The following is a 57,035-nucleotide window of genomic DNA, read 5'->3' as shown; positions in this document are numbered from 1 at the left end:
TAAATATATTTACAAGTTTGGAACAGGCTTTAAAGTTAGTCAAGCATGAATTGATGAATTGGTGTTTGAAGTTGTGGGGAGCTAGAAATATTGCAATATTTCTTTAAAAAAAGAAAAAGGGGAAGAACGTAATGACTTATCCCCTTCGGGAGGTACCAATAGGGGACAAAGAGATTGGGTTTGTAAGTGTCCCCCTCAGCAGTGGGGAGGTCAGAACATTTAAAAAAGAAATGAAGGTCCTGGTTGAGGATCTGGTAGGGTTGTCTGAACAAATTGATCAATTTTTGGGGCCCAGTCTGTATACCTGGGCTGAGTTAATGTCTATTTTGAATATACTATTTACTGGGGAAGAAAGGGGACTTATGCGAGGAGCAGCCATTAAAATATGGGACAGGGAATATCCCATTGGAGATGGGGCTGCTGGACAGGGAGAGACGAAGTTTCCCCTCAGAGACCCCCAGTGGGAAGATCAAAATCCGGAGCATAGAGAAGAAATGAGGGAATTGAAAGACCTGATTCTAAAAGGAATAAGAGAGGCATTTCCGAAGTCACAGAATTTGACTAAAGCCTTTGAAGTTAGACAGGAGAAAGATGAGACTCTTTCAGCTTTTTTGCAGAGATTAAGAGACTCAATGTGGAAATACTCCGGAATGAACCCTGAGGACCCAGTGGCACAGGGTCTTTTGAAAGTCCATTTTGTGACAAAGGCATGGCCAGACATACAGAGAAAGATACAGAAGATAGAAGGGTGGAGTGAAAAGCCATTAGATGAATTGTTAAGAGAGGCACAGAAAGTGTTTGTAAAGAGAGAGGATGAGAGACAGAAACAGAAGGTGAAAATGATGGGAGCTACGGTTGGTGAGGTAGTTCAGAAAAGAATGGAACCAATAGTGAGCAACTGGAGCGGTGGGTGGCAGCATGTAGGACAGAGAGGGAGAGGGAGAGGGAGAGGGAGAGGGAGAGGACAAGGGGGAGAGGGAGAGGGAGAGGGAGAGGGAGAGGGAGAGGGAGAGGGAGAGGGAGAGGACAAGGGGGAGAGGGAGAGGGAGAGGGAGAGGGAGAGGGAGAGGGAGAGGACAAGGGGGAGAGGGAGAGGGAGAGAGAGAGGGAGAGGGAGAGGGAGAGGGAGAGGACAAGGGGGAGAGGGAGAGGGAGAGGGAGAGGGAGAGGGAGAGGACAAGGGGGAGTATTTGACAGAGGGTTCGAGCGACAGGGGCAGAGCTGGAGGTCTCCACGGGCAGGATGCTATTATTGCGGAAAGATAGGGCATTTTAAGCGGGAATGTCCGGCTCTGAAAAGGGAAGAGAGGGCAATTCCGCTTATGAATTTTGATGAAGAATAGGGGTGTCAGGGGTTCCTGCCCTCGGGGGCCCACCAGGAACCCTTGATAAACCTGAAGGTGGGACCCTATAGGGAAGAGGTAGTCTTCCTCGTAGATACGGGGGCAGCACGGTCATCACTGAATTTTAAACCAAAGAAAGTAGAAATGTCAACACGGTCAATTACTGTTTCAGGGGTTAAAGGGGAGGGATTTACTGTTCCAGTATTTGAACCTATGATGATAGAAGGTCCTAAGGATAAAGGCACAGGGGAACTGCTGTATATCCCTGATATAGGAAGTAACTTACTAGGGAGAGATTTAATTATCCTCTTAGGACTGGAGATTGGAATTCAGGAAAAAGAATTAGTTGTCCAAATGGCAATGTTGACAGAGGATATGGAGAGAGAGATAGACCCGATTGTATGGGCTAGAGAAGGGAATAGTGGAAAACTACAGATCCCCCTCTTGAAATAAATTTAAAAAGGAAAGGGGACGTTGTCTGTGAGCGACAATATCCCATTTCCATAGAAGGTAAACGAGGACTGCAGCCAGTAATTGAAGGATTGATTCGAGATGGACTGTTGGAGCCATGTATGTCTCCTTATAATACCCCAATACTACCAGTGTGAAAATCCGATGGAAATTATCGATTGGTGCAGGATTTGAGAACATTAAATCGAACAGTACAGATCAGGCACCCAGGGTGCCAAACCCCTCTACGTTATTAAGTGAGATCCCTCATGACCACAAATGGTTTAGTGTGATAGATTTAAAGGATGCCTTTTGGGCTTGTCCCTTGGCAGAGGAAGATAGGCATTTGTTTGCCTTTGAGTGGGAAGACCCTAAGACAGGACAGCAACAGCAATACCAGTGTACTGTGCTTCCCCAGGGGTTTACGGAATCCCCGAATTTATTTGGACAGATGTTAGAACAAGTATCGGAGAAATTTAGCAGCCCCAAGGGGACTACCCTGTTGCAGTATGTAGACGACCTCTTAGTAACAGGAAAAAGAAGAGAAAGAGTAGTAGAAGCCACTAACAAATTATTGAATTTCCTGGGTCAGCAGGGACTGCGAGTATCTAAAAACAAACTACAATATGTGGAGCAAGAAGTGAAGTACTTGGGACATTTAGTTAGTGAGGGAAAGCGAAAGATAAGCCCGGAACGGATAGAGGGAATAGTGGGAATGCCACTGCCCAGCACTAAAAGGGAGTTACGCAAATTTTTAGGTCTAACGGGTTATTGCAGATTGTGGATTGATTCCTATGCACTGGAGACTAAGAAATTATATCTCAAACTATTAGAGGGGGGAACCCAAATGTCTAAGTTGGGATGAGGAGGAAAAAGAACTAGTTGAGAAACTCAAAAGAGATTTGATCCATGCCCCTGTGTTAGCCCTACCTTCCCTAGATAAACCTTTCCACCTCTTTGCTACCGTGGATAAGGGAGTGGTTTTGGGAGTATTAACCCAGAGGTGGGGGAAGGGATTAGTACATGAAGAATTGATTAAACGGGTCTTGGAGTCCCTATTACTTCCCCGAGAAATAGCAGTAGTGCATGTAAATGGTCATCAGAAAGGAAATGAACTAGAGGTTAGGGGAAATAGATTAGCCGATGAGGTGGCTAAGGAAGCAGCCCTGAATCCACAAGAAGTGGCGATTCATTCCCTAATACCTACTGTCCCAGGTCCTCGGGAAGCTCCTATATTTACTGAAAGTGGAGAAAAAGAATTGAGAGATTTAGGGGCTGTAAAAACAGCAGACGGGCCTTGGAGGTTACCTGATGGAAGGGAAATGTTAAACAAAATGATGATGCGAGAGATTATGGCCGTCCTACACCAAGGCATTGGGGAGTACAAGCAATGTGTGATTTAGTTCTTAGGGAATATGGATGTAAAGGAATGTAAACAATTGCTAAACAAATATGTGAGGGATGTATCATATGCAGAAAGGTAAATAAGAAAGTCTTGAGAAAACAGACCCCGGGAGGAAGAGACCCAGGACTGAGACCTTTCCAGAGTATACAAGTAGATTATACTGAACTCCCCAGGGTAGGCAGACTAAAATATATGTTGGTCATAGTAGATCATCTATCTGGTTGGGTTGAGGCATACCCCCTAGCTACTGCCACTGTGAGTGGAGTGTCTAAAACAATATTGGACCACATAATTCCCCGATATGGGCTAGTGAACCGTATAGACTCCGACCAAGGAACTGACTTTACCTCTAAAGTGTTACGGGGGGGGGGGGGTAATGAAAGGGTTGGGAATTTCCTGGGAGTTCCATACTCAATGGCACCCGCCATCATCGAGAAGGGTTGAGAGAATGAACCAAACACTCAAACGACAGCTCTCTAAACTGATAATAGGAACCAGACTCCCTTGGACCAAATGTTTACCGATAGCTCTCTTGCGAGTACGAACAGCCCCAAGGAAAGATTTGGGACTATCCCCCTATGAAATCTTATTTGGATTACCTTACTTGGGAACGAATGGAGAATTGCCAATTCCCGAAACTAAAGGTTTGTTTTTAAAGAAGTATATACTGGGTTTGTCCTCCTCTTTGTCTTTCCTAAGGAAACAGGGTTTATTGGCACAGACTCCACCCCTTGAATTCACCGTTCATCCCATCCGGCCGGGCGATTGGATCTTAGTAAAATCATGGACAGAGATTAAATTGCAGCCGGACTGGGAAGGGCCGTACCAGGCTCTTTTGACGACCGAAACGTTAATAAGGACAGCAGAGAAAGGCTGGACTCACTACACTCGGATCAAAGGGCCAGTGGACCCTCCAGTTGAGGAAGAAGTCTGGACAGCCGAATCAACGCAAGATCCGCTGAAACTCAGACTAAAGAGACTTTGAGTAACTGATTATACAGTGGCGACGCGAGCGCGGGATTATTTCTGTAAGATTGTATATTAAGTCTTTTTGTGCTTCAGCATGATGTTTAGAATACTGGGAATGCTGCTAGAGATATGATGCTAGCTCTCTTAGTATTGGCATTTCATCAAATATCATTTTCATATGTATTATTAACGGTTCCTGAATCTGATAACCCACAAGTAATAGACGCTGATGTATGTAGCTTAGTAAATTGTGGGGATGTAGATAATCAGAGACAGTATCGCAGCTCTGAGATACATCTTAAGTCCTATGGGGATAGCCTTGGGGATGGTACTTAGTATAATGGTCTCGTCACAGTACACCAGACCCCCTTCCGACCAGCTCGCGATTGCCCTGATAAAAAGTGTAACCCAATATACCTAATGATAAGGAAAACCACATGGCACGAAACAATCCTGGGTGGGGGGGGGGGGGGGGGCACCTATGAGATACAATGAAATGAAATGCTTAGGATAGAAATGAAAGCAAATGGGAAGGATTTCTTGGGCTATTGTTTTTGAATTAGTGTAGGACAGGGAAAACGGGTAGAACTACTGAGTAATAAGATACAATCTTTCACCCCTCCCGATGATCCTAAAGTAGTAAAATTTATAGAGGTAAAGGACTTGAAACAGACCATTGAAATAGAAACTGGGTACGGGGATGCAAATGCCTGGGTTGAATGGGTAAAGTATACTGTAAAAAGTCTGAATAAGAGCAATTGCTATGCATGTGCCTCCGGTCGGCCAGTGGCCCAGGTGGTTCCCTTTCCGCTCGGGTGGAAGCGAGACAGGAAGGGCATGAAATGTATGATAGCCCTGTATCAGGATGAGACTGCATGGAATGATAGGAATTGTACCTCCCTATCTCTGATGTTCCCTCCCTTGGAGAAGAAAGATGTAAAAGTTCCCCCCCTGTTTTCTGCCGCAGTTGGAAATCACACATCGTGTGTGTAGACGAGGTACAAGTCAGTCGAAAGATTTGGGGGAGCTGAAACTATGTACAGAGATTAAGAATGTCACCGAAACGGAGAAGGGAGGGAACTACTCAGCATTAAAGGTTCCCCGAGCGGATCTGTGGTGGTACTGTGGAGGCAAAATATTGAGACCCACGCTATCTCCAGATTGGAGAGGGATATGTGCAATTGTACAATTGGCAATTCCATTTACCCTGGCATTTGAGAAGGAAAACAAAGGAGGGAAAAAGGGAAGGGGTAAGAGATTACTGTTAGACACTTCTTTCGATGACAGGATTTATCTTGATTCGGTAGGACTCCCTAGGGGGCTACCTGATGAATTCAAGGCTCGTAACCAGATTGCAGCAGGCTTTGTGCCAGCTCTCTTTTGGTGGGTAACAATTAATAAAAATGATCATACCCTGTATACGAGGGCTCACCCAAAGGTTGATTGAAACAGCCTTGATGAAATAGATGCCCCTAAAAGGGAATCAGGTTGAAGGACTTTATCGACTAAATAATGAGCAGATGAGTGAGACCAAGATGGATGAAATCTCTGGGATGATGCTTGCGAATTTCGGGAGCGATGCTTAGAAATAAAATATTTGCAGAAGATAACAAATGGTAATTAAAGAAAGAGGGGGAATTGTGGGATATGGTGGATTAATGTTACTTCTGCAATTATGCAATTCCATCTTACAAAGGAGGTGAACTCACACCAGTGTGTAATTGTTTTAGCCAAGAGCTGAGTCAACAAGAATGGAAACAATGTGGAGGAAATATATAATTGTTTTTGTATTAGCTAAAACTCTATGTCAGAAGGTAGACATTATGGGCAAGTAGATAAGATGTTGTGAGGGGATGAAGTTAAGCTAGATACGCCTGTACAAACAGTAGGTAGAAACATGTGCTTCCCACTTTTACAAAAACACAGGAACAAACCCCAATTAAAAGGGTCATAGGGATCAGAACGGCCTCGGGAAAGACACAGATGAAGGGGGTAGATAATGATGAAGAAGGGATATGCCTAACAATGACCTATAACAGGGTAAGGTCAAACAGCCTTGTGAGACCAGAAATAAGCATTTTATCACAGACAAGGCCGGATAAGGCAAGAGGCAAACAGGGGTAATGGGGGCCGGTCTTAGGGAAGTGGACGATGTAAGCAGGGGAGGGAGCAGTGTAAAACAATAGACATCAAATCATATAAATGTTATGTATGAATTGAATTTAGTGTGTGTATGTCCCTTGCCTTGAGAAAGGGACATCACACCCACTTGCAAGTGTAAAATAAATGGCACTACTGATTCAGATCTTGTCTCGGACTGAAATTATTGAAGTGAGTGGGCTTTCTTTCTCACAATAGGATGATGAAGAAGGTGTTCAGTGTATTTTCCTTTATTGGCTAGAGCATTGAATATAGGATGTGGGAGGTCATGTTGCTGTACAGGACATTCATTAGGCCACTTTTGGAATATTGTGTGCAATTCTGGCCTGCCTCCTATCAGAAGGGTGCTGTGAAACTTGAAAGGTTTCAAAAAAGACTTACAAGGATGTTGTTAGGGTTGGAGGATTTGAGCTACAGGATGAGGCATAAAAGGCTGGGGCTGTTTTCCCTGGAGTGCCATAGGCTGAGCGGTGATGTTATGGAGATTTATACAATCATGAGGAGCATGAACAGGGTAAATGAACAAGGTGTTTTCCCTGGAGTAGTGGTGTCCAGATGTAGAGGACATTGCTTTAGGGTTAACGGGGCAAAAATTCAAAGGGGGCTAAAGAACAACTCTTTCATTCCCTGTAATCTGTTTTGCACTGCCTGAAACATCAACTGTGTTTCTCCTTCCACAGATACCAGTGATTAATGCCAAAGCCCTGTTGCTTGTGGAGAGGGTGATGTTTGACTTTCTTGTACAGCTGCAGTTTGTGTGGTGAAGGTACTCCCACAATGTGGTTAGGTAAGAGATATTACAGAGTATTCATTACAGCAACAGTGATTATTTGAAGGTAATGTCCAAATCAAGAACAGTTTGTAGTTTTATCATCATGCTTATAATTTCACAAAAATATTATTGGGAACTTTAGACATAAGGTCAGAGACTGATGATATTAGGTCAGGTGACCAAAAGCATTGCCAAATAAGCAGGCTTTGAGGAATGTCTTAAAGGAGGAAAGCAGACCTGTGAGGTTTTGGCTGCGAATTTCAGAAAATGATGCTTTGGCAACTGTAAAAGCAGCCACACAGGTGAAGTAATGAATTAATAGATCATTGGGAGTCTCGAACAGAATGGGTTGTCGAGGTCTTCACGGAGGTCTGATGCGGCAAGCTAGGGATGATCACAATCAGGAATTAAATCAAGGGTCAGAATTTTAAATTGAGGGATGTGGGCCGGATGCTGGCAGGTGGGACGGAATTGGGTTGGAATATCTGGTTGGCATGGACGGGTTGGATTGAAGGGTCTGATTCCATTCTGTACATCTCTGTGGCTCTATGTTGTTGATTATGAATAGGAGCCTTGTGATGGATCAACAAGTTTTGGTACGAGGGAGTACTTGGGCAGCAGAGATTTAGTTTTTCTTAAGATTACAGGGAGATTGAATGTGGGAAGCTGGCCAGGAGTGTGTTTGGATACTGACGTCTGGAGATAACACAAGGTGGATGACAGTATATGAGCTGAGACAAGGGTAGAATCAGCTAGAAATAGTGATCTTGGAGTGGGACTGGGCTGTCACCCTCACCTCACCTCTGGGATTCAGCTGGTTGTCAGGTTGTGAATCAGGGCGGTTACACAATCGGGAGCTGAGTGACCCTGGTGGAGCCTAAAATGAGTGTCACTCAGCTGGCTATTGCTGTGCAGATGCTGCTTGATACCCCTGTTGATGACATCTTCCATCACTTTACTGCTGATCGAGTGTGGACTGATAGATGGAAATTGCTTGGGTTGCATTGCCCTGTGTTTTTGTGCTGAACATCCCTGGGCAAGGTTCCACATTGTCGCTAGATGCCAGGGCTGGAGCAGTCCTTAGCTTGGTGGGTGGCAAGTTCTGGAGCTCAAACCATCAGTATTATTGCCAGAATATTGGTAGGGCCCGTAGCCTTTGCACGACTTAACCATTTCTTGATGTTATTCACACTGAATCAAACTGGCTTAAAACTCACATCTGTGATGTTGGAAATCACTGGAGAAGGCTGAGATGGATCATCCCACTTTGCACTTCTGGCTGAAGATTGCTGCAAATGCTGTCATCTTATCTGGTGCGTGGGCGTGTGAGACCCCTTCACCGGTAAGGGTGGGGATATCTGTGATGTTTCCTCCAGTGAGTTATTTAATTGTCCATCACCGTTCACAACTGGGTGTGGCAGAACTGCAGAGCTCCGATCTGATCTATTGGTTGTGGGATCGTTTAGCTCTGTTGCTTGCTGCTGATGCTGTTTGACATGAAATAGCTTCAGGAAATGGTTTAAGTAGAATCCAAAGAGATCAAACAAATATATCACAGACAAAAGATTAACTGGACCAGAGAATAGGACCCCTTAAAGATTAACGAGGCTGTCTATGGAACCACCAGGGGTGGGAAAGATATGGAAATATTTCACGTCATTTTTACTGGAGAAAGATATGGAAGCTCGAGAGTTTGGAGAAATAAACAGAGAGAACTTGAAAAGTATCCATGTTACAGTGGAGGTGTTACTGGATGTCTTGAATTGCATCAAGTTGAATAAAGCCCTGGGACCTGATCAGATGTATCCCGGAACTTTCTGGAAATCTAGGGAAGTGATTGTTGGGCCTCTCCTGAGGTATTTGTATCATTGATAGCGACAGATGAGGTGCCATTATTTTAAAAAGGTGGTAAGGAGAGGCCATGGAACAAGAAAATAGTGAGCCTGAAGTCAGTGGCAGGCAAGTTGTTGGAAAGGATTCTGAGGGACAGGATATCCATCTATTTGGAAAAGTAAGGAATAATTATTGACTGTTCTCAATGTGGCTTTGTACGTGCACAATAGTGTCTCACTAACTTGACTGAATGTTTTGAAGTGACAAAGAAAATTGATTAAACCAGGCTGTGAACGTTGTTTATATGGACATTCGACAAGATTCCACAAAGCAGACTGGTTAGCAGGGTTACATAACATGGAATGAAGGGGAACAAGCCATTTGGGTACGAAACTGGCTTGATGGTAGGAGACAGAGGGTGATGATGGAGATTTGCTTTGTGGACTGGAGGACTGTGAGCAGCAGTGTGCTACAAGGATCAATTATTGGGTCCTTATATAAATGACTTGGATGTGAATATATGAGATATGGTTAGTAGCTTTACACAAGACACCAAAATTGGAGGTGTAGTGGACAGCGAAGAAGGTTAGTTCAGAATACAACAGGATCTTGATCAGATGGGCCAGTGGAGCAAGGAATGGCAGATAGAGTTCAATTGAGATAAATGTTAGCTGTTGGATTTTGGAAAGACAAATCAGGGCAGGACTTATACACTTACTGGTAAGGTCCTGGGAAGTGTTGCTGAACAAAGAGACCTTGGAGTGCAGGTTCGTAGTTCCTTGAAAGTAGATTCACAGGTAGGTAAGGGAGTGAATGCAGCGTTTGTTATGCTCTCCGTCATGTTGTTGCTGTACAGGACATTGATTAAGGCTCTTCTGGAATTCTGTTTTCAGTTCCAATCTCCCTGTTCCAGGAATGATGTTGTGAAACTTGAAACATTTCAGAAAATGTTTGCAAGGACTTTGCCAGAGTTGGACAGTTTGAGGGCAGTGCATGTTTGGAGTGAGCTGCCAAGGGAAGGGGTGAAGGAGAGTACAATTACAACATTTAAAATACATTGATTAAGCCACTTCTCGAATTCTGTTTTCAGTTTGATTTTCCCTGTTCTGGGAAGGATGTTGTGAAACGTGAAAAGATTTACAAAAACGTTGCCAGGTTTGGAGGATTTGGGCTACAGGGAGAGGCTGAATAGGTTGGGGTTAATTTCCCTGGAGAGTCCAAGACTGAGAGGTGACTTCATGGAGATTTATAAAATCACGAGGGGCATGGATAAGGTGAGCAGACGGGGTTCTTTTTCCTGAGGTTAGATGGGTCCAAAACTGGAGCACATGGTTGAGAGGGCAACGATTAAAAGGAATCTAAGGGCAACGTTTTCAAGCTGAGTGTGGTGTGTGTATGGAATGAGCTGCCAGATGAAGTAGTGGAGGCTGATAAAATCACAACATTTAAAAGGCATCCGATTGGGTACGTGAACAGGAAGGGTTTTGATGGATACAGGCCAATAGCTGGCAAATGGGACTCCAGTAGTTTAGGATTCCTAGTTGGCATGGATGAATTGGACCGAAGTTCTGTTTCTGTGCTGTATATGTCTATGACGTTAATAAACTAAGATGCATTCCTCTTTTGTGGAGAGCAAGCTGAAGCACAGATAATTGTCCTTGGAGCTGAGAAGGTGAAGCAGTGATTTTGACCTGGTGCAGATTTGGTTCCAAGGTCTTGAATTTGAGGAGAGAGAGGAATTGTTAACACTGTCATAACTTTTAGTAACTACTTTCAAGTAATTGGCAAATAATACAAAGTGAAAATGTGAACATTATTGTACTCAGTAAGTTCTGAGCATCTGGAACAGTCTGAATGACACAGATTCAGCAGGTATTCTGAAAGAGACTTGGAATTTTAATTTTTAAGGAAAGATTTGGGGGGCTGTGGGCAAATAGGAGGGGATTTGGGACAGATTTGCAGCATCTCCAGAGGGAGAGAGTACAGCCCCAATGGGCTGAATAGCCCCCAGGCCCTGTGCTCTGTGGTACTGCCCCATTCACTGTGAATGATGAAGCTCATCCCAGGGCAGAGAGAGGGATTAGCCCTCCACTCTCATCACAATGGGGCCTGGCTGATTGACGGCAGCTCCAGACCAATGGGAGGAGAGTCTGTGTGGTCCTGCAGCCAATGGGAGTGAATGAGGGGTGTGGCCAGCAAGATGACACAGGTCCATGAGCTGTGCAGGTGCCGTGTCACTGGGTGGGGTTGGGAGAGACAGCAGAGACTGGGACAGAGGCTGTTGGACCTGAATTACAAACTCCCGGTAAATTAGAACCAAAAAACTGTGGAAGATGTAAATCAGAAAAAACAACCAGGAGGTTCTGGAAAAGCTCAGCAGGTCTGGCAGTATCTGTGATGAGAAATCAGAGTTAACATTTCAGATCCGGTGTCCCTTCCTCAGAACTGATACTGAGAGAAAAAAATGTTGGTTTATATGCAGAGGGAAGGGTTTAGGGGAGGATGTAAGGATTAAAGGATAGGTGGGAATAGAGCGAGAAGAAGGGTTGGATAAAGGAGTGGATAACGATCTAGCTGGGGGAGGGCTACTAGCTGTTAGTGGAAACTGTTAGTGGCTAACCATAGGTAGTGTGTAATGACAGGCTGTGAGAACAAGGACTGGTGTGTGGGGTAGGGGGGCTAGGACATGGGGTTGCTAAACTACGGTTAGCCACTAACTGTCTCCGTCGTAAGCTGTTCTCCACAGACATCACTCCATGATTGGAGCTGCAGAGGACAGAGTTGCAGATGGGCGGCACGGTGGCATTGTGGTTAGCACTGCTGCCTCACAGCGCCAGAGACCCGGGTTCTATTCCCACCTCAGGCAACTGTCTGTGTCGAGTTTGCACATTCTCCCAGTGTCTGCGTGGGTTTCCTCCGGGTGCTCCGGTTTCCTCCCACAGTCCAAAAATGTACAAGTTAGGTGAATTGGCCATGCTAAATTGCCCGTCGTGTTAGATGTAGGGGAATTGGTCTGGGTGGGTTGCTCTTTAGACGGTTTGTCTGATCTAAAAATCTCTTAAATATCCTTCCCAACCCCCTCTATACTCCTCAAAGATGTATCTTAAAGTTGTTCTCTTTAATCAACATTTCCAGCATTCGTGAAGCACTTTAGGAGATTTGTCAGTGTGAAAGGCTCCATACAATGCAGGTCGTTGTTGTTAATGTCTGACATTAGGAGAAACAGGAATGAACACTCTCTCTCTTATACCTGATAAACAGCAGCAAAAGCAGGAAGCACTGAGCATGCTCCAGCCCACAAAGGGCCTCTGGTGATTGATCTCAGTGCAGGACCAATAAAAGGATGGGGACGGGGCTGAAAGACAAGGTAGTGCCGGTTGGTCTGAGTGAATGAGGGGCGTGGCTACACTCAACCACGTGATAAGCCTCTCGATTAGTGGTGCTGGAAGAGCACAGCAGTTCAGGCAGCATCCAAGGAGCAGCAAAATCGACGTTTCGGGCAAAAGCCCTTCATCAGGAATAAAGTGATACCACGTGATAAGCTTCACTGGCAGCACTGTGATGTTGTGACCAAGCCATTGGAAATGTGTGAAGGTGCAGGGCATGGTTAAGGAAAGACATATTGATCAGGAAGAGAAGGAAATTTTAATGGAACGGGCTGAGACGTTTTACAGAACTTAGTGCACATGGGAAAACACAAATTTGAAAATCCCAGGCCTGTGTTTGTGGCAAACGGGAAAATGCTTCAAATGGTGAAAGGTGTGAGTGATCGCCGCCATCTTTATTGGGGGCAGTGATCCACGGGACATGTGTGTGGCTGCCAACTGTGAGAGGGGCAAGCTGTAGGGGGACGCATGCACAGCCTTCCTTGGCAGGGAGTGATAGGGCAGGATTTACACAGTGTCAGAGTCAGGATGTTTTCAATGTCAAAGAGTGTGATGCTAGAAAAGCACAGCAGGTCAGGCAGCAGCTGATTGGTGGGAAGGAAGATGGAAACGTAGGACAGGTCAAAAGGGCAGTGCCGAGTTGGAAGGCTGGATCTGGGATAAGGTGGGTGGAGTGGAAATGAGGAAACTGGTGAAATCCACATTGATCCCATGTGATTGGAGGATCTGAACACAGATGATGAGGCGTTCTTCATCCAGCCATCAGATGCCTGGGATTTGGCGGTGGAGATGGCCCAGGACCTGCATATCTTTGGTGGAGCAGGAAGGGGAGTTAAAGTCTTTGGGCACAGGCTGTTTGGCTTGTTTAGTGTTTTACTGTTACTTTCACAGACCTTTTGTAAGTTAATTTTCCTCTGCTGCCCAACCCCTGACAATGTGCTGCTCTCTCAACGGACTAAATTTTCCACAGTATCTTTGCCAGTGAATAAATCTTTTTTTCAACAAAAGAGTGCATTTTCCTTCCATTTCTGACCATCAAATTCTGCAACATTCTCACTTCCTGTAATGCATTTAGCACTCCCTGAAATATCAACTATGTGTTTCTCTCTCCACAGACACCAGTGATTAATGCCAAAGCCCCATTGCCTGTGGAGAGGGTGATGTTTGACTTCCTTGTACAGCTGCAGTTGGTGTGGTGACTTGGGTAAGAGATGTTACAGATTATTCACTCAGTGACAGTGAAGAGTTGACAATGTGTGTGCAAATCAACAACGGTTTGTATTTTTATCATTTTTATAATTTCACAGAAATTGAGAATTTCTGACATAAGGCCACAGATGGGGATATTAGGTCAGGTGATCAAAAGTATTGCCAAATAAGCAGGTTTTCAGGAATACATTAAAGGAGGAGGCCAGTCTGAGAGGGTCAGGGTGCGAATTCCAGACTTTGTTCCCTTGACCGTGTCGAAACAGCCAGACTGGTGAAGCAATACATAAATGCATCTTTGGGAGTCTGAAAGAAAATGAGTTGTCGAGGTCTCTCAGGTTGTGTGGTTCAGGGAGACAGGGATGTTCACAGCCAGGAATTACATCAAGGGTGAGAATTTTAAATTGTTGCTTGGAAGGAGCCTTTTGATGAATCAACAAGTTTTGGTGCAAGTGAGCACTCGGGCAGGAGGGTTTTCGATACTCTTGGGATTATATGTAAGTTGAATGTGGGAGGCTGGCCAGGACTGTGTTTAGATAACGTAGTCTGGAGATAACACAGGGATGGACGAGTATTTCAGTAAATGGGCTGAGACTATGGTGGAGTTGGGTGATGTCACTGATGTAGAAATAGCAGTTTTGGAGTCGGGCCCCTCCTCATCACTCCCCCTCCCCAATTCACAAATATTTTTCGTTGTTCTGTCTGTCTTTTCTGGTTATGTCCTTCTCTCCAATTCTGCTAAGAACTAATACTTGACCTCAAGGTTGTTGGAAAATCCTGCTCCATCTCCACTCTCCCTTTCCTTTCTGAATTCCTCATCTGTGGTGTCCATCCAGGATCTATCTTTGTCCCCTCCTGTATCTCACCTACACACTGCCAGGAGGTGACATCGTATTGGTTTCACATGTACACTGACGATGCCCAGCTCTCTCTCCCTATCATCCCTCTCTATTGCTCCACTGTTACTCATTCATCAAACTGCTTACCACTCGATTGGCTGCAATTTCCTCCACTGAAACACTGCAATGGTTAAACCCATTGCCTTCAGTTGCTATTACAAATTACTTTCCCTTACTGCTCAGCCCCTCCCTCTTACTGGGAAATGCCTGAGGCAGAACTTAACAATATTGCTCTCATGTTCTGACCCCAAGGTAACCTTCTGATCAGACATCTACACAATTGCAAACACCTGGAATTCCAATCTCTAAAATGTTGCTTTTCTCCACCTCACCCCAGCTCCATTGCTACTGAAACCCCTTACCCATGTCTGTGTTGCATTAAAGTTGACAAATCTAAAACAGAACCCTTGATTCTGCAACTGACCCAGAATCTGGTTCTAGGATCCCTCATGATGGGACACATCCTCTCAGTATTTACCCTGACATACCCCTTAATAAGCCTATGTTTCAATAAGATCGCCTCTCATTCTCCCCCAAATCCAATGAGTCCAGTCCCAACTTCTTCAGCCTTTTCTTAAAAGATAGTCCCTGCAAACCAGGGATCATCCCAGTAAATCTTCTCTGAATGCTTCCGATGAAGTGATGTATTTCCTTAAATAAAGGGACCAAAATTTCTCTCATTACTCCATATGTGGTCTCACTCGCATATATAAAGTGGCTCTCAGGTATATACTCCAAACGCTTATACTGCAAATCCCCTGAAATCAGGAATAATATTCCATTCCCCTTCCTGATGACCTGTTGTAACTGTGTGCTAGCTTTCTGTGTTTCCTGCACAGTTACCCCCTGGGTCCCTTTTGTGTTGCAGCTTTCTACAGTTTCCACCATTTAAATAGTCCTCTGTTCTTTTATTACCTCCTCCAAAATGAACAACTTCACATTATCCCAAGTTATGCTCCATTTACCAACTTGTCCACTTCTCCGAATCCATCTCTGTAAACTGTTTATAATCCTTTTGGAATTTTACTGTTCTACATTTTCTAGGAGACTCCCCCCTCATTCTTCTAAATCTTTCCAGGGAGCACCAGGCAGTGGGAAGCATGCTGAGTTGCTGTCTTTTCAGAGAGACTCTTTGGAATGACTGGGAGGATCTTGCTGCCCTTTGGTCAGAATGGAGACAACTTGCCCATCGAGCTGCATGAGCCTTTCACCCCCCCCCCCCCCCCATGTCTTATTGATGAGGCACAGCGGCAGAACGGAAGGAAAGAAAAGGAAGGAAATCCTGCTCTCCAAATCTCACTGACACTTGGAACATTCTGTCCCATGTGTCAAAGATCTGCCCTGTTCAGTCACATGAAGTCCCAAGTTGGAAAATCATAGAAACCCACACAGATTTCCCCCTGAACTGACTACTGACCTCCACAAGGGGTAATATGTACAGTCATCCTGGACCAGGAGGAGGGGATGGTGTGAGTTTCTAACCTGAACTGACAGTGACAGATTTTATAAATTTGTATTACAGGATACTACAGGTGGATATTCAGATGGCAATCTCAGTAACTGTAATGCCAAACTCTGATTGAATTACTCCATTCATCAGGACCTCAGGACCTGGATATTTGCACTGTGTGTGAGTATTTTGTTCCAGCTCAATTCCATTTTCTGCATAAAAATTCTCCTTTGAATCAAACCGTCCTGTCAATAGATCTCCCCAAAATCTTAAATATGTGTCCAGTAATCCTTTTATGATGAGTTGATGAGTGCAAGGTTTAACATCCTGTTGTATATGTTTTGTAAGCACTTGTCTCTCAGCTCCCCTCAATTTCCTTTGCTACAACGAGAACACCTCAGTTTCCCCAAACCCCTGATTCCCCAGTGTCTGTTTGCTCTCTATAAGGTACACATCAGGATCGTGTTGGAACCTTCTCCACTTGCCTTCATCAGTGCAGCCCTCAACAGTATTAAAGAAAGCGAACATCCTCCAGGACAAAGCACTGTGCCTGAGTGGTGTCCCATCCACCACCTTCAGCATTCCCTCTCTCCACCCCCGATGCACAGTGGCATCACTGTGTAAAAGGTAAAGTCAGCATTGTCCTACCAGACCATAGGGCTGCTCTCTCATTAGGGAGAGATGTCTGGTGGTGGTTTAACCTGAAGGTTACCACAGCCCAGGCAAGGGGAGAGGTTGAGAACAAGAGTCCATCTATTGTAGATGGATATTCTTGATATGTATTAACAACACCCATGTCCCTGCAACTAAAATCCCCCATTCCTTGAACCATCCTGGTAACTCTCCTGTGCCCCCTCTCAGGGACCCTGCCATCCTTCCCAATGTGTGGGCAAACTCTGGTTTGCACAGACCCAGCTGCTCTGTGTTCCTGTGGGTGATGTCATCATCGAGCAACACTTGCACTAAACCTCACTGTCTGTGAGGGTGGGAGACACAAATCCCGAAATCATTTGAGATGTATTTAGTGTGCACTTGCTATGCCATGATAGATGACACTTTTCCACATGTACTGGAAAATAGAGGAGGATAATAGTATGGTGGTAGTTTTCAGTCGTAGTTTTCTTTCTCTCAGATTCGATGGACCACCAGAGCGTTTTTCTGTTCTGTAGACCGCTGAGATGTTTATTATAGGAATATGACAGGCTCCATTGGACATCAGGTCAGAAACGGTGATACTAGAATAGATGACACATGATTGGTCGATTTTCTTGGGAGGAAAGTGAGACGCAGAGATTTAAGAGGAAATTCAGAAGCTCAGCGCAGGAATTGTAAAGGGCAATCATCAAGTGAGAAATAAACATTGGGCATCCTGAAAGCTGGAAATAAAGAAAGGCACATATAGCAGAGCTTTGAGAGACTGGAGGGGATTAGACAGGGGGAGGATAATGAAGCTGGAGGAGATGCAAGTTGGAAAGGATTGTGAGGATGGACGATGTTACAGAGATAGAGAGATTTGTGATAGAGGTTTTTGAATTTTGAGGCTGGAGTGGAATTATAGAGATGAGGAATATTTGTAAGGCTGGATGAGATGGCACTGATAGGGAGAGTTCCAAACATAGAGGAATTTACAGAGGTAACGAGTCATAAAGTTACACAGCATCGACACAGAACATGTGGTCCAACCAGTCCGTGTCGACCATAAATTCGAACTGAACTAATCGCACCTGCCTCCACTTGGTCCAAGTCCATCCTAGCATTCCCTGTTGATATACGGGTCCAAATGTTTTTTTCCTATTAGAATCCCATTCCCCTACCCTTTTGCTCTACATTTACCCCGACTAATTCACTCAACCCAATCATTCCTGAACACTATGGGCAATTGAGCACGGCCAATTCACCTACCCTGTACATCTGTGGATTGTGGGAGGAAACGGCAGCACCTGGAGGAACCCACACTGTCATGGGGAAGAATATGCAAACTCCACATGGACAGTCACCCAATACAGGAATTGAGCCTGTGTCCCTGGTGTTGAGAGGTAGCAGTGCTAACCGTTGAGCCACTGTGACACCCTGAAATTGTAATTGCATTCACATCTACCACGTCCTCTGCAAGTTTATTCCACATGTGAACCACTCTTGTGCAAAAACAAAAAATAACATCGGAACTTCTTTTTAAAGCCTTACTTTTTAATTTGAGAAAAGGATGTCCCCAATCTTGAATCGCAACCCCTCCTGGAAAGGGCACCTGCTGTTCACATTACCAAAACTCTTCAGGATTTTATAAACCTCTAATAAGTTCACCCCTCAGCCTCCTGTGCTCCAGTGAAAAAGGACCCAACCTATCCAGACTCTGCTTATAATTCAATCCCTCCGTTCCCATCACCATCCTGGTAAATCTCTTCTGAACCTGCTCCGATTTAATAATATCCTTCCTATAACAGCACAAGCAGAACTGGGCACAGTATTCCAGAAGAGGCCTCCCCAACATCCTGTACAACCTCAACATAATGTCCCAACGCCTATATTCAAAGATCTGAGCAATGAAGGCAAATGTGCTAAACCCCTTCTGAGCCACCCTGTCTGCATGTGACACATAGTTCAAAGATCTGAACCCCTCGGTCTCTTTGTTCCATATCACTATCCGAGGCCCAACTTTTAATCAGTCTAAGTCCAGCCTTCGTTTGTTTTACCAAGATGTAATATTTTGCATTTATTCCAATCCAAAAATCACAAACATCCTTCGAGTATAGAGGCAAGAATGTTACAGAGATGTTACAGGTGCATGGTTCTCTGAAAGTTGATTCACAGGTAGACAGGACAATGACGAAAGCTTTTGACACACTGGCCTTCAGCAGTGCATATCACTGAGTATCGAAATCAGGGAATTACGTTACAGTTAATAGGATGCTGGTGAGGCCATACTGGTAGCGTAATGTTCAGTTTTCCTTTCAATTTACTATAGGAAGTGTGTTATTAAATTGGAAAGACGGCTGAAGACATATACAAGGATGTTACTGTCTCAATAGTCTGAGTTATAGGGAGAGTTTGGACAAGCTGGGATATTTTACTTTAGCCTGTATGAGGTTGAGGGGGATCTGACAGAAGTGTATAAGATCATGACAGGCATGGACCGAATGAATGTACTCAGTCTTTTTTCCCCAGGGTTGGGCAATCACAGACTAGAGGGCATCAGTTTAAGGAAAGAGGGGAAAATCAGTAAGGCAAAAAGGGGACAGGAGACCGCTTTGGCGAATAGGGAAAGGGTTTTTACAAATACATTAAGAGCAAATGGGTCACTAGAGAGAGAATAGGCCACCTCAAAGATCAGCAAGGCAGCCTATGTGTGAAGACACAGGAGATGGAGTTGTTGGGGGGGATACTAAACGAGTGGCATCAGTGTTTACTGTGGAGAAGGACAGATTTGTGGGGGTTGTCAAGATTAGAGATCGTGAGGGTGGGTGATGAGATGGGAGGCAATTGGAGGATGTTACAGAGATGCTTGTGATACCAGAGATAGTGATGGTTCTGAGGCGAGAGAGGATTTCTAGAGATAAGGAAGAGTTTAGTCTGGATGAGGTGACAGTGATCTGGGGAGTTGTGAGCATGGAGGAATTCAGAGATAGCGAGAGTTTGAGTCTTAAAATGATACAGAACAGAGACAGACCCTGTGGTTAAACCAGTCCGTGTTGACCATAATTCCCAACTAATCTAATCGCACCTGCCTCCGCTTGGTCCACATTCATCCAAATATTTCCTATTTATGGACTTGTCTAAATGTCTTTTAAACATTGTAATTGTATTCACAGCTGCCTCTTTTTCTGGGAGTTCACTTCACACATGTAAAGGTAAAAATAAATCACCAATTTATTTTTTAAACCTTTCTCCTCTATTTTCAAATTGTATGCACCCAGGTCTTGAATCCCCCCCTCCCCCTTATCTACACGCTTCATGGTTTTATAATCCTTTAAGGTCATCCCTCAACCTCCTACGCTGTAGTGAAAAAGCATCCCAGCCTATCCAGCTTCTCCTTGTGACACAATCCCTCCATTCATGGCAACATCCCGGTTAGTCTCTTCCGAATCCGCTCCAATTTAATAATATCCTTCCTATCACAGCACAACCAGAACTGGACACAGTATTCTAGAAGAGGCCTCCCCAGCATCCTGTACAGCCTCAACCTAAATTCCCAACTCTGGTACTCAGAGGTCTGAGCAATGAAGATAAGTGTGCTAACCACCTTCTTAATCACCCTGTCTACATGTGACACAGACTAAGAAGACCTGTACCTCTCAGTCTCTTTGTTCCATATCACTACTCAAAGCCTTACTTTTAATTAGTGTAAGTCCTGCCCTCGTTTGTTTTATCAAGATGCAATATTTTGCATCAGTATTTACTGTGGAGAAGGACACGGGAGATGTAGAATGTGGGGAAATAAATGGTGACATCTTGAAAAATGTCCATACTACAGAGTACGGGATGTCTGGAAACGCATAAAGGATGGATCAATCCCCAGGCTTTGATCAGTTGTACCCTAAAATTCTGTGGGAAGCGAGGGAAGTGATTTCTGGGCCTCTTGCTGAGATTTTTGTATTATTGATAGTCACAGCTGAGGTGCCAGAAGACTGCGGGTTGGTTAATACGGCGCTACTATTTAACGAAGGCAGTTTGGACAAGCCCAGGAACTACAGATGCTGTGCTAGACTAGGTGTTGGAGGGAGCCCTGAGCGACAGGATTTGCGTGTATTTGGAAAAGCACAGACTGATTAGGGATAGTCAGCATAACTTTCTGCATGGGAAATCATGTGTCACATACTCGATCTGGTTTTTAAGAAGTAACAAAGAGGATTGATGAGAGAAGAGTAGTAGATGCGATCTATATGGACTTCAGTAAGGTGTTCGACAAGGTTCCCCATGGGAGACTGGTTATCAAGGTTAGATCTCACGGAAGTAGCCATTTGGATATAGAACTGGCTCAAAGGCAGAAGACAGAGTATGGTGGTGATGGATGATTATTTTTCAGACTGGAGGCCTGTGACTAGTGGAGTGCCACAAGGATCGTGCTGGGTCCACTACTTCTCATCATTTATATAAATGAATTAGATGTGAACACGGGAGGTATAGATAGTAAGTTTGTAGATGGCACTAAATTGGAGGTGTAGAGGACAGTGAAGAAGGTTACCTCAGATTTCAATGGGATTTTGATCAAATAGGCAAATAGGCTGAGGAGTGGCAGATGGAGTTCAATTCAGATAAGTGCGAGGTGCTGCATTTTGGAAAAGCAAAGCTTAGTAGGACTGATACACGTCATGGTCAGGTCCTGGGGAGTGTTGCTGAACAAAGGGACCTTGCTGTGCAGGTTCATAGCTCCTTGAAAGTAGAGGCGCAGGTAGATAGGATAGTGAAGGTGTTTGGTATGATTTCGTTGATTAGTCAGAGTATTGAGTAAGAGAGTTGGGAGGTCATGTTGCGGCTGTTCAGGACATTGGTTTGGCCACTCTTGCAATATTGTGCGCAATTCTGTTCTCCACCTATCACAAAGATGTTGTGTAACTTGAAAGGTTCACAAAAGATTTATAAGGATGTTGCTAGGGTTGGAGAATTTGAGATATAGGGATAGGCTGTACAGGCTGGGGCTGTTTTCCCTGGAGCGTCAGAGGCTGAGGAGTGATCTCAAAGGTTTATAAAATCATGAGCATGGATCAGATAGATAGACAAGGGATTTTCACTGGAGTGGGGGAGTCTAGAACTAGAGGGTATAGATTTAGTGTGAGGGAAAAGATATAAAAGGGACCTAAGGGGCAACTTTTTCATGCGACGGTGTTGTGTTTATGGAATGAGCTGCCAGAGGGAGTTGTGAAGGCTGGTACAATTGCAACATTTATTCGGCATCTGGATGAGTATATGAATAGGAAGGGTTTAGAGGGATATTGACCAAGTGCTGGCAAATGGGACGAGATTAGGTTCGGAAAACTGGTCGGTATGGACGAGTTTGACTGAAGGGTCTGTTTCCGTGCTGTATGTCTGTGACTCACAGCCGGGGATCAGCTCAGTGGGTTTCAGTCTCTTCAAAGGTAAATCTTACTCTGTTTTACTTTTTCAAATCTGCAACATTCAGTAGGGTGAGTGTTTACTAGTTTAAGTGCCTCTGTTATGATCTTTTGGTTGAATGTTTTAAATGTAAAATACAGGTACTAATGTATTCGAGAGTAGTCTTTTGTAAAGCTGTAAGACTCTGCCTTTTTCTGGGTCTACAGATTAAGGTGCAGAGATGGCCATTCGTACAGTGATGTACACTTCCTGGAGGAGAGTAGGGGGAGTTTGAATGATCCTGAGGATAGCCTACAGGAAGTGATGCAAATCCTCTTGGATCACATGGATCAGATGGAGCGGTGCTTAATGGTAATGAAGAATTTACAAAAGTCAGGATGTGTGATAGGTGGCAGTTTCAGGCCGAAAAACTGCCGATACAGTCAGGTAGATGGGTTACCTCTCGGAAAGGTAGGAGAGGGAGGTAGGTAGAGAAGGAGTCTCCTGTGGCTATCCCCATCTGAAACAAGTATACTATTTTGGATAATGTAGGTGGTCATAGACTCTCAGGGGAATTTTGCACTGACAGCCAAGTTACTGCTACTGAGACTGGCTCGACTATAATGAGAGGTATATCAGATTCCAAACGCTCAAGGATGATAAGGGACTCTGTAGTTGGGCACAGACTGCCCTTTCTGTAGCTGACAGACATCAGAATGGGGTGGTACCTCCCTGGTGTCAGGATCAAGGATGTTTCGGACAGGTAGCAGAATATTCTCAAAGGGAAGAATGACCAGTGAGAGGTCATTGTACATTGGTACCAATGACATAGGAAGGGGAAGAGATGAAGTCCTGATGAGAGAATATAGCAAATTAGCCTGGAATATAAAAAAGTAGGTCCTCGACCATAATATCTGCATTACTTCTGGTGCTACATGCTAGTGAGAGTAGGAATAGCAGGATGGAGGGGATGAATGATTGGCTAAGGAGCTGGTGTAGGGCAGAAGGATTCACATCTTTTGATCATTGTAAGCTCCTCTGGAGTAGAGTTGACCTGCATAAGAAGGATGGATTGTACCTGAATTGGAAAGTGTCTAATATCCAGGCAGGGAGATTTGCTAGTGTTACTCAGGTGGCATTAATCCAGTAAGGGTAAACCCAAAGAGATAGTGATAAAAGAGGTAAGTCTGAGGCTGGTACAGTTCAGAAGTCAGACAGTCAAGACAGGCAAGGGCAAGGCACAGAACCAGGTGGAACTGACAAGTTACACTACATTTACTTCAATGCAAGAGGCCTGCCAGGGAAGGCAGATGGGCTCAGGGTATGGTTTTGAATGTGGCACTGGGATATCATGGGTATTACAGAAACGTTGCTCAGAGATGGGTAGGACTGGCAGCGTAATGTTCCAGGGTATTGATGCAAGAGGAAGGATAGGAAGGGGGACATGAGAGGAGGCGGAGTGGCCTTTTTATTTAGAGGTAGCATTCCAGTTGTGCTGAGGGAGGATATTCCTGGGAGTACGTCCAGTGAAGTTATTTTGGTGGAACTGGGAAATAAGAAAGGGATCATCACCTTGTTGTTACTATCTGCGTGGGTTTCGTCTATTTGCTCTGGTTTCCTCCCATTATCTAAAGATATGCAGGTTGTGTGGATATTCCAGGCTGAATTGCCCATATTGTTCAGGGATGTGCACGCTAGGTGGATTAGCCATGGGGAATGCAGTGGTAAGGTAGGAGTCTCTGAGGGTCCGTGTGGTTGTGATGAGCTGAATGGCCTACTTCCACGCTGTCAGGGTTCTTTGATAATTCTACTAGTTTTAAAATAGTTACAGAAAATAATAGACCAGATCTAAATGGTGTTCTAAATTGGACAAAGGCGAATTTTGACAGTACAAGGTATTCCTTTGCTATTCCCAGGCTGGAAAGTGGGAACATAAGAACATAAGAAAGAGGAGCAGGAGTAGGCTACATGGCCCCTCAAGCCTGCTCTTCCATTTAATAAGATCAGGGCTGATCTTTTCATGGCCTCTGCTCCACTTTCCTGTTCTCTCACCATAACCCTTAATTCCTTTCCTGTTCACAAATCTACCTTTTGACCTAACGATAGTCAAGTCGATAACCTAAACTGCTGCACTCAGCAGCAAATTCCACAGATTCACAGATTTACCTAAAGAAGTCCATCCTGAACTCAGTCCTAAATCTGATACCCCCTTATTTTGATGCTCTGCTCCCTAGTTTAAGCGACCCCTAGCGGAAATCACCTCCCTGCTTCTATCTTATCTACTCCGTTCATAATTTTATTTTTTTTCCCATCCAACCTCCCATATTTCGAAATTCCAATGAGCATACTACCAGTTTCCTCAATCTCTCTGCATCCGCCAACCCTCTGAAATCCTGACTGAAACTAGTGACCCTCCTCTACACTCCCTCCTGTGTCAGTACATCTTTGCGAATGTAAGGGGACCAAACCTGTACACAGTACTCCAGGTGTAGCCTCCCCAGCACCCTGTACAGCTGCAGCATAACCATCCCTCTAGCAATGAAGGACAATATTCCCTTCACTGTCTTAATTACCTGCTGTACCTGAAAACCAACTTGCTGTGATTCGTGCATAAGGACACCCAGCTCCCTCTGCACAGCAGCATGCTGCAAGTTTTCACCATTTCATCATCAGTTTGCTGTTAGTCTGACCAAAATGGATGACTTCACGTTTCCCAATCTTGTCCTTCATCTGCCAGATCCTTACCCACTCACATAGCCTATCTGTATCCCTGTGCAGACTTACAGTGGCCTCGGCACACATTGCTCTACCACTCATCTTAGTGAAGTCTACCTTTCATGAATCGATGCTGTGTCTGCTCAATGAGATAATTTCTATCCACATAGCTCACTATTTCTTCCTTAAGAGATCGGGCATTTTCCCCACCAAAGAAGTTATGCTAACAGGTCCATTTTAAAATATTCGCATCACATTTGTAGCTTGCCAATCTGTCAGAGCTGTCCCAGAGTCCAGCAAATTTTAGTGAATTATCACGAGTGCATTTGCTATTTACCCACTGCCATCTGTTAACGTCCCCTGGGATGCACTCCATCACGGCCAGGAGACCCATCTACCTTTCGGCTGTTATCTTTCCCAACACCACCTCTTTACTGAGAATGATTGCTTCTTTGTCCTCATCTGCCATTGCGTCCATAGGCCTGCAACAACGAGAGTACACAGACAGTATGTTCCTGTTAAGGCCTTAATAGGTAGTGTAGGGAATGCTGCCTGTCGAGAGAAATTGAGAGTCTCGTCAAGAAAATGAAGGAGCGATACGGCAGGTGCAGACAGCTGGGTTTGTGTAAATTCCTGGAGGAGTATAGGGGCAGTCGGAGTCTCCTCGAGGGAAACCAGGAGAGCAAAAACGGGACATGAGAGAGCTTTGGGAAATAGGTTCCCAGAGAATCCAGAGATTCCAGAAATACACTAAGGATAAACGAGTAAGCAGGCAGAGAATAGGGACCCTCAAAGATCAAGAAAAAGGTCCTATTTGTCCGAGATAAGTATATACCTGTCAGGCAGGGCGGAAGCTGTAGAGTGCAGGAGCTGTGGTTTACAAAGGAAATGGAATCTCTCTTCAAAAGGAAGAAGGCGGCTTATGTTAGGATGAGATGTGAAGCGTCTGTTAGGGCGCTTGAGGGTTACAAAATAGCCAGCAAAGTCCTAAAGAAAGAGCTCAGAAGTGCCAGGAGGACACATGAGAAATTGTTGACGGATAGAAACAGGGTAAACCCTAAGGCTTTCTATAGGTATTTAAAGAATGACGAATAAGATTAGGGCCAATCAAGGATAGTAGTGGGGAGTTGTGTGTAGAGTCAGAGGAGATAGGGGAAGCACTAAATGAATATTTTTCAACAGTATTCCCTTTAGAAAATGACAATGTTGTTGAGATTACTGAGATACAGGCTACTAGACTAGGTGGGATTAAGGCTCATGAGGAAGAGGTATTAGAAATCTTGCAGAGTGTGAAAATAGATAAAACCCATTTGGCCCAGTGAACTTATCCCAGGATCCTCTGGGAAGCCAAGGTAGAGATTGCCGAGCCTTGGCATTGATCTTTAAATCATCATTGTCTACAGGAATAGTGCCAGAAGACTGGAGGATAGCACATGTGGTTCCCCTGTTCAAGAAGGGGAGTAGAGACAACCCTGGTAATTATAGACTAGTGAGCCTTACATCAGTTGTTGGTAAAGTGTTGGAAAAGGTTATAAGAGATATGATCCAGAAAAGAATAATTTGATTAGGGATAGTCAGCACGGTTTTGTGAAGGGTAGGTCGTGCCTCACAAACCTTATTGAGTTCTTTGAGAAGGTGACCAAACAGATAGGTGAGAGTAAACCGGTTGATGTGGTGTATATGGATTTCAGCAACGCGTTCGATAAGGTTCCCCACAGTAGACTATTGTACAAAATGCGGAAGGGTGGGATTGTGGGAGATAAAGCAGTTTGGATCAGTAATTGGCTCGCTGAAAGCAGACAGTGGTGATTGATGGGAAACGTTCATCCTGGAGTCCAGTTGCCAGTAGTGTACCGCAAGGGTCGGCGTTGGGTCCACTGTTGTTCGTCATTTTCATAAACTACCTGGATGAGGGCGTAGAAGGATGGATTAGTAAATTTGCAGACAACACGAAGGTTGGTGGAGTTGTGGATAGTGACGAAGGATGTTGTACGTTACAGAGAGACTTAGATAAGCTGCAGAACTGGGCTGAGAGGTGGCAAATGGAGTTTAATGCGGACAAGTGTGAGGTGATTCACTTTGGTCAGAGTAACTGGAATGCAAAGTACTGGGCTAATGGTATGATTCTTGGTAGTGTAGATGAGCAGAGAGATCTCAGTGTCCAGGTACACATTTCCTTGAAAGTTGCCACCAGGTTGACGGGGTTGTTTAGAAGGCATACAGGGTTTTAGCTTTTATTAACAGGGGGATCGAAATCCGGAACCATGATGTTATGCTACAGCTGTACAAAACTCTAGTGAGGCTGCACTTAGAGTATTGTGTACAGTTCTGTTCCCCACATTATAAGGAGGATGTGGAAGCTTTGAAAGGGTGCAGAGGAGATTTACTAGGATGTTGCCTGGTATGGTGGGAAGGTCTTACAAGGAAAGGCTGAGGGACTTGAGGCTGTTTTCGTTAGAGAAGAAGGTTGATACGTTACTTAATAGAGACATACAAGATAATCAGATGGTTAGATAGGGTGGACAGGGAGAGCCTTTTTCCAAGAATGGTGACGGCGAGCACGAGGAGATATAGCTTTAAATTGAGGGGTGATAGATATAGGACAGATGTCAGAGGTAATTTCTTTACTCAGAGAGTAGTCCGTGTATGGAATGCTTTGCCTGCAACGGTAGTAGATTCACCAACTTTAAGTACATTTAAGTCGTTATTGGACAAGCAAATGGACGTACATGGAATAGTGTTGGTTAAATGGGCTTCAGATTGGTATGACAGGTCGGCGCGACATTGAGGGCCGAAGAGCCTGTACTGTGTTTTAATGTTCTATGTTCTATGAGCAATATGCTGTAAGGATCGTTTCTGGGTCCACTGCTTTTCTTCATTTATGTAAATGTTTTCTATGTGAATATAGGAGGCATGGTCAGTGACTTTACATAGATACCAAAATTGGAGGTGCAGTGGACAGGGAAGAAGGTTACCTCAGATTACAATGGGACTTCAAACAAATGGGCTTTGGAGTGGCAGATGGAGTTTAATTCAGAAAAATGTGAGGTGCTCCATTTTGGAAAATCAAATCAGGGCAGGACTAATATACTTAATGGAAAGGTCCTGAGGAGCGTTGCTGAACAAAGATCTTGGAGTGCAGGTTCATAGTTCCTGAAAGTGGAGTCATAGATAGGCAGGGTAGTGAAGAAGGCGTTTAGTATCCTTGCCTTTACTGGTTAGTGGATTGAGTACACGAGTTGTGACGGCATTTTGTGGCTGTTCAGCACATTGATTCAGCCACTTCTGAAATTTTGCTTTCAGTCCTGGTTTCCCCGCTATCGGAATGATATTGTGAAACTTGAGAGGGTTCAGAAAAGATGTGCAAAGATGTTACTAGGGTTGAGGGTTTCAGCTATATAGGGATGGGCTGAATAGGCTGGGGCTGTTTGCCCTGGAGCATCGGATGCTGACAGATGACCTCAGTGGTTGATACAATTGTGAGGGACATGGATAGGGTGATCAACCAGGATCTTATTCACAGGTTAGGTGTGTCCAAATCTATGGGGCACAGGCTTAAGGAGTGAGGAAAACAATTTATAAGGGATCTGAGGGGCATTGTTTTCAAGCTGAACGTGCTATGTGTATGGAATGAGCTGCCAGAGAAAGTGTGGTGGCTGGAACAATTGCAACATTTAAAAGGCAACATTTAAAAGATTGGGTAAGTGATTAGGAAAGGTTTAGAAGGTTATGGGCCAAGTGTTGTCAAATGGGACGAGATTAATTTAGAATATCTGATCGGCATGGACAAGTTGGACCAAACGGTTGGTTTCTGTGCTGTACATCTCGATAACACTGAAACATTAAAATAAGATACGTTTCTCTATGTGGAGAGTTAGCAGAAGGTCGGATAATTCTCCTTGGAACTCAGAAAGTTAAGCAGTGATTTCAAGTAGGAGCAGATTTCTTACAGGCAAATGGGAGGTGAGTTGGGACAGACTGGCACCATCTCCAGAGAGAGAGAGTACAGCCCCAATGGGCTGAATAGCCCCCAGTCCCTCTACTCTGTGATACTGCCCCCTTTCACTGAATGTTGAAGCTCATGCCAGTGCAGAGCCATAGAGATATACAGCATGAAAACAGCCCTTTTGGTCAAACTAGTCCATGCTGACCAGATATCCGAACTTAATCTCGTCCCATTTGCCAACACTTGGCACACATCCCACTACACCCTTCCAATACATACACCCATCCAGATGCCAAATGGTCTAGTTTTACCAACTTCCACCACTTCCCCTGACAGAAGATTCCATACACACACCACCTGCTGTGAAAAAAGTTGACCCTCTGATCCCTTTTATATATTTCCCCTCGCACATTGAACCTATGCCCGCTAGTTCTGGACACCCCCACCCCAGGGCAAGGACCTTGTCTATTTATCCTATCCATGCCCCTCATGATTTGATAAACCTCTATAAGGTCACCCTTCAGCCTCCAATACTCCTGGGAGGAGCGCACAACTCGTGTCACAATGGGGCCGGTGAGATTGATGGCAGCTTCAGACCAATAGGAGAGTTGATGTGATCCTCCAGACAATGGGAGTGAATGAGGGGTGGGTCCAGTGGGCCAACATGTGACCATAAACTGTGCAGGTGCACTGTCACTATGGTGCGGGTGTACTCCGTGAGTGTGAAGGGAATGAGAGAGACAGCAGAGATTGGGAGAGAAATTGAGTTTGTATGGACTGGGAATGTTGATAAACACACGGTTTTAGGTGGCTAGACCTGAATTAGAAATTCCTGGTAAATTAGAACCAAAAGAGCTGCGGATGCTGTAAATCTCACAATAACCAAAAGGTACTGGAAAAGCTCAGCAGGTCTGGCAGCATCTGAGAAGAGAAATCAGAATTAACATTTTGGATTCGCTGAGCCTTCCTCAGAGCCGATGTGACTGAAAAGAAATGTCGCTTTTTATGCAGAAGGTAGGGGTTAAGGAGTACATGATAGGTGGGGATAGAGTCCAAAGAAAGAGATGGGAGCAGTTGGACAACGGAGTGGATAACGAACTGGCTGGGGGAGGGTGAATAGCTGTTTATGAGGACTGTTAGTGGCGAACCATAGGTAGTGTGTAATGGCATGCTCTATGATAACAAGGACTGGTGTGTGGGTTAAGAGGCTAGGGCGCTAGGACATTGGAGAGTTCAGGGCCTAAAATTATTGAATTTGATAGAGGTGTTCAGGATGTCCAAGTAGAAAATGAGGTGTTGTTCTTCCAGCTTGTGTTAAAGTGTGGCGCTGGAAAAGCACAGCAGGTCAGGTAGCTGACCTTCAGCACTTGATCACCCTGAAGCTCTACTTTCCAGGGACTGTACACTTGTTCTGAGCCCTTCAGAGGGATTGAAGGGGATAGGGAGAGAACAGGAACAGGGTTGTGTTGTAATCTACAAAATAACGGTCACCCTCCCCCTCTCGGTGTCTCCCCTCTGTCTCCCATCCCCCATCATGCCTCCTCCCCACCGCAGGGAAAAGATCTTGTGTATTTTCCCTATCCATGCCCCTACTGATTTGATAAACCTCTATAAGGTCACCCATCAGCATCTGACGCTCCAGGGAAAACAGTGTATTCATCCGCTCCCTTTGGTTCAAATCCTCCAACCCTAGCAACATGCTTGTAATACTTTGCTGACCCCTTTCAAGTTTCACAATATTGTTTTGATAGGAAAGAGATCAGAATTGCATGCAATATTCCAAGCATGACCTAACCAAGGCCCTGTACAGCCGCAATATGACTTCCCACCTCCTATACTCAGTGCTCTGACCAATAAAGGAAAATATACTAAACACCTTCTTAACTATCCTATCTACCTGTGATTCTGCATTTCAAGGAGCTATGAACCTGTACTCCAAAGTCTCTTTCTCAGCAGCAATCCCGAGGACCTTATCATTAAGTGTATTCACCCTGCTAATATTTGCTTTTCCAAAATGCAGCACCTCACATTTATCTAAATTAAACTCCATCTGCCAGTCCTCAGCACATTCAACCATCTGATCAAGATCCCATTATAATCTGAGGTAATCCTGTTCACTGTCCACTACACCTCCAATTTTGGGGTCATCTTACGAACATTACTTCCTATATTCACATCCAAATCATTTATATAAATTATGAACATTTCAGGATCCAGCACCGATACATTGTGACATCCCACTGGTCACAGGTCTCCAATCTGAAAAGCAACCTTCCACCACCACCCTCTGTCTTCTCCCTTTGAACAAGTTTTGTATCCAAATGGCTAGTTGTCTCTGTATTCCATGAGATCTAACCTTGCTAACCAGTCTCCCATGGGGAACCTTGTTGAATGCCTTACTGAAGTCCATGTAGATTATTTCTACCGCTTTGCCGTCATCAATCCTCTTTGTTGTTACTTCAAAAAAATTGAATCAAGTTCATGAGACGTGATTTCTCACACACAAAGCCGTTATTAATATCCCGGACTTAACTCTGTACATTGGGGTCTGCGTCACCCAGTTATGGGTGTGAATATTCTGGATAAATTTCACATACACCAGCTTTGTGTTGGTGACTGTGTACTGAGTCTTGTTAATAACACCAACACAGATGAGTTCCTTTTGAAAGGCAGTCCCTATATCCCTAACCCCCTTCCGGTTGCTCTGTCTCCTCCATTCCCACCGTAGACAGTAAGTGGGAGGAGCTCATGGAGTTTCCATGTGAGTGAGATTGAGAAAATCTTCCCTTCTTTCCACTAGCCCACCAAGAAATGGCGGTAGTGTCCTTACCTCTGGACCAAGAGAATCGGGTTCAGAGTTTGGTAACAGCGGCTTTGAAGAGGCTGATTGGAAATCATGCCCAAGCCACCAGGCCATACTGTCTCCCAGCTGTCCCTGCCTGAGTCTCCAAACAGAACCATCCTGTCGTTTCTCTCCTGTCAGACTCTCCCATTGCTCAGTTTGTCCAGTATTCCCTCCTGCTGCTGCACTGCTCCTGTCCCTCACTGACCTGTCCATCCCCAAGTGTCCTCCACATTCATTCATTGTTTACAATCCCATTGTTCCAGTCCTGCAGCCCCTCCCCCTCCACTCTATTGGGCACAGCTGCTGTCAATCACCCAGGCACCTGTGTGATCTGGAGCATGCTCTGTCGGAGGGGAGACCTGTGCACGGGCGCAGTGCTGGCCAATTGTTGGCGTATGTGCAGTATGGGTCAGTGCCAGCGAGGGAGGCTTTGGATGTGTGGGATTAATCTGTCATTGGCTGCTCCCTCCCTTCCTCCCTCTGAGAACAGGACCCAGGGGACTGGTCCCTGCCCTGGTATCGTGACAAGTGGTCGGCGTATCGGTGGGGGGAGCATTTTGCAGAAAGTTATCAGAACTCAGGTGAAGATTCAGGAATGTTATGGAAAGGAACAAAGGTAGGCCTGCAATTAAAGTTCTAATTTGGTTCATTTTAGTTCAACCAGATGTGATTTGTCCAGTGTGTGCAGGATGGTTCTTATCAGAGGGTTGGTGTGGAGGAAATAAATAAGAGGTTCCAGATTGGAAAAAAAAAATCAATGTTGGTCTGACTAGGAAACCTTGGGAGGTGGGGGGAGGATTCACCAACACCCAGGAGACTCCGAGTCAGATTCATTGATTTGATTAGATTAGACTTCCTGCAGTGTGGAAACATGCCCTTCGGCCCAGCCAATCCACACCGACCCTCGGAAGTGTAGCCCACCCAGACCCATTTCCCTCTGACTAATGCACATAACACTATGGGCAATTTAGCCTAGCCGATTCACCTGACCAATGCATCTTTGGATTGTGGGAGAAAACCGGCGCACCCGGAGAAAACCCACGCAGACACGGAGAGAACATGCAAATTCCACACGGACGCTGTGGGGCAGCAGTGCCATCGTGCCACACCTTTGTTTTGGTCCTTAGTCTGCAGGCAGGAGCTAAGAAGCTGAATTCAACGAGAGGAGAGAGCATTAGAACTGGGTGTGGAGGAAAGGGGTGAGGAGATTGGTTTGGATTTCAGTTCACAGAAGGGAGAAATTGTGAGACTGAGAATTAAAGCTTTGGGGGAACAAAGAAACTACAATTTAATACTATAATTGTCTTATGAATTTCCATCCTGTGTTAATGGTGGTGACTTGTTTTCTCTGTTGTAGGGTACTGAAAGGGCAGATTTGTGAATGAGAAATTCAGATTGAACTTCATGTTCAGTTTTGACAGTTACTTAATCCGTGCCGATCTGAATATCATTGGCCTTTTCATGTGGAAAGAAAGGTGTGTATTCTGTCCGTGGGCGAATATTTCAAGTGTCAATGTGACTGGAAAAATTACTGAAACACAGCCAAGTCCATGTCAGCGTGGTGACTGTGGAGAGAGCTTTCATTTGTTTTTAAAAGTCTGAAAATACATGTCACATTTCCCAGGAATAATGAAGTTACAGATTTGTTTTGTATGAGGACAAGTTTTTAATTAACCATGCAACCAGAAAGACAGAAGGATACCTGCACCATGGAAAATACAATGAAAACGGGATTGTTGTAATGGGGTTAATTTTCGATCATGGCTTGTAATCCGTTGGCGATGTCACGTCTGTTCCAGCGCCGTGGGGAGACACTGGAAATGTGATGAATGCAGTGAAGATTTCGGTTATTCAACTGGATAAGGTGCAGAAGAAATGGGCTCAGGGGTCTGAGTTAGAGGGAGAGGTTGGACAAGCGAGGATTCTTTTTTGTTTAGAGCAGAGGAAACAGAGGGGAGATCTATTTCTGGCAGTGTATAATATTGTGACAGGCTTGGGTAAGGTGAATGCACTCAGTCTTTTTCCCAGGAAATCAAGGAGTAGAGGGCATCAGTTTAAGGTGAGAGGAGAAATTATGAAAGGGAACCTGAGGGGCAACTGTTTTACATAGAAGGTGGTATGTATATGGACTGAGCTGCCAGTGGAAGTGGTTGAGGTGGGTACATTAACAACATGTAAAAGACATTTGGACAAATACATGGATAGCAAAGGGTCAGATGCAGATGGGCCAAGTGCAGGGAAATGGGTTCGCGTGGATGGACATATTGGCCGGCATGGGCCAGATTGGGCCAAAGGGCCTGTCTCTGCTGTAGGACTCTGACTCCAAATATATTTTCTATTTCTCCCGCCACCTCTGGTAGTACCCTGGGATGTAATCCATCCTGGCAAAGAGACATGTCTACCTTTAGCTCCATTAGCTTGCCCAGCTCTAACACTTTCGTGATAATGGTTGTTCCTTGGTCTTCACCTTCCTCAGTCTCCTTATCAATTACTGGCATGTTCTTCGTATCCTCCACTGTGAAGACTGACTGCTGTGTACTCATATTCCTGAACCCTGCTGGATAGGAATAACTGGGCACAGAACTCTGAGAGGTCTTCTTTGAGTCTTTATTGATGAGACATGGCAGTTACCTGGATAGTGTACATGCAGAACACCTCCAGGCAGCATCAGGTAACTCCCCGCCTGTCCGATGTGCCGCTCCCATTCTTATACCTTTGTGGTTTGTGTTTTGAATGGACGCTGTCTCTCAATATTATCTCCATGGCAATGGCAGTTAAAAAAGTCGAGTTCAGCTCAGCACTTTGTGGTTAAACCACATACCCCTCCCTCACGGCCCTGTGGCTCAGTCAGGTATCTGACAGGCACTTCAGTTTCCGTGGGGCTGTCTATCAGGATTCTGATGTGGAAGAACTGGTGTTGGAGTGGGGTGGGCAAAGTTAAAAGCCACACATCACCAAGTTATAGTCCAACAGGTTTATTTGGAAGTACAAGCTTTTGGAGTGTGCTGAGATTTTGCACTTGATCAGGATTATCTCTATGGTAACAGTTAAGTGCTTCAACAATTACAGAGGCCATATGTTCCCCAAATAATAGGTTCCCCTCTAGCAGTGTAAACTGCTATTCCAGCCCTGGGGATAGCTACTCATCACTTTTCTCCCCCAATCCCATCCAGCTTTCTGTTGATCTTTAAAGTTTTTCTAATCTCCTAGTTTCTTCTTGGTCTTTGCCAATTTGAATGCTTTCTATTTCAGTTTGATAGACTCCCTTATTTCCTTATCCACCCACGGCAGATTATTCCATTTCCTACAGTCCTCCCTTTTCACTGATATATAATTTTGCTGAGCAGTTTGAAAGATTATTTGATATTCCTCCACTGTCTGTCAACTGTCCCACCCTAAAGTCTTTGCTTCCAGTCTACATTAGCCAACTCCTGCCTCATCCTATTGTAGTCTCCTTTGTTTAAACACAGGATCTTGGGATTGGATTTAATCTTCCCGCTTTCCAACTGTATTCTAAATTCAACCAGATTTATCACAAGTCTTTTATCAGATTACGAGGTGAGGCCATGTTACCTGGATGTTTTGGTTTTCATTGTCAGAGACCTTGGCTTTGTAATAAAGTACAGGATAGATGTTCAAAACAGAGTATTCTGGACGGTGTGAATGTACTGAACAGTCTAAAACCATAAATCACTGTCTCCCCTCAGTTTACATGATCTGGAGATGCCGGTGTTGGACTGGGGTGTACAAAGTTAAAAATCTCACAACACCAGGTTATAGTCCCTCAGGTTTAATTGGAAGCACACTGGATTTCGGAGCGTTGCTCCTTCATCATGATCCAATTAAATAAGTTGGACTATAACCGGTCTAACTCACCTCAGTTTAAAATTGAAAAATCATTTTCTCCCACATGCTTCCTTACTTTCGAAGTTTGAAACGCTAATCCACCTGACTATCCTGCTTTTTCCAAAAATCTCCTTTGGTGAAGGTGGTGAGTTTTGGATTCAGCTTTTCCGTTATTACCGCAAGAAGATAAGCACTGGGCACAGGAGAAGCAATGCAGCTCCACCATTTAATACCATGCTGATTGAGCTCACCTCGGTCTCAGCTGGATTTTCCTGCCTGCTCTCTCTTACCCTTCAATTCATTGCAAATTCAACATCTGTATTTCTTCAGTAAATTTGCTCATTGTCCTAGCATCTACCGCATTTTGAATAGGGAATTCCACAGATACACTACACATTGAGATAGGTACATTCTTCTATATGAGAATGGAATAGGAGCCCTACCGTGCAGAAATAGGGTAATCGTCCATGGAGTCCACGCCAACCCTATCATGAGCATCCCATTCACACTCACCCATTCCCTGTATTTCCCATGGTTAATGGCTTAACCTGCACAGGTATGGGCACTGGGAATTTCGCATAGCCAATCCACTTTACCTGCACATCTTTGGACTGTGGGATGAAACTCGAGCACCCAGAGGAAACCCGCAGTGACGCAGGGAGCACGTGTAAACTCCACACAGTTGCCTAAGGCTGTAACCAAATCCAGGTCTCTGACGCTGTGAGTCAGCAATGCTAACCATTGAGTCACCTCTGCTTAAAATCTCCTGCTCCTATTATTCTCGCCACTCCCCAGTTGGCTGAATCTATATTCCTTACATCAGAAAATCAGGTTGTGGAAGCAGATGTTTCAATAAAACCCAGTGACAATCCAAATGTTATGTGTGTCTGAATGGGGATCAGATACACAACACCCTCCAGTCTACACTTTTCGTTGACTTTCCAGAGACAGGGCTCCAATGGCGTCATGGGGACTACAACTCCCACAATCCCTGAGGCAGGGACCACACGTGTGTGGGGAAACACGGCACTGTACATGTACAAAATGTGTGCGGGTTTTGGAGCATGTGCTTTGGGTAAATATGCTTTGCGGAAAGTTTTTCACACTGTGATTGGCTGGAGGAGGAACGTATTTACTCATAGTATTGATCTGTTGGGGGAGGGGGTCAAAGTATCACTACATCCATGTAGGACCACTCTCCATCCCCAATTCATTGTAATGGTCGGAATCAACTAATGGGGAACGAAGAAGGATCTGATCCATTCTCCCAGATTGAAGGTTCCTCTTCTGTCCAGGATCTGCCACCTCCCTTTCTTTCCTTTTGTTTCATTCTGCTGTTACATTATTCACTTGCAGCAACTGAAGGGAAAGGAAGTGAACCCAGAAAGGGTGCAGAGTCTAACCAGGGACGGGAAGTGGTGGCATGGATCTGTTTATCAGTTACTCCATGGGAATGGGGAGGGTGTACATTAGGGGGTAGCAGAGTCAGAATGGTGGGAGAGAGTAAGTGGGCTGGAGGGTTACAGCTTTGAGGGAAGAAAGGGAAAAAGAGTAAGTAGAATTGTCTGCTCTGAATTTCTAACATGTACATATTCCTTTATACAGGGTGCTAGATGGTGAAGATTTGCAGACTGAAATCTCAAAGTCATGTGCAGATCATGATTAAGTTAACCAGCATTTGAAGAAGCAAAGACAGAGAATCACTCAGCCAAAATCCTGCAACACTCTCATCGCAGCATTTTCGATCTCTCTGCACCAAATGGACTGTGAATTGTACAAGACAGCAGCTCCCTACCATCTTCTCAATGGTAACGAGAGATGGGGAATAAATGCTGGCTGAGCCAGTGATGCCCATATCCTGGAAATGGTTTCTATCTCTAGTTGCTGAACCCCAGTTGATGTTCCTGCAGGATGATGAGGGACGCTGAGTGCATCCTCCAGGAGGTAGCACCATCACATTACCCCTGCCTACACCCACACAGTAACACAGCAACATCACTGGAACAAAAGGCAGTGAAGCCAAAGGAGAACTTAGATATAGTTCTTCAAGGTAAAGTCATGAAAAGGGATTGGAACACAGCAGGAGACTGAGCTGGATGGTCAGCTGTTTCCCATTGAATGGTGGAGCAGGATTGAAAGGCTGAATGGTCTCCTCCTGCTGCTATCCCCCAGGTCTGTATATAGTCATGGAGCCTGGGCAGGAAGGAGTTCGCAGGGATTCTCCAGGAGATTGCACTTCCACAACAGTTTTCAGTGAGGGATGGTTTGATGGATTTTATTTAACATTTATCTTTAACAAAAGGTTTGTAAATTTTGGTTTTAAAATGTTGTAAAAGTTATTTTGCACAGCAAATAAAATTAAAGAAAATAACGTAAACTGTCTGAATATAACAGTTTTAAAACTTTCAACCCTTGTAAAACAAAATCCTGTCTATTCCTGGACACAATCACTTTCCAGCTACTCAAACTCCAGGGAAATATTCCCTCCCTGTCTGAACCTTTGGTTTGATTTAACTGCTTTTCAGTTCTCGTTCTGTTAGCTGTGAAGCATTCTTTTTCCCCATTTCTCCGACCCAGAAATGTGAGCACAGCAATCTACCCACCATCAAAATCATCAGTACGCCATTTTGCTTTTGGTTAACATATAATCACCAGCAGTGCAAATGTGAGGACTGCAGATGCTGGAAACAAGAGCCTAGATTAGAGGGATGCTGGAAAAGGCCTTTTGCTGAAATGTTGATTTTCCGGCTCCTCAGATCCTGCCTGACCTGCTGTGCTTTTCCAACACCACTCTAATCTAGACATATAATCACCAGCAGTCAACCATTTGTGTAACCAATTGAATATTTCCAAACAAAGCCCATTTCGGGCCAAGCAAACCATTACAAGTGTCAGAATGAGAAGGGACTAAATCAAAGTAGAGTTGTGGGGAGGGGGCAGCGATGGAGATAAAGCACTATATCCCCTGCGGTGCCCACTTCTATCTAAAGGCATCGAGAGCATTGATCCACACCACATGCTCCTTTTCCAAGGACACCCTTCTGTGTAGCATTTATCCTCAATCATAGAATAGAATCCCTACAGTGTGGAAGGAGAGCATTGGCCCATCAAACCCCACCGACCATCCGAAGAACATCACGCCCAGAGCACTCCATCACTGTAACACTGCATTTCCCATGGCTGATCCACCTAGTCTGTACAATTCTGGATCCTGTGGACAATTTAGCACTACTGATCCACCTAACCTGCACATCTTTGGACTATGGGAGGAAACCAGAACACTTGGAGGGGACCCACACTATCATGGAGAGAATGTGGGAACTCCACACAGGCCGTTGGACAAGGCTGGACTCCAACTTTGTACCTGATGCTGTGAAGCAGCTGTGCTACAATCACAATTTAAATCAAAACAGATGATCCCTGCTCATTGTCACATTGCTGTTTGTGGGGACTTACTGCCCAGAGAGACATCCTGAGGTTCAGAAAGTGGCAATGTAAGTTCAGTCACCTCCAGCCCAGTTAATGTGGTTAACAACAACATCAATACTCCAACAGTGTCATCATGTACAAGGTCCACTCCTGACTCTGATGGACAGTAACATCAGAATCAGAGTCCTGCAGTCCACATGGAGCAGGGGGATGACCACTTCCCTGTGAGCACTCACTGGGCTCTCAATCGTGTTGAAGACGCAGCAAATCTCTTGTCACACAGAGGGGTGAACAGCTCCTACCCAGTGTGAACACGCTGGAGTCTCAGGGGGTGGGATGAATAACTGAATCCCTTCTCTTCACTGATCATCTGAATGAGATCTGCCTCAGTAGATTGTGAGGTCGAGTAAATCCCTTCTCATACGTGGGGCAGGTGAACTGCCTCTCTGCAGTGTGACTGTGTCGGTGAGTGTCCCACTGTTCGGGTGAAGTGAATTCCTTATTCTGATTGAGCCCGTCCTCCTATTTCTCTCAATTATCATTGACAATCTCACACCAGAACTTGTTCCAGAGAGTGTTCCAGAACAGGCAGAATGGTCAGCTGCGGCTGGTCACCTGACTTGTCACTGGTCCTGAAAGGTTCACTCTCCACAAATGCTGCCAGATCTGCTGAATTTTTCCAGCAATTTCTTTTATTTTTTTCAGTTTTTCCCAGCATGTGCAGATGTTTAGTTTTCCAATTCTCATCTTGTCTGTTGCAGAGGAGTTTATTGATGAAATTAGAGGGTTTTGAAAATTGTACGTTATGTCACACATCAGCTGTGATCATCATGAATGGCAGAGCAAAGTCGAGGGGCTGAATGGCCTCCTCCTGTTCCAAGGAAAGTTTTCCATTGTCAGCTTGTGGTAACATTTCCCGTCACTGCTCAATTCACCTCCATGTCGAACACATTGTTACTGACTGAACAAACCTCCTGTGTTTGAAATAAACTTACTAATGTTCAGTGGCTCCCTCTCCTGCCACCCGGGTTTAACTCTCATCATGGAATACTGTCGTGTATTACTGCAGGAATGCCCACAAAGACTAATCCTGGAGTCTGTATCCCCTAGGATCCACAATCACCTTTTATTGACTTCTTCCTATTTCATTCTGGCTATTGAACTCTTGGTTTCAATCCAATCTCCTGTCATGCTCTTCAACATGTCCACATGGGTGGACTAGAGGTAGCTGGGATTTAATGAAGGGAAGTGGGGATTAGGCGGAAGCATGAGGAGCGGTGACAGCAAAGACAGTTCTCATTGTAACAGCAGAGTTTCTCCATGACCTAGTGAGTGGTGAGGCAGCTGAGTTTGTGGGCGGAGACAGTTTCAATCAGGGATTTGGTAAGACACTCAGACATTGACCTGTCCAACTGATTGTTAACTCAGACAGATAGAAAGAAAGATGCACATTTAGATATCACCTTTGATGATCTGGGGCAATGAAACATGCTTCCAACCCAAAGATTTCAACCTCAAAACTCTGAAAACACAGACACAATGCTTTCTGTTTGTACCAGGCTGTCTCTGAGGCTCCTCTTTTCTTGTGAAAAGCGTTTCGACCTGTTCAGCCTTTCCTGGTGATTATAATCGCTATGTTCCTGTGAGATTTGTGACTGAACCTTTATTTTCCTCTTCCTTGTGAGTGATGAAAGTAGCAGAAACAGTTCCTGACCTGTGAGGGGTTTTGATTGGAGTATTTATATTTACAAATCCATTCCCACCCTCACATACAGTGTGAAATTGATGTAAAACTGAAGGAAATGAGTGAGTGAGCACCCACAGAATCATAAAGGAATCATATGTATCTGAGTTGAATGAACAACAATCAAAACTAGTTAGAATCACAGAATCCCGTGGGTGCAGAAAGAGTTTATTCTGCCCATCGAGTCTGCAATGACCTGCTCACCCACCCTACCCGCATAACCCCACATTAACCATGGCTAGCCCAACCCACCTAAATTGCACACTGCGACCATGTTAGCATGGCCAATCCAGTGACGTTACACATCTGTGGGAAGGTCACAAATTACATACAAATGCTGAGAATTGTGGAAGATGGCTCACAAATACTAGACTCTGACACAAATGCTCTGCTTTTCAAAATAAAATCTGGGGGACACTGCAACCGGAAAAAGTTCTGATTTTCTTAGGAGGAAGAGAATTCAAAACTCACGCCACTGACCCAGGGGGCGCAGTGAAAGTTACAGAGGTCTCGGAACCATCAGAAATGTAAGAGGTTGTGAGCAAGGTGGGGGTGAGACAAGGACACAAAGACAGTCTGTCACACGGGGGAAGGCAGGAGAGGTTCAACAGCAGAAATGGTCGTCCCTCAAGGCCATGGAGAATGGAGTTAGAGCTGGGAAAGAAACAAGGAAATAAGGTGTGCAGCTGCCAAAGGAATATGTTAAAAAACAGATTATAAGAGCATAGAGGGCAGAGTTCAGTCTGAAATCTTTGCTCGCAATGATGAGTAAAAAAGCTGTAACGCCTAGGGAGTTGTATTTCAGCCAACACTTACCCAGGATTGGCCAAGTGTGCTGTCATTTTCTGATAATTTTTTTTCTGGCATTTGTAGTTCAAGTCTGATGACGCTAGTAACTTTTCAATTTGGACTGGAGTTTAAATTTCTGGAGAAATGTCAAATAAATCACATTGATCACATTCTGCACATCTTAGTCCATTACCCTGCATGTTCCAGTATTTCAGTGACATCCATGTCCTGCCGGTGGGACAGGACATACAGGGATGGTGACGATGGTGTCAAGGACATTGTAAGCTATGATTCTGTGCGTATGACTGTGTCGGCTTGTTGCTTGACTTGTCTGCGTTCCAGCTCACCCAAGAAGATGTTGGCAGGGTGAGACAGTACAGTTGGAGATCCTCTGCTCGCCAATTCCTTTCCTTTTTGTTTTTTTAGAATTTCATTCTCTCTCATTCTCCCCTTTGCAGACTCTGACAATCATGACAATTTTTTTTTTAAAAAACATGTCTCTATTAGAAAACCAATCGAGGAAAATATATTATTCTTGCATCAACTGCATTTTTAAACAAAATCCATTGTGTTCAATAAACACTGTCTCATTTTTTCCTTCAATTCTATCAAGTGAGCTATTATATTTTGTCCCTCAGTTTACCGATCTTAATAAATATCCAATCAATTTCAGAGCAACATGCTGACAAAGTATTGAAACAATTTATCTGTTTAGGTTTTAGCATTAGTTATAACGTCATTACAATTACAACAATTGCAGAATAATTGGTCTGGGTAACAAGTATACTGAGGTTTACAATTTAATTTATTGATTGTTTGAAAGTTGGTACAATATATCCTTTTTTCAGGATTCTAACAGTAATTGTTAAGGCATTTGTACGACAATAATTATAGTATGCTTTAGTTTAGTTTTGCTAACAACTACAGTGATGTTTATATTTGAATTTAATCCAATCTTCCATAGTACCTATATAGTAATATAAAACTCCATTTTATTTCCAATCAACACACCTACAAAAGAATCCATTATTTCTGATGCAATGCGCACTGTTCAAAATATGACTTTTGCTCATTTGAATGATCTGTGTAATCCCAGCCTTATAAATTTAGAAAATCCTATTTACTTTTCCCTGCAACAATTCCTGTTCATTTTTTGCAGATAGCACAGTCAAATAGCAAGATGAAATTTATCATTATTCTTAAGTATGCCAGTAGAATTTTGAAAATCTCTATGTTGCTAATATATAATAATTGTTCATTTCAATCCATAGAATATAGAACAGTACAGCACAGCCCTTTGGCCACGATGTAGTTCAGACCTTTTATCATACTCTAAGATCAAACTAACCAACATGCCCTTCATTTACTATCATCCATGTGCCTATCCAAGAGTCGCTTAGATGTCCCTGATGAATCTGAACGTACTACCACCACTGGCAGTGCATTCCACACACTCACCACTATCTATAAAGAAACTATCTCTGACATCTCCCCACAACTTCCCCCATTCATCTTAAAATTATGCCACTTTGTGGGGAAACGTCTTTCATTATCCACTCTATCTATGCCTCTCATCATCTTACACAAAGCTATCAAGTAAACTATCATCCTCTTTCATTGCAATGACCAAAGCCCCAGCTCTGTCAATCTTTATTCATGAGACATGCCTTCCAGTCCAGGCAACATCTTGATAAATATCATCTGCACCTTCTCTAAAGCTTCCGCATCCTATGTCTTATCAGGTGATCAGAACAGAACACAATATTCCAAGTGTAGTCTCATCAGGGATCCACGGAGCTGCAGCATAACCTCGTGGCTATTAAACTCAATCTCGCCACTAATGAAAGCCAACACCCTATGCACCGTCATAATAACCCTATCACCTTGGATGTCAGCTATGAGGGATGTATGGACGTGCACCCCACGATCCCTCTGTTCCTCCACATTGTCAAAAATCCTGCAAATAATCTGAAAATTTGCATTCAAATTTGAAATTCGAAAATGAATAACTTCACATTTTCCCAGGTTGAACTCCATCTGCCACTTCTCAGCCCAGTTCTGCATAGTCAATGTCCTCCAGCAACGTACAAAAGCCTTCCACACTATCCACAACTCCACCAACCCTCGTGTCATTGGCAAACTTCCGAACACACCCTTCCACTTCCTCATCCAAGTCATTTGTAAAAATCACGAAGAGCAGAGATCCCAGAACTAATTCCTTCAGAACACCATTGGTCACCGTGCTCCAAGCTGAAAACTATCTATGCAATCTCACCCTGTCTTCTATGGGTCAGCCAATTTATTATCTAACCAGGCAGGTTTCCCTATATCCCATGCCTCATTACTTTCTAAATGAGCCTACCATGGGGTACCTTATCAAACACCTTGCTAAAATCCTTATACACCACACCCACTACTCTGTCCTCACCAATGTGTTTGCCACAACATCAAATAATTCAATGAGCCTTGTGAGGCATAACCTGCCACTCACAAAGCCATGCTGACTATCTCTAATCAATCTAAGCTTTTCCAAAGAATCATAATCCTGTCTCTCTGAATTCTCTCCATATATTTGCCCACAACTGATGTAAGACTGACTCATCAATCATTCCCAGGATTATCTCAATTTCCTTTCTTGAATAAGGGAATAACGTTTCCCACCCTCCAATCATCTGTTATGACTCCAGTGGACAGTGAGGATGCAAAGATCATTGCCAAAACACAGCAATCACTTGCCTCCCTTCTCATAACAAACTATGGCCCAGGGGACGTATCTATCCCCATTATGTTTAAATGTTTTCAGCACATTCTCTGTCTTTACATCAACCTGTTCGACCATATCAGCCTGTTTCATGTTGTCCTCACAAGGAAAAAGGTCCCACTCACTCGTGAATACAGAAGCAAAGTACTCATTAAAGACCTCCCCAACCTGCTCAGACTCCTGGCACAAGTTTGCTTCACTATGATGCATATAAATGTGGAATTATGTCTCAGCACTGAATTACTGTAAAGATATTGCAGTGTACAATCACTCGACTACTTTGAATATTGAACGGTATTTTAACTGAGAAAACACAGTTGAATTCATTTGATTATATTTCACTTCATGCTAACATTTATTGCATTTAGGACAACAATAAGAGTTTCCTTTTTACATATATGAAACTTACTTAAATTAATCACACGTTTATGTGAAGAAAATAGAAATAACATCTCCTTGTTCCTTCCTTTATCAATGACTGTTCATTTTGAAATTGTGGAAGTTGTACATTGTTGAAAGGAAGGGAACTTGTCGTCAGCTGAATATTCACATTGAATGACTGATGTATATTTAAAATTAAAGTACAATGATCATGCAGTTTTGTCAATTTGTCTTTCAAAGAATTGCCATGAGATTCCTCTTTATTTAAGACTATCATTCATTTATTCTATTGTTATTGTAAAATATTGTTTAATTTCCAGTCCATTACACACAGAAACCAACGAATTAATTCCCAATCGAATTACAACAATAAACAGCTGATTAGTTTTCATTTGTGTAACCACATTAAACATAATATTGCAGTCCTGCCGTCCTGAGTGGGAACATTATGAAAGGAGCCTGTGGAGCTGTGGCATTGTCTCTATTACTAGACCCGAGGGAAGGTTTCAAATCACACCTTCAACACAAATATATCAAGAGCTATCTGAATGTTGATTAGAGAGTACCTAAACACAGATTGAACTGCTTTTCAATCCAACATTAGATCTGCTTTTATCTATTATATCAATCATCACAAAATCTGATACTTATTTGTGTCAGGTTACCAAGAAATATGTGTTGGAAAATTCGTTTTAGCCACTTTGCTTTTACAAAAGACTTACATCTGTCCCTGTTTTCTCTAACTGAAATAAATCTGAAGAGGATTTTCACTTTTACGAAAAAAGGGGAGGTGTTTCCCTTATAAATTAATGCCTCTTCGATTTACCCCTTTTCAGTTTCTGTAAGGTTTCATAATAAAGCTTTACTTTCGGATAGTGGGGAGACCTGTATCTAATTCTGTCGCTTATAAGTTCCTGGAGAGTATTTGAAAATGCTGCAGAATTAAAGATTACGATGTCTAAGTAATGAGATTGATCTTTTATTGTTGCAAAGGGGCAAGTCCAAACAATTGAAACACTTTAAACATTATTCTCTTGTGCTATAAATTTGAAATAAAGTTGATATCTTCTTCAGTAAACTAACGAATGCTACCACCTATCACTTGTCAGTCAGCTGATTATCTACTTTGTAACTAAATGTTGTGATTCATCTAAATATTACTCTGTCCTTTGATCAAAGTGAATTTGTAACTGTTGTTCAGTTTATGAATTGTCAGAAACTTGTTTTTATTTTCCCATTCACCTGTTCATTTTGACCGTAAGATTGAAATGCTTTGAAAATATTGGAGTTTGTTCATTTAAAAATAAGGTTTGCACATCTCTCACATATCTCACTTCTTTTATTATGATTCAAGAATGTTTTCTGGTGGAATTCTAGTAAAGACCAAACATTTGTTGGCTTCAAATAAGGTCTTTAACATCCAGTTATCCATCTGTTGTTAATGTTTCAGCTGTTACATTGACATTGATTAGGTACTCATTCAGAAAGATCAACTGACAATTATAAACTACTTGCAGGATTATTGAATTGAGAAAAAGATACAGACGTGGAAACATTTTTTAGAAGGAATTGCTTTTTCATTCAAATATGTAGGCTGTTCAAGCATTCTTTCACGCCTTCCATTGGTTTTGTTGTCGAGAATGTAAATTTATAATTCATGTGAATTTTAATGTGTTCTGTATTTTAAAATTTGTATCAGATTTAAGAAGAAAAAGAGGTGCAATTAACATGAAAACTTCAGTGAATAGAAAGCACAGTAAATTAAATTGACAGAGGTAACTTTTAGTATTGTCTCTGAATATTCAGTCAAATATTTCTAATGGCACGAGCATTGTGCCGGTAAAGCACAGCAGGTCAGGCAGCATTCAAGGAGAAGCAGAATCGACGTTTTGGGCATAAGTCCTTCATCAGGAATCTTTTCGATACTCCTGCTCTTTGAATGTGCCCTCACTTTTCCAACACCACAGCTTTCCTCACTTTCTCCAAATATGCTTAATGAACATGAACTGAAAATGTTAGCATCAGCAGTTAAACAAGACCAAATAAATGCAAATTTTTTTACAATATTTATCGTGAAAACTTGTTTGAGAACATGCAACAAATCAGATCGAACAACATCTCTTGCCGTTAGAACCCTTGGCCATTCATAATAAAGAATAACCATGCTTTGAACAACCAGTATGGTGTATAACGACTGAACTGAAATACCAGAGGACAACTATTACATTTATTGAAGGGAATGATAACCAGATCCTTACTGTGATAGTGGGGATTGATCTCAGTAACAATAAAATTTTACTGTGATTATTCCACTGAACAGTAATTAGATGGTCGTGAAGATCTTTGTGTGGCTTTATGTGCAGTGTTTTGTTTGAACATTGATTTCAGTAACATTGAGATATTTTACAAGATTGACAAGTGACAGTTAAAGATAAGTTTTAAATGCAACATTTAAAAAAATTGTCAGTTTTGTTTAGCAAAACACAATTCTAATTATATGGAATCCCTACTGTGTGGAAACAGGCCATTTGGCCCAACAAGTCTACACTGACGGTCCAAAGAATAATCCACTCAGCACCATTCTGCTCTCAGATTACTGGACATTTACCCCTGACTAATGTACCTAACCTACACATCCCTGAACAGAACGTGCAGCTTAGCATGGCCAATGTACCTAACCTGCATATCTTTGGATTGTGGGAGAAAACCAGAACATGCAAACTCCACGCAAACATGTGGCCGAGGATGGAATCAAACCCAAGTGCATAACACTGTAAGACAGGCGTACTAACCACTGATCCTCTGTTCTCAATGCCCAACCCCATGCAAGAAGTGAGTTAAGTGAGAGACGTGCAAAGTCAAATTTCAAATGAACACTCTCTGATGTTGCCAAAGCATATCAATCTTGCATTCAATATGAATAGGTGAATGGAAAACAAAAAATAAAAACCCCTGACAAAGCATTAATGTACAATAATGAGAAAATTAATGTGATCAACGGGCACAACAATATTTACGTGAATTGCATTGTTTAATTAAAAATTTGGGAATTAGCTAACTTAGAATAATGGAAATTGACATTTGTTTATTTCACTGATGAAGAAATTTACTTGCTTTTCATCTTTGTAACACTGCAGAATAGAAATTGATGTGCCTGAAATGTTTGAATTAGCTTTTTCCAATTAAAAAAATCAATAAAATTAGATTGACTTCTTCAGCTTTAAGACTGCAACAATATCAAATACTTTCCAGGAATTTAGAACCAGCAGAATTAATTCATTTGGTTGCTTGGGAACTCGAAGAGAATAAACAGCAGATTCTGTGAATTAGTCATTCAATGTTATTATTCAGCTGAAGGCAATATCCCTTCTTTGCAAAAATGCTCAACTTCGAAAAATGCAAAATGCATTGTCATTGCTAATGAAACAAAATAGAAATGTTAATTCTTTTTCATTTGACTTAACAAAACGCAGGAATTTTACATGATATTGTGTCATGAAAAATACTTAAATCTTATTATGGTTAGAAATATAGTAAATGTTCGCATCAAAGTGAAATATATTTAAATGAATTCAGCTATGTTTCCGCAGGTAAAATAAGAATTAATATTAACAATGATTGAGAGATTGCACCTTACAATAGTTATTCATGTAAAGAACCATAATTCCACATTCATAGCATGTACTGGATTGAATAATTTTTAGGTTTGAGCAACAACTGAATTATAAAATTCGACAAATGAATTTAGAAACAATGAGAAATCTCGTTTTGCTATGTGACTGAGGAATATGTGCAAACAAACCGGAATTATTGCAATGAAAAGTAATTGCCGGTTTGTGAATTTAAAGTCTGTGGTTACGGAGATCATTCAAATAAGCAAACATTAGGCATTCACAATTAATGTTGGATGAGAAGTCATTGGATCCATTGTGGGAAACTTGACCTGAAAATAAAGTTTCATATTGCAGTGTTGGTACTTAGAAACAATTGGTCAAATTAAAATGTGAATCTCACTTTACTTGTTCAAAAGATTTTCTCAAACAATTGTGCAATTATTATTATGACAATGACTTGATAATGTTGTTATATGAGCAATTAAAATGATTCATTATATCAAAAACACTTTGCTGTTATGTTGATAGGATATTTATTAAAATTGGTAAATTGTGGAATTAAATATAGTAACTAGCTTTATGAATTGAAGAAAAAATGAGCCATTCAGTGATTATGGAAACTTTTTTTCTTTCATTGCTAAAAAATGAAGGTAACACAAGAAATATGAATTTCTATCAAATGGTTTCATCATACAGACATATTATTTTAATTTAGATGATTAATGTTATGATCAGAGTTCAGACATTTGTGTTAGAATTTGGAAGCAAGTTAATAGATAATGAAAGTGAGCATGAAAGTGAACAAATGATGCAGTCAATGACATTTGGTACATAAAGGAATTATCATAATTGTTCATTATTGTACAGTGATGAATAATGTTGGTATAGAAAAGACAAAAAGAATCGACATGTTCAAAACAGTTATTTTCTTACAATTAAATGAAACCAATAATCATTTTGCAGAGCGCGTGATTTGGAAAAAAAAAGTTATTTAATGTGTTATATAAACTGAAAACTACTTCCGTTTTGCAAAAATGAAGACTTTCCCAAATTCAAATTTAGGATTGCTGAATTATGCAACAACAATGGTTGTAATTTGAAATATCTCTTGCAAACAAATTTAAAATAAGTAAACTTAAAGATTTTTAGAATGACAAACGTTTGTTGTTTGCATGATTGTATTACAGTCAATATCCGTAATAAAGTAGAAGCATTGTTTTAAGCAACATAAATCATCTTTAACTACTGAACTGAAATAGAAGATATCAATTGCACTTGTTGCATGGAATAGTAAACAAATGTTTACTGTTGTCATTGGTTTCAGGAGCAATAAGGTACTTACTCAGGTTATTCTACTGAAAAATAATCAGATGGCGATGGAAGTCTTTGTGTTGCTTTGTGTGTATTGTATAGTGTTAACATTGGGTTCGATAAAATTGAGGTATTTGTATGAATTAAGAACAAAGTGATAATTGGGTGCAAATGATCTGATTTAAAATCAGACAGTTTTTGATTTTTTCGAGGATTGCTGAGTGAAACGTTCTTAAACCATCATGCAATCAACGGGATAAGTGAGAGATATGCAAATTGAACTTTCAAATGAACAAACCCTGATATTTTCTCACCATTTCAATATCACATTCAATGTAAATAGATGACTGGAAAACTAAAATTAAATCTCACACAATTCATAAACTGACCAATAATTATTAATTGATAAATAATAGCAAGTGACATTTGTTTACTTTACTGATATGTAAGTGATCTTTTCTCATATTTATAGCACTGGAACATAAAATTCTGTGTTGTTTTAACTAAGATCTACAGAACAAGAGAAAATTAATGACTATCGTGACTTTGTATATTTCAGCTTTATGACCACAACATTCTCAAATATTTTCTGAGGCATATTGATTGAGTGGAATTAGATACATTTTGCTATGAGTGACCAGAAGAAAGAATATAGCAGATACTGTGATTATTGGAATGGACGGTGATACCTCCAAATAATCTACTGATATTGTGATTGTATATACAGTAAGTGTCAGCATCGAAATAAATTATAATCAAATCATTTAAAAAATGTTTGCAAGTTTAAAATAAATACAATTTTCACAATGATTGAGAGATTGTACTTTGTAATGACCTTGCAGTATTTATTGTACTGAAGCATAATTCCACATTTGTAGCCCTTACTGGATTGCACAATTATTAGATATAAGATATATTAGCAACAAACGGACTTTAAAAATCATATTCGTGAATTTGAGAATAATGAGATATCCCATCTTGATATTAGACTGAGTAATATGTAGAAATGAAGAGTAATATTGCAGGGAAAAGCAATTGGAGCTCTCTGAATTTCAAAAGCTGAGATAATTGTTATATTTCACCTGAGCAAAAATCAGACATTTACAAAGAATTTTGCAAGGGATATTATTGGTCGTTTGGTATGTGTATGGGCCTGAACAAATTGGTATTAATAAAAAATAATGAATGAAATTTTTAAAAAAACTGCATTTTTACAAAGTCTATGTTAAATTTCTGTGCAATTATTGTAATTGATAAATTGATTTTAGAATCCTGACAGATAAATTGACTTAATATTTTGAAAACACTTTGATTTGATGTTGATTGGATATTCATTAAGATTAAGAAACTGAAAATTAAAGCATAACACTTAGCTGTATGATGTAAAAAAAATCATTCAGCAACAATTGAAAAAAAATGATTTTATTTAAAAATGCAGGCAATGCAAGATTTATATGCTTCCAATGGTTTTCTTGAAGAGTCATGCCAATTTTGTTGATGTAATTTTTACCACAATAAATGCTTCGATATTTATTTCAGAATTAGGAGGAAAAGAATTAGGCCATAAAAGTGACTATTATTGTGAACAAAATATAGAGTCACTGACATTTGATACAGAAAGGAATTCTCATAATTTTGTGATTATTGTTCACTGACACCTAATATGGGAGGAAAAGGAAAATTGTCAACAATTGTCCAAGCAATTTTTTCTTATAATGAAAATAAAAATCATTTTGGAGGGCACATTGTTTGAAAAAAGGAAACAGTCATTTCATATGACATTTGAGCTGAAGACTCGTTCCCGTTTCCCCCATTGTAGTCTTTACAATAATTTAAAACTTAGTGTTGGTTGAACAAAAGAACAAATGGATATAATCAAAACGTTTTCTTGTACACCAAACAAAGTAAATGTAAAGCAATTTTATCATGAAAATTAAATCACTCTGAATGTAATCATTTCACACACAATAAAAGTTTGTATTGAATTGAAATGTCATCATAGTGTAGAAGTGCTTTCCCTGACAGAGAATGAGGACTCAGGAGGCAGGCTGAGCTCAGGCATGTGGAAGATGTTTACTCATGCAGCAACTAGTTAATGAAGGGATCATCCCCCGAGGCCAATCTCGGAAGGGAGATCCATAACACACTGTAACATGCACAGTAAAAAAGCAGCATTTTTATGCACTTTCTGCATCACAAAGGCCACATGCAATGTGGTTACAGCCCTTCTCTCCTCATCCAGCCACCCAATTGAAATACATAATCGCAGATGGGCATTCTAATGGACATCCCCAGATTCCTATTGGGATCTTTCCATGCATCTTATTAACTTAGATTCCAAAGTTATTCCTGAACTCCCTCGCGCCTCTCAGGATACCTTATCAGTTGGGACATTTTGAATTCTGCTATTCATCATATTTTATTTTATGAAAGCCAATTACTCCTCATATTGTTCACTGTCTTAATTATATATGTACAAACAAATAGAAAAGACAGTTAATTTTAGCTTACTTGCCATAAGATTAGTAATATGACTTATGTTATAAAGTTCGTTATATTGTGCAAAATTATACAGCTACTCTTTCTGTCAGGACTTTATAATTAATGGGCAGTCAACATCATACCGTGAAGTTAATTCCTAAAACTAGCTAACTTCAAATCTCAGTCTAAATGCTTTTCTATAATGTTTTTAGTAGGCATTGGTTACATGTATCAAACTTATGTTGCAAATTTCCCCTATTATACTCAAGAATCTGTAATTAGAACCTTTGTTTAATATTCTGAGTAACTGTAAAATAATAACTATATCTGACAAATGAACTCTTCTGTTGTCATGATAGCTGCTTAGTGAGGTAACTGGGCTGCACCCTGCAGCTGCTGTGTATTCATTTCCTGCGACAATAATCCTTTCATTTATGAAGATCAGGATTGGTCATTTGTCTGCAGGTCGGCATGCTCTTATTAAGAAATGTCTGGAATGCTGTTGTCCTGGCGTTGGAGTAGGTCAATTGGTAGTGTGCTTTCTTTTAATTTAAGGCTGGAACAGAATGTTAGTCTAGTTTATCATCCCCTGACACCTTGTATTTTAGTTCTAAGGTAGGCTGCCTGTTTTTGATTGTCAGGCATTTTGTATGAGCCAATATGGACCATTCTATTCCAGGTTGGGGCAAGCCATGCCCAGGACAGCAAATTAACTAAGATTCAAGTATTGAAATAAAAATCACCATTCGCTATCATTGGTTTCTGTACAATGCAATACGTTTACGTTACTGAGCCTTAATTTCACACTTAAAGCTGGATATACTGGAATTGATCAATTCTTAAATATTAGATATAAGCAACAATTAATCTTAGAAACATTTCATAGCAAACTTAAAAATGATTAGAAATCTCATATAGCTGCCCGTCATGTGTAAAAATGAACAGCATTTGTTGGAGTGTAAAATAATCAGACGTCTCTTAATATGTAAGGACGAATATTAATCCAATAATTTCTGTGAACATTCAAATGAGAAGGGACCAGATATTATCTTTGAGTGTTGGATAGGGAATCATTAATTAGGTTGTGTTTGTGTTATCCTGGAATAAGGGAACTACTATCCTTTTTTTTAATATTGACACTAAGAAATACTGGAATAAATTAAAATGTGAATTTGACGATGTTTGTTACAAAACCTAAACTGAATTGCTGTGTGATTTTTGGAATGACAATGAATTGATAATTAATTTTAGAACTTTGGCAAAGTAAATGATTCAATATTGCTAAATGGATTTGCTTTGATGTTGACTAGATATTTCTTAATCTGTCAGCTGAGACTGCAAATTCTGGCATGATGATATGGAAAGACATTAGACATTCAGTGGATGTTGATCAGAAATGGTTTGTCATTCAAAATTCTCAGATCTTCAAGATTTCTATACTTGGTTTCTCTACTTTTCTTCTGGAGAACTATAATATATAACAAGAACAAATTCTGCATTGTATTTAATTCATGCAATTTTTCATATCATCAATATTTAGACATTTGAGTCAGAATTATAAAGAAAATAAGTCAATAAGGAAGGTTTATTTTTACAGAAACATACAGTCAACAGCATTTATCAACGTATTTGTTTCAATAGTGTCTCTGAATAAACAGATAAATACGTTTAATGGGAATCTGTTGACAATGAATGAGCCACAATTACATTGTTATCATAAGTTTTGGATTGGAAATCTATCAGAAAAAAAATCCTATATTCAGGACTAGCTTCATCTCGATAAATGTTACTCGTAGTATCCTCAGTCAGAAGAAATAAGGTGTCATCATGGGTCTGGAAAAGATCTAGTGTTTAAATTATAATAAGGTTTCTCTTACATATCTTTGGATCTGGTGAGACTGTGATGTTTGCTGTGATAATTAAACCTGAGCACAATAAGGTACGTACAAAGTGTTTTTCACTGAACAGTAATTAGGTGGTCTTGAAGACCATTAGGAGTACTTTGACTTCAATAATGTTGAGCTGATTTCCATGATCAGGGAAATGTTTCACAACATTTTACCAAAATTCTGGATTCTAAGCATTCAATGGGTTTCGTACAAAACACCCTTCACTTGTCATAATTTTCAAGCGAGGTGTATAACGCTCAGACATTGGATGCAAGTCAAGGTGCCCGGAAGTCTGCTTCAAACTCTCCAAAGCACAACTCTCGGGCTGGTTGTGATTGGATCTCTCGAACCTTTGTGACCTCTTTGACTGGGCTTTCCACAGTTTTCTAGACCTGATTATTTTGTGTAATGTTTGATTTAGTTTGGCCTTTTTAGCTCCGATTTCTCCAGCTGTAGGAATATTTAGAATGTTCAATTATGGGCGATAGGTCACTTGACCTTAGTGGACAGGTAAAATATGGTTCACTTATTGTTTTAATAACGAATTGAGAATGAATCTTTTCATTTCAACAAATAAAAGTTTCAATTTTTTCGGTGGTTTGCAATGACATTGATTAGATACTCATTAAGAGAGATCAATTGACAATTATAAGCTATTTGCAGGATTAATGAATTGAAAAAGGATACAGACATCCAAAGATTTTTTTGAAAGGCATTGCTTTTTCATTCAAATATCTCGGATGTTCAAGAGGTCAATATAGCTGTTTATTGGTTCTCTTGCCCAGATAATAATTTCTAATTCATATCGCTTTTATTGTGCCTGGAATTTTGAGATTTGTCTCAAAGTTAAGAAGAAAACGAGGAGCATTTAATATGAGAACTTGAGTGAATAGAAAGCACAGTAAAGTTAAATTACAGAGTGTGAGAAACACAGCTCACTCACTTCAATAATTTCAGTCCAAGACCAGATCTGAAGCAATCAGTATGTTTATTGGACGCTTGCAAGCGTGGTGCCTGGAATAAGGCACACAGTGTTTAGCAAATACATATCTTGTATAGGATTCACTACTCCAAATCGGGTGCCCATTACTATTGTTTCTCGCTTGCCTTATCCGGCCTTGTGCATAACAATGTACAAGTTTTATTTCGCCATTTCACCGGATCCTGCTGCGGCCCACTGTTAGGTATATCCTCCATCACCTCTATCTAAATCCATCACTTGTGACATTTCCTCCCTTTTCCCAACCATATTGATCCTTATGACCATTTAATTGGGGTTTGCTTTTGTGTTTTTGCAAAAGTGGGCAACAGATGCTTATAACTACTGCTTGTACAAGCATATTTGGCTTAACCTACATCCCACCAGCACCTTATCTCGTTGTCTGTAATATCTACCATTGTTTGCAGGCACGTTTCATTCTTGTATGCACATTTTAGCTAATACTAAAACAATTATATATTTCCTCCACATAATTTTCATTCTTGTTGATTCAGCTCTTGGTTGAAACAATTATACACTGGTGTGAGTGCATTTACCTTGCATAAATAATTATGATTGCAGAAGTAACACTGCTTTACCTAGATCCTACAATTTCCCCCTTTTTCTTTAATTACCATTTGTTATCTTCTGCACTTTTCTTTTAAGCATTGCCCCCAAAATTCACAAGCATCATTCCGGAGATTTCATCCATCTTGGTCTCACTCATCCCTCATTATTTAATCGACAAAGTTCCTCTGCCTGATTGCCTTTTCGGGGCATTTGTTTTATTAAAGCTGTCTCAATCAGTCTTTGGGTAAGTCCTCGTATACAGGGCATGATACAACAGCCAATGGCTACCAATACCCCGACTATTGCTATCAGGGAAGTAAGGATGGAAACCACCACCCCCTTCCATTTTCCAAACCATGATTCAATCCATCCCGTGAGAGATGTGTCTACTCCTGAACTCTCAGCCAGTTACTCTGCTAAGGCAGTCAATCCCCTTAATGCCCGAGTAACTTAACCAGCAGGTGTAGTGTTATTAGGAATAAAGTTGCAACAGCTTCCTCCTGACATCACACACACACAGACTTTTTCTGCTAAAATCATACCAAGGGCCATTCTGTTTTCTCATGCCATCCTACTTGTCACATCAAGCTGTTCTGATATTCCTTCAACTGCATCACTTGTATAATTTATAAATTTCTGTTGATTATAGAAAATGTAATTTATCCAATCTACACTTTCTGTGCCTCTCTTAACAATTCATCTAATGGTGTTTCGCTCCTCCCTTCTATCTTCAGTGTCTTTCTCTGTGTCTGGCCATACCTTTGTCACAAAATGTACTTTGAAAAGACCCACTGGGTCCTCAGGATTCATTCCAGAGTATTTCTGCATTGAGTCTCTTAATCTTTGTAAGAAAGCTAAGGGAGTCTCATCTTTCTCCTCTGTAACTTCAAAGGCTTTATTCAAATTCTGTGACTTCGGAACTGACACTCTTATACCTTTTAGCATCAGGTCTTTCAATTCCCTCGTTTCTTCCCTATGCTCTGGGTTTTTATTTTCCCACTGGGTGTCTCTGAGGGGAAACTCCGTCTCTTCCTGTCCAGTATCCCCATCCCCAATGGGAAGTTCCCTGTCCCATATTTTAATGGCTGCTCCTGGCAAAGTCCCCTTTCTTCCCCAGTAAATAGTATATTCAAAATAGACATTAACTCAGTCCACGTATACAGACAGGGCCCCAAGAATTGATCAATTTTTTCAGGCAACCTGACCGGATACTCAACCAGGACCTTCATCTCCTTTTTAAACGACCTCCCCACTGGTGAAGGGGGCACTTACAAACCCAACCTCTTTGTACCCTATTGGTACCTCCCGTTCTTCCCCTTTTTTTTGCTTTTGTTTTTCCCCCTTAGGCTTTGGTTCAGATACTCCAGAGGCCTTCTCTACATCTACTTTATCTTCCCTTTCTTTTGCTGAGGATTGAGGGTCGGGAAAAACAACATCCCCGTCCACCGCCCCTTCGTCCTCCTCTTGAGGGTCATCCATTACCTGTCCCTGTCGGTCTGTCTCTCCTCCTCCCCCATTTTCACCTCATCTGATTTTATGGTACGTGGGGGGGCGGGGAGGGGGAGAGTGCAAGCAGGCAAATGGATCCCAGGGACTGGGTGGGGCAGAGGGGGAATCCTTTGTCTTTACTACCATCATTCCCAAACTGCCCTTCCAACAGGACACATAGTCCGCCTCCTCTTGACTAAAAGTTTGTTTTTTATTCGCATGCAAATCTAAATTCTGAAATACATAATCGTCATCCGAATATACTTTGGCCAGAAGACAGCCGGATGAAGAATTGGTTCTTTGGTCCATACTAAACAAAAATATTTAATCATTTTCTTTTTATCTTTT

The 57,035-nt window shown here is 42.0% G+C and overlaps 1 long non-coding RNA gene across 5 annotated transcripts; it reads left to right on the top strand.

Moving 5' to 3' along the window:
• The first annotated feature begins 7,010 nt into the window (after positions 1–7,010).
• On the top strand, positions 7,011–37,628 carry LOC140468573 (uncharacterized). Of its 5 annotated transcripts, none has more exons than XR_011955699.1 (6): positions 7,011–7,113; positions 13,433–13,521; positions 15,945–16,052; positions 31,896–32,021; positions 32,763–32,880; positions 36,857–37,628. It is a non-coding gene; the product is annotated as an uncharacterized lncRNA (long non-coding RNA). The 5 variants fall into 5 exon arrangements; XR_011955700.1 differs by lacking the exon at positions 31,896–32,021 and adding an exon at positions 22,127–22,271; XR_011955701.1 differs by lacking the exon at positions 31,896–32,021 and adding an exon at positions 19,679–19,717.
• Positions 37,629–57,035: the final 19,407 nt, after the last annotated feature.

The sequence above is a fragment of the Chiloscyllium punctatum genome, chromosome 47 (assembly GCF_047496795.1).
Source record: "Chiloscyllium punctatum isolate Juve2018m chromosome 47, sChiPun1.3, whole genome shotgun sequence".
In the NCBI taxonomy this organism is placed as follows: Eukaryota; Metazoa; Chordata; class Chondrichthyes; order Orectolobiformes; family Hemiscylliidae; genus Chiloscyllium; species Chiloscyllium punctatum.
Note: the sequence above shows the minus strand (reverse complement) of the source record. Positions and strands in the feature narration are given on the sequence as shown.